Source organism: Nicotiana sylvestris, chromosome 6 (genome assembly GCF_000393655.2).
Source record: "Nicotiana sylvestris chromosome 6, ASM39365v2, whole genome shotgun sequence".
In the NCBI taxonomy this organism is placed as follows: domain Eukaryota; kingdom Viridiplantae; phylum Streptophyta; class Magnoliopsida; order Solanales; family Solanaceae; genus Nicotiana; species Nicotiana sylvestris.
The window spans coordinates 35067723-35139811 of NC_091062.1; the positions used below are offsets into that span (position 1 = coordinate 35067723).

Here is a 72089-nt window from a genome sequence, read left to right on the forward strand (position 1 = left end):
AATTAGAGAATTGGGTAGAGTTAGGGCTTTTGTATAAATGGAATTTAGACCTCGTCTTGGGGTCGGATTTCGAAACTAAATACATATTCGGGCTCGTGGGTGAATGGGTGATCGAGTTTTGGTCTGAACATCGTGTTTTGACCAAGCGGGCCCAGGGTCGATTTTTAACTTTTTGGGAAGAATAATAGGAAATCTATAATTAAGCATTGTAATTGCATTTGTTTAGCGTTTATTGATGTTATTAAGTCGATTATGTCTAGATACAATTTATTTGGAGCCAAATTCAAAAGGAAAAGCGGTGTTTGAGGCTTGAGTTGGACGTGGAAGTTCGAGGTAAGTGTTTGGTCTAACTTTAGCTTCAGGGATTAGGAGTCGAGTCCTATTTGCTATGTGGTAATTATTGAGTACGACATATAGGCATGGTGACGAGTATCTATACGTTGGTGTCAAGCATGCCCGTGAGTCTTATATTGTGATTTTCATGACTTTATTGTATTATTCATGCCTTATGGTTTCTATTGTTGGCAAAGTTTGTGGAAGTAAATTGTAAAATCTGAACATTTAGGAGCGTTGGCTTAAGATGTATAAAGAAATGTGAAAGTATAAGTGGTAATTGAACCTTTTAGAGCATTAACTCAAGTTGTAAAGTGAGTTGTGAACTAAAAATGAAAACGAGAAAAGAATCACTATAGTGTCTCCCTTGTCGGGATATTGTTGTTATTTTGATGTTGTCCCTTGCCGGGACTTGTTGTTGAATTATTGTTCCCTTGCCTGGATCCTTATTTTAATTTCACTTATTTCCTTTACCTATTGTTTGTGATTGTTGTTTGGGTGAGGAAGAGAGTTAAAGCACGAAGGGTGATGCCGTGTATTGTTTTGGTGAGAGAGTGTTAAAGCACGAAGGGTGATGCCGTGTATAATTTGTGAGGAAAGAGTGTAAAGCACGAAGGGTGATGTCGTGCTGCACGATGCACCATTCCGTGCCGATTATACTGATTATATGGTGAGGACGAGAGTAAAAGCACGAAGGGTGATGTCGTGCACATTTTCGTTTCTTGATTGCTTTGGTGAGGACGAGAGTAAAAACAGGAAGGGTGATGTCGTACACTTATTGGTTTCTGATTCTTTGTTAATATCTGAGATATGTTGTTTCTTTCAATTACATGTTGTCCGTCTATTCTAAATTGATAGCTCCCCCGCAACATGTTATCCATATCATACTTGACTGTATATTACTGTTCTTCTTTTCCGCTGTATATAGTTGAATTGCACAGGTTTATTTTGTAGTCTGGTCCTAGCCTCGCCACTACTTCGCCGAGGTTAGGCTAGGCACTTACTAGCACATGGGGGTCGGTTGTGCTGATACTACACTCTGCACATAGTGCAGATCCCGGAGCAGCTTTTAGATCGTAGATTGGGTGGCTGCCTTCAGTCGACACGGAGATCCAAGGTAGTCCTGCAGGCCTTCGCAGGCCCTAGCGTCTCTCTCTATCCCTTTTATTTCTATTTCATTTCCTTAATTCAGAGACAGTGTATCGTTTATTTTCAGACTCTGTATATAGTATTCTTAAATCGTCAGTGGTACTATGACACCAGTTCTAGATGGTTGAGGTTCAAACAGTTGTATTAGATATTACTGCATTTCTTCCGCTAATTGTAATTTTCGCTATTTACACGTTGTTGCTTTATAATTGTTAAAAAGTATAAAATGGATAAAGAAGTAATTTGCTCAAATAATTGGCTTGCCTAGCTCATATTAGCAGGCGCCATCACGACTCCCGAGGGTGGGAAATCCGGATCGTAGCAACTTAAACAAATGAGAAGATACTATCATGAACCATAACTTTTGACATTTCAGGTGAATTAGGAATTAAAATAGATATCTAGTCAAAAAAAAAAAAACTAACCAATCAATCTTATGCCTAGTACCATCCTTTCTCAGAATTTCAATTTCATCTATAGGGACATATGGGGTAAGTCCGAAAATTGGGCACATATTAATTGGGAACAATAAATCCCAAATAAAAGATGGACAATGACAAAATATAGCAACAATGAGTAACACACTGGTAGCTGCATAAAATTAGAAGAAAACATATACACCTGCGACTCTTAATTAAGCTCATGCTAATTAATTAACTCCAACTCACACCAATCACCACTGCTCCATGAAATATCTCATCTCAAAAAGACTGGAGCGGTGCCCTACAAATTGGGACTTTTATTACCATTGTGAATTAAAATATTTCACCAAGCGGACAATACATGTTAAATCATGCATTTAGTTCATAATGCATCTAAAGTAAAGTAATATTTGAAGCACTACCTGATTATGGATATATTTATAAAATTGGATCATCAAAATGTTTTTATCTAAAGAATTCGAGAGAATATATTCAAGTATTATACTGTAAATAGATGTTTCTCTTACTTAACATTACTATTTGCTTACTGTAATTAGATGATGAAGAAAGAAAAAATAATTATTTATTGTTTTAGGCATACCATCAAACATCATGGGTGCATCAGTGTGCAAAAGGAATTAGGTTTGCTTACCGAAAAATCAGATTCTGTATTCATTAATTATACATAAGCATGCACCTAGGCATCGATTTTCACATATGCAGAAACATAGATCATGCACCCCAAGTATTTTATTCCTAAACATCTATGTGAAAAGAGGTAAAAATAGTGGCATGCAGATAAAACATAAACCAAAAATTTTCAACATAAGAGGAAAACTAACTAAAAGATATTTATCAAAATTCCATCGCAAAGGAATTAGTGCAAAAAGAAAACAAAGAAAGAAACATGAAAAAACTCACCGTAAAATCACAGGCATAGAAGAGCCGAAGAGGTGAAAAGAAATCGCAAATATAAAATCTGGAAATCAAACAAAAATATAAAAGTGAGAGGGATGAAGTAAGAATGAAGGGAAGCTGAAATAAAATCCGGAGTAAAGCACAGAACAAGCGACTATTGAGTGCACATCTAATTATTTGTAAACGGTGTGGCCTACCTGAGAAATTTACAGAGCAAAAATGCACTTTCAGATTAAAGAACCAAGAAACAGGGATGATATCAAAATAGAAGTGAAAATAGTTAATAGTTGTCTCACCAAAATAAAAAAGCTAGCATGTGTAAGGAAATAGTAAGACAAACACTAATATTTACTAAATTGCCCATGTTCGTACACCCAACTCCCAACAACAACAACAACAACAACAACGACCCAGTATAAATCCCACAAGTGGGGTCTGGGGAGGGTAATATGTACGCAGACCTTACCCCTACCCCAAAGGGTAGAGAGGCTGTTTCCAGGAGACCCTCGGCTCAAAAAAGCAACAGGAGCCGATATATTAGTACCATAAAAATGCATAATAAAATAACAACAATATAAGAGATATGAAATACAGAATACGAAATACGAAATAGATGGCTGGTATAGTAAAACTAGCAGGTAAAGCCCTGCATCAAAAGACGACCAATGACATTCTTAGTCTAACTCCTAACTAGCTAGTCTCACTCTATTGTGCTGTAGAAATATTCACAACTTTCCCCTAACCTACAACCTTAATGCTCGACCTCCATAATTCTCTGTCAAGGGTCATGTCCTCAGTAATCCTAAGTCGCACCATGTCCTGTCTGATCACCTCTCCCCAATACTTCTTAGATCGCCCTCTACCTCTCCGCGTGTCCACTACAGCAAGTACACCCAACTCCCATTTTTAAATAATAGTAAAAAGTGATGTTATACCAATCCTATAAAAAAATCTTTACACTACCGACGCATATAACATATGTCTTTTTTTGATTATTTTCACATATTTTAGCAAAGAGGAGAATAAGTAACGTATAGCTAGCAGTAGCGTCCGAGAAAACACAACGATTCAAAAATTGTGTTCTCTTAACTATTAAATTATTCGAGCTGACAGCGTCAAAGAAACAGCTCGACTTAAAATGGATGCAAGAGGCTACGAGAAGTAAATTAAGAGTGTTGGAGCTAGCTAACTCGAAAAATGTTTACATTTGCAATAAAATAAATTTATATTTTATATAATCAACTTTTGTCTGCATGTGCATAATTTTTTTTATTTCTTCTATCTCAAATAAATTACAACAATACTCAATTTCATACTTAACCTGGGTGTCCTAGTACCTCCCTATACTTGTCCATAGCAAATTTAATATCATCCTAAAAGCTGTTCTGGCAAAACAAAAAATAACTTCTTCTTTTTTTGCAAAAAAAAAATGAATTTTCTTGGACTTCATGTTGAGTATTGAAGTTTTGATTATTAACAAAGTATGACTAAATGTTCAAAGAACCAGGTCCTCAACGGAGCTGTTTAACTGTTCTGAAGAACCAGCTCCTTAGGAGGAAGAATCAGCTCCTCATGATTGATACTTTTACATTTGTACATGACAATAACTTTATCTCAAAGTTACCATGTCCGAGTTTGGTGGAAGATGGCTTCTATAAGGGATAAGAGTCGTTGCTCAAGAAGATACGGATAATTCAGTCAGAGACAAAAGACCCAAAGCTTGTGGAATCCTTGGAATAGTAGGAGTCCTATCAAAGATGAAGTTGACTATGAACAGGACTCCTAGAAGATCTCAAGTTGTGTTTTAAATAGGATAGACTTTGGACTTCTGAACTATCCTTTTATTCATCAATTAAAGAGTCATAAGTCATTTACTTGTATTGAGTACTTGCCTTGTATTCTTCCTGAGTTAGTCTAGTGAAAGTATTTTAGGAAATTGAGTTGTAATCAAGTGCTATAAACAATTAATGAGTTGGAGTGAGTATTTTTCTTTACAAGTTAGAGTAACTTATGAATCAAATAGGAGTAGTAGGAGTACTGGAGAGTATTTTATTACAGTCTTGTAATTGATACATTTTGGCTCATTGTTCTAGTAGAGTTGGAGTTGAAAATTCTACGTGGTAGGCCGTATTTTTTGTACCTTTTGAGTCGCGTGATTTTTCACGTAAAAATCGATGTGTTTATTTTATTGCTTGTTTACTTTACGCTTAAGGAACACAGTAAAGAACCAAGTTCTTTAGTAATCCATACGGGCACTTAAACTAACAATTGGTATCAGAGCAGGTTCTCTCATTTACACGAGTAACACCTAGAGAGATCTTGGAAGCAAGATGAGTGCTCCACCCAGAATTAATGAAGGACAATCAACAACCAGGCCACCCCTGTTCAATGAAAAGTATTACAATTGGTGAAAGCAAGAATGGAAGACTTCCTGACAACTGAAGACTATGAATTATGGACCGTAGTGAACTAAGGTCCTTTGATTCCTATTAAACAAAATGCATAAAATGAAACAGTTCCTAAAGACCCCTCCAAATTTGTGGCAGCAGATTTCAGAATGATGGAGAAGAATGCAAAGGCTAAGAAGATCCTTATCTATGGACTTGGTCTTGATGAGTGCAGTAGAATTTCTGTGTGCTCTAATGCGAAGTAGATATAGGATGTATTCATAACTTATCATGAAGGAACAAACCAAGTAAAGAGATCAAGGATTGAACTGCTCATGAGAAGCTATGAGCTTTTCTCCATGAAGGAGTCTGAGCCCATCCAGGATATGATGACTAGGTTCACTATAACAACCAATGAACTGAAATCACTTGGAAAGATGTTTACCTCATAAGAGTTGATTAGCAAAGTTCTAAGAATCCTTCCAGCTTCATGGGAATCAAAAGACACTGCAATCCAAGAAGCTAATGGATTGGACAAAATCTCACTTGATGAGTTGGTTGGAAACTTAAAAACTCATGAAATGAGAAAGATAGAAATGCTCAATGAAGAACCAAAGAAGGATAAGGCCTTGGTTCTTAAATCATCTGAGGATGATGAATCTGACTATGATGATCCTGATCTAGTAATGTTTGCCAAGTTCAAGTGGTTCATGAAGAATTCCAAAATTGCATCCAAGAGAGAGACCAGTAGTAAGCCCAAACAGATCGACAAAACTAACTATGATGGATTCTACAAGTGTTGCAAGCTAGATCACATGGTCGAAGACTGCGCAATGTGAAAAATTGAGTGGAGGAAAGAACGAGCTAAAAAATAAAAACGGGAGAAGATGAGAGAAAGGGGTGCCGACAAAGGAAAAATCCTACGCAAAGGATTTACTGAAGTAATGATGCAGGCATTCTTGGCAGCATATGAGGATAGTGGAAGTGATCAGGAGGAAGAAAAGGAGGATGAGGCTATAAGTCTCTACGTTATGATTGATGAACACCAAGTTGTGAAAACAGAACCCACGATACAGCTTGGAATGCACATTGGAAGAATTCCTTTGTTTGATGAACACCACTATAATGAATAAAAGCTATGTATGTCAGGCTACTGACTTTGACCTATGGGTAATTATCAGTCATGGATCAATTCTCCCAACCAAATTAGATAGTGAAGGTAATAAGTGCCACAAAAGAGAAGAGGAATACGATGAGTAAGATCATCAGCTAGTTCAGAAAAATGCTAAAGCAAAGGACTTGCTCTACATAAGCCTGTCTAGAAACACTCTCCTCAAAGTGTCCTCTTGCATCTCTGCTCATGATATATGGAGGACCTTGGAAACTGACTTTGGAAATGGAAACATCGAAGTGGCTTTGATGGAAATTGTAGAATACAAAACAGAGGAAGAAGTGATAGGAATGCTGACCATGAGTAATTCAGAAACTGAAGATGAAGAGAACCAGGTAAGTATATCTGACTTGAAAGAAAATATTCACACTATGTACAAAAAAAACTAATAGCCATAGTTATGACCTTAATGAATGAAATGGATAAAATGAGTACTGGAAATGATCAGCTAATAAGTAACATTTCTTGTGTCAAACTTGATATCAAAGAGCTTGAATCTGAAAAAGCTAGCTTAGAGAAACAGGTCAAAGACCTTAAGAACCACGTTCTTGAGCTTACTTCTGAGAATGAGAAGTCTCCCTATATACATGGCAAAGGAAAAATGAGTGATATGCAGAATAAGCTTAAAAAGGAAATTAAAGTTGTTAATGATAATCTTTGTGATGCTGAATGTAGAAATAAGTCCTACATGAAAACATAGATAAGGCTAAGTATGAACTCTCTAGACTAAGCAAATGACATAGATCTTCTGATGCTTTGAATTGGCTGAATGAAAACTGTAGCTCTAACAAATCTGGAATTGGCTACAGAAAACTTATCCTTAAGTTTGACCCAAAGTATGTAGGAATTTCTGATAATAACGTGTGCACTCATTGTGGAAGAGTAGGACACTTTAGAGACATTGTCCTGCCTTAATTCATGCTCAGTCTAGAAATACCTTTGGTATTGCTAAAAATGTGAAGAAGGAAGAGGATCCAAAGTTTAATCCTCCAATCCTAAGTGGATTAAGGTTAACAAGAAAATAGCTTCTAATCCTCTCCTCTTCTAGGTAAGAAGGGATTTGATTCATCATTTTTCCAATAAAAAGGGACCTAAGCTTGTCTAGGTTCCCAAAACTAACTTGTGAATTTTGGTGCAGGCTAAGGTGAGAGGAAACAATCAGGACTAGTATCTAGATAGTGGATGCTCAAGACATATGACTAGAGAAAAGAAAAACTTCCTCTCACTGACAGCCTTCCAAAGAGGGAGTGTGTCATTTGCAATTGGGAAAAAGGGTTAGATAACAAGTATTGGAAAGGTTGGCAAGTTACTCTCTCATGTTATAGAAGATGTGTATTATGTGGTAGATCTTAAAGACAATCTTCTTAGCATCTCTCAAATGTGCGACAAAGAAAATGAGGTATAATTCAATTCCAAAATTTGCATTGCCACTAAGCTTGATACTAATGAAATTTTGTTAAAGGGTAAGAGATGTAACAATGTCTACAAGATATTGATTATTTCACTTCCCCAGAGTGAGCAAACATGTTTGAGTATGGTGGAAGATGATCCACTGCTATGGCATAGAAGACTGGGACATGTCAGTCTCTCTCAACTTAACAAGTTGACAACAAAAGACTTGGTCCTTAAGCTACCTAAAGTTAAGTTCACCTATGACAAGGTATGTGATGCTTGTGTTAGAATGAAACATGTTAGGTCATCCTTTAAATCTAAGAAGTTTGTAAGTACTTCTAAACCTCTGGATCTCCTTCACATGGACCTATGTGGACCAATGAGAATAAGAAGCACAAGAGGTAAGAGCCATGTGTTTGTGATTATTGATGACTTCTTCATGTATACCTAGACTTTGTTTTTGGGATTCAAAGCAGAAACCTTTGATGTTTTCTGTGTATTTGTCAGAATGATTCAACAAAAGCTAGGACATAATGTTTTAAGTATAAGAACTGACCATGGAACTGAATTTGAAAATTCAAAATTCCTTGAGTTCTGTGGCTCACATGGCATTGACCATAATTTCTCTGTACCTAAAACTCCACAACAAAATAAGGTTGTAGAAAGAAATAATAGATCCTTAGAAGACATGCGGAAGACCATGTTGATTGCTAGTGGATTGCCTAAGAACTTTTGGGCTGAGGCAATCAATACTGCTTGCTATATGCTAAATAGATGCATGGTCAGACCCATTCTTGAGAAAACTCCCTATGAGTTTCTTCGAGGAAGAAAACTCAACATCACTCAACTGAGAGCCTTTGGGTTCAAATGTTTTGTATATAATAATGGGAAAGAAGCTCTAGGTAAGTTTGATGACAGAAGTGATGAGGGAATTTTCATGGTCTAATCTCCACATAGTAAGGCCTATAAGGTTGTTAATAAAAGAACTATGTATGTGGAAGAAAATATTCATGTTATTTTTGATAAATCTAACAATTTGGCTGAGAAAGGTCTGCGGGATGAAGGCTATGACATAGGATTCATTGGTGATGGAGATACAAAGGAATCTAACGAAGATGGATTTGAAAACCACAAGGAAATTGACAGTGATCATGAGGAACAAGAAGAAGAAAGAACTACTATAACTGCTGACCAGACTAATGAAGCCATACTTATTGAACCTGCTCCTTTGGGTCACTCCTCAGGTGAATCTTCTCTAGGTATATAGATCATGCCATAGAAGCATCAAATCTCATATCCTCTTGAAAATATCATCTCTGATCCAAATGTAGGGGAGCAAACCAGGTCTTCTCTAAGAAATCTATACGCACTCATAACATTCCTCTCACATGTTGAACCTAAGACCATCAAAGAAGCTCTAAAGGGTCCGGACTTGATCATTGTCATGCAAGAGAAGCTAAATCACTTTGAGAGAAACAAGGTCTGCCACCTGGTACAGAAACCCAAGAACAGAACTGTCGTAGGTACCAGATGGGTGATCAGAAACAAGTTGGATGAACAAGGAAATATCATAAGGAACAAGGCCAGGTTGATGGTTCAAAGATACAATCAAGAGGATGGCATTGACTATGATGAGACATTTGCACCTATATCTAGAATGAAGGGTATAAGAATGTTGATAGCCTTTGCTGTCCACATGGAGTTCACTTTATACTAGATGAATATAAAGAGTGCCTGAATGGTTACCTAAAGGATAAAGTGTTTGTCAAATAACCTCCTAGATTTGAAAGTGAAGAATTTCCTGACTATGTGTTCAAACTGGATAAAGCTCTTTATGGACTGAAACATGATCCAAAAGCTTGGTATGAAAGGCTCTCAAAATTCCTCTTAGCCAACAAATTTGTAAGAGGAAAGGTGGACAACACTCTATTTCTAAGGAGCAGAGGGAAAAATATTCTGATTGTGCAAGTGTATGTGGATAACATTATCTTTAGGGCTACCAATGAAGCAATCTGCAAGGAATTTGCTGAGATAATGGGAAATGAGTTTGAAATGAGCATGATGAGTGAATTGAACTTCTTTTTGGGGCTGCAAATCAAGCAAATACCTACTGGAACCATGATACATCAACAGAAATATATCAAAGAACTACTGAAGAAGTTCAACATGGATTCCTCTAAGTCCATTGACACACCCATTGTAACTGCAACAAAGCTGGACCTTGATAAAAAAGGGAAAAGTATGAAATGGAAACTATATAGAGGAATGATTGGGTCACTATTGTACCTCACAAAAAGCATACCTGATATAGTGTTTAGTATGGGATTATGTGCAAGATTTCAGGAAAATCCTAAGTGTTACACCCCATGTTTTCGTACATAAAAGTACGCCATAATAAATTGATGAAAACTCGGAAATGAGATGTTACATCCTGCATCTTCGTACGTTAAAGTTATGTCGTAAGTTAATGACGTAAGCTCGAGAATAAGATTACTTTGAGATTATAAGTATTACGTTATTTCAAACAAGTGATAAGTAAATTCGTGAAGGTGAGAGGGTAAGCGAATCGAAGAAAATGATTTTCGTCGAAGTTTGACAATTTAGGATAGAATACGATCCAAGCTATAATACCTGGTATTTATGGACTAGTGCCATACAAGATATCACATTACCATGATAGTGAGGTGTACAAAGTATGTTAAAAATGAGTAGTATTTTAAGTAGTTTAAGATAATTCTTAATTATATGGATAATGGGGTAATTATAGATTTTTAGTGGGAGATTAACTATGTAATTAAGCATATTTGGATAAGAATTGGTGGGCCTCAACTTGGCAGCTAGATAAAGACCAAATTAATGACTTTTAAGTCATGTAACTTGGTGGCATAATTAGAGGATTGGTGGCTTAGTCATCCCCTAAATTGGGGCCCACTCAATAAGATAAAAATCAATCTCCCTAGTTCATTAAAGGGGGACGGATTAAGAGATTCAACAAGCTAACGGATGGAATTCTCTTTCTCAAGGGGAATTCTTATGAACCCTTATAATGCTACAGTAGCGTAAAATGCGATTTTAAGATAGTACTACAATCTTTCTCAAGAATATCATACGGATTTTTCCCTACTTTGATCCGCCGTTGTTTTTCGCAATAGACGTGTGATAGAAGGATTGTCAAAAGAATCGGCTAAGGTATGTTAAGACTATCCCTTCTTTCTTTTTGGCATGATCCATACAATACAAACGAAATGAGCAAATGCACAACTTTTATATGTTCTTGATTCCCCATATGTCTTATTATTCTATTATCTGTTCATAGGTCTCAGAAAATATGTAAGTTGATAAAGTTTATTTCATTATATTAATCAATGGCATAATGGTCTTATGATGTTCCGAGAGATTTTATTGACGTACTTCTCATGCATTGCATTCATTTATACATGTACATTGACCCATGACCAGATGACGTTATATACGCATATATATATATGTATATGGGATATGAGAAAATGTTACGACATTATATATGCACCACACCTGATTAGTTGGTATGACTTGATGATTTTGCCCACAATGGCCGAGATGATATGATGAGGTGCCCTTAGAGGCTTGATGATGTTATGTACACATATACCTATGCATGGTATGGAGTTTATATGCATATGCATGACATTTTAAATATTAAAGGATTCACAGAGCTATTCAGATTTACATGTCGAGTCTTTTACTCCATGTTTCTCTCATGTTTAATATTTACTAATTTTCATTCCTTACATACTCGGTACATTATTTGTACTAACATCCCTTTTACCTGGGGATACTGCGTTTCATGCTCGCAGGTCCCGATAGACAGGTTGAGAGTCCTCCAAGTAAGCTATCAGCTCAGCGGAAGGTGTTGGTATGCTCCATTTGTTCCGAAGTTGCTTATTTGGTCAGTATGATTAGGACATGTATTTATTGGTATGGTAGGACTCTGTCCCGACCTTTTTGATATTTATGTACTCTTAGAGGCTTGTAGGCAGATTTCATGTATACAGATACTTGTATGGCCTTGTCGACCTATGTTTTGAGTATATAAAGGATCATGCCAGCCTTATAATCCCATATGTCACATGTATAAGTTTGTATTACATGTTGAGTCGTCCTATGTCGAGTGTTCCCTCATGTTTCACTCTAGTTATCTCATAGCAGCCTCTCCGTTTCATCTACCTATGTTTGTATGATACGAAAGATACATTATGTTGGTACTTGGTCGAGTAAGGTACCGGGTGCCCATTGCGGCCCATCAGTTTGGGTTGTGACAAAAGTAGTATTTGAGCAGTTCTGTCCTAGGGAGTCTATAAGTTGTATCTAGTAGAATCTTTTTTATGGGTGTGTTGTGCACCACACTTATTAGCAGGAGGCTACAGGGCATTTAGGATTGTCACACTTTCTTCTTACTCTAGATCGTGTGGTGGAGCTCAGTTGTAAGAATTCAAACTCCTAACTTCTATTTTATTCGTAATAAGATGATCCTTACAGCCAATTGGTAAGAAATTGAATGTGGCTATGGAAGAGTTGAGTCAGAGGAACTCAATTTTTCATGATGTTTATGATGAGTAAATGTAAGGTCTTCAGTTGATCATGGGTGTACTAAGACATGTAAGCCTCTTGATAAGGAGCCTTAAGGCAAGAATATCGATCCACCCATATGGTAAAAGGCAATGAGAGATTCAGAAGATAGATACAAGTTTCAACAAGTAAAAGAAGCAAGATGAAGAATGGTACGAGGCGCCCAGTTAATGAAGATTATCAATATTTACAATTCAGACAGAGGAATATAAGCCTTTGAGTTACCTTCAACAATAACAAAGGTATGTACAATTGGCCACACCTATCTCATTTATGCCCTATGTGGGCTAACAGAAGTAGTATAAGAGAAGGACGGATATCAGGATCCGGTTGGGGTTAGAGTGACCCAATATGGTGGATGAATTGTTTGCGTTAGTTGACATTTCCCAAGGACACTGCAAATGTGCTAATAGATCTTCTTGTGACACACCCAGATGGTACACTCTAAAATAGTACAGTTAGATATGAATAATAGAGTGTTCAAAAATAAATTTTTTTACAAAGATAGGCAAATCTTGGAAGGGATAAATATTAACTTAGTGTGACTCCCGTCCCTAGTAGAGAAAGAATGTTAGGCAACCCGCAGAGTCAGTGGATAGAGCAAGGGGAGCAAAAAGACAAAGAATGTCTTGTTGAAATTTTCAGAATAAAGTCATAGACAGAAATATTAGCAGGGAAATAAGAAGAGAGATAATGAAGCATTATGAGTAAGATGTGATACATGGACGACAACGGTAAAGTATTACAGAATCTATAGTCAAGTGAAGGAAGAGACGAGAGGTGGCAGGCCTTAAGACAACAAAAGAGTATAGGCCATAAAGTCATATCCTCATTTCAAAAAATAAGTTTGTGACTCTAACGTGATTACCAAAAGGAAAAGTTAGACCCCTAGAGTAATGGAAATTAGTATGGGTTGGTGAACAAGATAAACTAAATATGAAATAGGGATTGAGTGATTTGATAATGGTCGTCATCATGAGAATTTTATATTGCGTTTCGGCGATAATAGAATGGACAATAGAAGAAGATTCATGAGAAATTCAAAGGATGGTTATTTAGGAAGACGCTTCCCTAAAGCAAGCAATGTGAGCAAAGTTAAGCTTAAGGGACTGTATGTGCCAGTTACACTCTCACGAGTAAGGAAATTTGTTATCCTTGGTACAGAAGGATTACCGCAAGGTGAGTAAAGGTCATCGATGATATGAAAAGACGCCAAACATGAAAAGGTAAAATATCTATAGGTAGATCGTCGTAGCTCTAACTCTTACTACTCCCCTAAAGGGGGGAATATAGAATGATGTGGCATTAAGTCAGAATTAAGTGGTTCTAGTAGCTATGGAATGGTAAAGGAATGATGCAATAAAAATAAGAAAGGGATGAGATTGCACTTATTCAAATTCTACAGATATGCTACGATTCCAGAACATTATGCAAGCACGACATCAAGGAGAGGAAGTAAGGGTTCCTTCCCGAGATGTTATTGATAAATACGGAACCTGTGCAAGACGTAAGTTAAAACAAAGAAAATAACCCAAGAAAGATCAGCCAGAATATTGATATAAGAATGGGCCAATGAGTAGTTAGTAGTTGATTTAGGAAGAGCCTAGTTATGGCTAGACAAGAGGATACAGAAAAATTAACAGATCATGCAAGATAAATATAGTAAACCCCAACATAGGGAATTCAGTCTCGCAGATATGACATCGTGAATCTTGAAAAATATTCAGATAGGAGTTGGGGTAGTTAATAGTACCGTATGAATGTTACGGAAATAAAAGAGAGTCTCACTGGGAAGACAATCAAAATTTCAGTTCAGAAGCAACTGTACGAGCACATGAGTGTGGAGGTAAGTAACTAAGGATAATTATTAGTGAGTACAAACATCAAAAATTCTATCAGGAATACGATGTATAAGCTCAGCTTTACAAGTGCCATAGGGTTTTCCCTAAGTACTACAACAAAAGACATGCTAAGGAAATAAGGAAGAAGGCTTCAATCTAAGCATAGTGACCTAAAGAGGAAATGGTCTTGTAACAACACTCTCACAACAACATTGTACGCACTCCATAAAAAAGTGGCACTTATCGTGGCTAATGAACGGGAAGCAAAATCAAAAGTAATATTCGAGATCATATGAGTTGCATGAAAATTACGGCACGCGTGAAAACTAAGATAAGCTAAGTATGCATGCAACAAGGGGTAGAAAGACCAGGAAAAGTAATAGCTTATGTTTAAAGAAATCTATGATAGAACAAAAGTAATTATTAGATCAATGATCCAGAGTTAGTTACATTATGAGCGCACTTAAGATTTCGGAGTATTATCCATGCAACATATATGTTGACAATCATACAGCCACAGGAGACTCCGGTATAAGCTAAAATAAAGAATTGAGTCTAGGTCATAGACAAAGGATTGAAATGCTAGAAGATTGTATCATGGATATTCCATAGCATCCACGAAGTGCTAAAGCAATAACTAATGCCATGAGCCACAAATTGATTGTATCATAGATATTCCATAGCGTCCACTAAGTGCTAAAGCAATAACTAATGCCATGAGCCACAAATCGGAAGATAGATTAAGCCTACATAAAAGTTGATCAGAGGGAAAAGGAAACTAAAGAGTTACATCAACTAAGTAAATCAAGAGTCTGATTATTAGACCCAGAAAATTATAGACCTCGTGATTGAGAATATTGCAGAATCACTCTTAATATCAGAGTACAATAGAGATAGTATTCTATAACAGCTCTACGATAAAGCTAGTTAGAAAAGTACCAGCCTTATAAGAAGTCAGTATGAAGCTCCCACTGGATTGTATATGTACCAGAGGTGCAAGTATTATAATGGAGCTTCAAGTGTGGATTTGAATTATACCTATGTAGAAGGGAGGTCATAAAAGAGATAGAAGATGTGATGTAGGATTTTAAGGTAAGTAAGTTAAAGGTGAACAACGTACGAGATACTCAGATGCAGAAGGTTGTGAATGGTCCATACTTCAGATAGAAGGCTAGAAGCGTCGGGATTCAGTATCCAGGAATGATAAAAACGTTGTCAATGGCATATCTTCTACCCTATGGTTTCTATGTATCGAGAGACCTAGTCAAGAGAGTAAAGAAGAGTTTGAGATGATGTGATGTCTCGCTTGATGTTCCAGAATAACACAAGAAAATCTATAGTGCAAGCAAGTTGAAGGAAGGTTGCGAGTAGTATGAATGGATATGTGTACGTCGCAAGCTAAAGTATGGTAAAGCAACAAGGTTTAGGAAGACATGAGTAAGGATAAGAAAAGGCAAGTGAGAAGGTGACGAGAATGGATAAGTCCTCGGGATTTAGCCCATGAAAACAAGAGAGTTGATGGTTTCTCTAAGGTATAGAAAGTTTAATATAGCCTGAATGAACTTAAAGAAGTTTAAGACTAATAGCTGTTTACTGTGAAAATGGTAACAACAATTAAATTTGTAAATGAGATTCTAAAAATACGTGATCTAGTCCCGAGCTAGTTGTTAGAGCAGTTGATGCTAATAATATGGAGTTTAATGATGAAATGCAAGCTAAAACGAGATAATAATAGAACCAAAGGTCCTGCTACCTGAATGTAGGTCTACTCGATAGGGGACCTCGGGGTCAAAGTCGAATTCGAGCTATCGGGGATAGTCGGGAATGGGATAACAGTTGAAGATATAATTAAACAAGGCTCTTTACGGCCAATACTGAGCTTATATGATGAAGAACAAGTAAGAAAGTTATGGATATTAAGGTAACCTCGGGCCAGTGAGAATGAATAAGTTAGAAAGAAAAGAGAGAGAGAGAGAGAGAGAGAGATATTATTGCACTAGTGGAGAAATGGAGCAACATCAGTCCGTTACAAAGTAGCATGAGTCCCCTTTATATAGGAGGGGAACTCGGATACAAGCACATAGGCATTAATTACAAAGTAGAGAGATGGGATGGCTTGACGCGATGCCTCAGCATAGGCTCTGGATAGGCCGGCCCTGTTAGACTTAGTCGTGTGCCTTGGGAGCTTCCCCCTCTATCCTGGCTTCGATCTTTGTTTTCTCTAAGTTGGGCCTCAACGAGCCCCGAGGTCGGGAACTCGGTCGTGGCCTCCCGTCATTGGGGTCTTAAGGCGTTCTTCCGAAATGACTTGACAGCGAGAAATCAAGTCCTCTGAGTTTGACGCGTACAGATAGTCTTTGCGTTTCCCATAATGAAGTGATGGGAAATGATTCTGACACTTGACTCCTCAAGCTTCTTACGATGACGTCATACCAATGATGTGACTCCTGGAGTGAGTTTTATGATAAATTGGGCATCCACGAGCTCGTGTATTTTCGACTTCATTCAATACACTCCCGATTCCCACTCTCTAAGGTGAAGGTACCGCCGTTGATTCGGTTTTCCAAGGATGCATTAACTGCGTCCATCGGTCAATCTTCTAAAGTCTCGACGACCGTGTCATAATCCCCTATAAATGGGGATGTTTTGGCGTTGTTTTTCTTATCCCAGTGCCTTTGTTGGATTGCTTGATTATTCGTTCTTATATGCGTAGAGATCCTCAGTAGGCTTTTGTAATTGTATGTAATGACCCATCGAGGGCTATTGTACGTGGATCTTCATGAATATGAATATACTCCATTGACTTCTGCTTTTGACATTTGCTTTGTTATTGCATGCTCTCGTGCCCTTCGAGGCTTTTCGAATGTCTTCCTTTATTGTTGACCGCTGATATTTAACTTGGGCGTGAGCATCCTTTCCGATCCTCTGCCAATCGACATGGCTCTCTTTCGAACCCATCATCGTGCCTCGAACCAATCCTGGATTGATCTGATAGGCTCGGGCTGCTGGGGCCCTCCGAGTTGTATTGAGATAAAGAATTTCGGGGCCTTCGAGGATGTTATCCCGAATGAAGGTCAGCTTTGGGTACCTGGGGGTCCCTTTTGATCTTGATGTAGATAGCCCCTTTTAGAACGTATAGGATAGACTTCTGTTGAGGAGTTGCCCGTACTCAAGCGCTCCCTCGGACCTTTGTGGAGCTTTCGTGATTAGAGCTTATTGTGTTTATTCCTCCTTTTTAGAAAGGGAATCATGAGATCAGGTATTGTACCGCGTCGAGTGATGGCGTTAAAAGCTTCCCAAAATCTGACTTCTCTTTGGCGGGGATCCTCGGGGTAGAGCGCTGCCTCGAGATAGGAGATAATACAGTCAATCCCTTGAGTCTTGGCTTCTCGTCGGAGGATGCTTTAGGGATCGGGTGTTACCCCGTTGATCTGCATCGAGGCTGTAGGTTTCTCGGGGCTCACTCTGGGTAGGCGAATCGTCGCTGCTTCTCGCATATATGTAGGGCGGCTTCGGCTTCTTCGCAAGACCTCACTATTTTTAGATAGCTGCTCTTCCGCTTTAGCAAAGTGTTGGCGCACACCCTTGCTCTGATCTGTTAGTTTTATCATAGTCATGGCAACCACTTCGGGGCCGGGCCGGTAGGGAGTGGGGAGTGCTATTCCGGCGCTCAGGAATCACGAGGGTTCGCTCTGAAGACGGCGTCTTTGATAAGAGGGGAACATCTAGAGATGGTGAGAAAATACTGCGAATAGAGCGAGGGGATCGCACTACAGGTGCTTCCCCCGGATGAGAGTGTCACGGACTCTACTGATGGATTCTTGAGCGTATACCTATATCCTTTCGCGTTTGGTCCCCTTGATAGGGTTGTGTTTGATTTTTGCTTTATGTATCGAGTTATTTTGGTGCAAATACATCCGTCATTTTGGCGAGTGGTGCTGATGATGAGGTTCTTTGTGGAGAAGGCCGGGCTTGAATTCACGCTTAACCATCTCGTCAGGCTATACCGTCACTTTCATCACCAGGGCCTACTAACCCTGAGATGTTGTTCGTCCACGCTTTTTGTAGTTGACAACGAAGAGGACGGGGATCGAGAGTGGGCCAGTTGGTTTATCCAGGTCCAGACGGTCGACATTATCCCCGTGGAGCTTTTGCCATTTCCCGTAGGGTAGAATTATGCACGTGAGTGGAGCATCTGGTGCTTTTTCAGATTTTGCCCATAGCTAAAATCAGTTGAATAATAGTTTTTTTTTTCTTGCTGCAGCAACTTCATGGACGCGGGGCGAAGTCTTTGACCAGCCTGTCTGGATCCGGAGGCTGATGACTCATTCAACCTGTGATGAGCGTCAGTGGCGAGCTGTGCTTCGTATCCGATGGGGAGCAAAATACCAAGGTATGTGCGCATGCTGACTTTTCCTTGGCCTTCGTATATTTGAGGTAACGTTTTCCCCTTTCATTTGTACCGGATTCGCCGCTTGCAGATATCGGTCGGTTCCTTGGGATGAGACAATGCTCTTCCGAAGAGGGGAAGGAGTCGTCGGTCTCCGAGCTGAGGGATGATGGCGATAAGAGGGATCGGCACCCGCGATGTGATGGAGCTTTTAGTGGTGCTGAATGGGCCCATGTTTCTGAGGAAAGGGCATCGTCCGAGTCTGCTGCTCCCCGAGTATCTAATTTCCGTGCGACGGTTCCTCCGAGTGAACATGCTTTGCTCAAGGTCGGTTATTTTGGGGCCGAAGAGGCAAGATCAACAGGAGTATATTCTAACTTTGAGGAAGTCCGTCAGCTTCACTTTGTGGTGAGTTTGGGCGCAGTTTTCCTGTATTCCGCATACTTCTCCCCTTATTGAGTTTTCCTTGTGTAGACCTGCGATAGGCTTATGTTTGAGCTGCTCCGTCAAGGGGCCATGCTTCAAAAAATTCTGGGCGAGGGAGAGTCCCTTAGGCTCCTTAACGAGGAGAAGGAGGTCGAGTTGCTGCATTGGCGATATGAGGCGTACCGAAGCTCAAACTACGAGAGCTATTTGATGGAGCAGGTAACTATTACAGCTCGTGCTTTGCTCTCTTTGTCCCTCAAGGTTAACCCTCTTTTTGTTATATTAGCTTCATAAAAAGATGGAGGTTTTGGATTACCTCAAGGGTGACATCGACTGCGTCAGAACTGCCTATGGTGAGCTAAGGGCTCAGGTGCAAGCTCAAACTTTAGAGGAGACAGGCGCCTCGACCAAGGTCCCCGCCTTCGAAGTCCAACTCCTCTTGGCTCGTGATAATGCCAAAATTCAAGCGGATATGATCGGGAAACTCAAATCTAACCTCTCGAAGATCAGGGCTGAGATAATTGATACCCGGGCTGAAGCGGTACTAAGCTGAACCAAGGCTGATCAGGAGATGGTGATTCGTATAATAGATGGTACAGACGCTCAAGCCGAGCTGAAGCGAGCCCTCGACCGAGAGAAGAGGATCGAGGAATATGTTCGTTGTAGATTCCGAAGAAAAGTACTCGAGGAGATCGGTGCAAGGGGCTTTGTTCTCTCAGAGGAATTTGCCCAAGCAAGGGCGGACGAGCGTGACGCGCGGTCACTTCTTGCTGACAAGGCGAAGAGCGAACCCGGCAAGTTATAGCCCTTTAGAGCAGAGCATAGATTTTGCCGTTTTGTCGCTTTGTATTTGATAGATATAGAACATGCTTGTAGATGGAGAGTGCGCCCTTCTTCTTTTTTTTCTTTGCGTAAGTAAGATAAGAGGAAACTTGAAGCTTTATTTCTTCTACATCTCTTTTCTGTTATTGCTTTAGACCAGGCGGGCTGGTTTTAGTGTTTGGCGGGATCCTCATAGGTCTGGAACTGATCGGACATGCCTGGGGGCTCTTAAGTGTGATCCTTGATGTGAGCGGGTGTTGGGGCCTCCGTGCTTTGCCCTACTATTTAGGCTCAGTCTCCGAGTCAGGCTTTGGCTCGAGCTTTCCCGCCCTTAAATCATCTATGCTCGTGCGGGCAGGTAGTAATTGTTCCTATTTCTTACCCTTGGGCATTTGCCGTTTCGGCTATTTTGGGTTCAGTCTCCGAGTCGTGTAGCGATTCGAGGTTCAAATTGACCCTCAAGTTTTATTCTACCTGCATGGGCGGACGGTGATAGCCTTTTGTGCTTCGAGTCGAAGTGACCTTATAGGTGGGTGGCCCGAAGTCTCACTCGGCTGGAAATAGTGGCATTTATGCCGTGCCTTTAGGCATATTATAGTTTAACCATTTTGGATCCAGTCTCCGAGTCGCGTTGCGACTCGAGGTTCAATTGACCCTCAAGTTTTATCCTATCTGTATGGGTAGATGGCGATGGCCTTTTGTGCTTTGGGTCGAAGTGACCTTACAAGTGGGTGGCCCGGAGGCTCACTTGGCTAGCGATAATGGCAGTTATGCCATGTCCTTAGGCATATTGTAGTTTAACCATTTCGGGTCCAGTCTCCAAGTCGCGTTGCGACTCGAGATTCAATTGACCATCAGGTTCTTTTCCTGCCTGCAAGGGCGGACGGCGATAGTGCCTCTTACACGGTTTTGGTCATTGATACCTTTCAATATGTGGCCCGGAGGCTTGCATAGTTAATTATTTTGGATTCGGTCTCCGAATCGGGTTACGATTTGAGCTCATTTTAATCATCAAGTTGTCAAATTTTAAGTTGGCAACAATGGCTCTTACGCTGTTTGGTCGTAGAGAACTTTTAATATGTGGCCCGGAGGCTTGCATAGTTAACTATTTTGGATCCGATCTCCAAATTGGGTTACGATTCAAGCTCACTTTAATCCTCAAGTTGTCAATTTTTTAGCTGGTGACAATGGCTCTTATGTTGTTTGGTCGTAGAGACCTTTTAATATATGGCCCGGAGGCTTGCTTAGCTGGCGACAATGGCTCTTATGCTATTTTTGCGCATGGGCTTTTTTGTAGGCTTTGTTTTCCACTCGTTAAGTTCTTTTGTAGTTTTTCCTGACCCGTCATCGGTTCTAGAAGAACCTCGATTTCAAGTCGTTATCGGCGATGTTTCAAGCACCTCGGAAGGTTCATAACTCGTAGGTTGAGTAGGTCGAAGCCTTTGTGATTTGGAGCCGACATGGTCGAAGCTCGTTTTTGCCTATTGAGGGAAGCCTGTTTTAACCGGTTCTTTCCGAAGTATATTCAAAGTAGTGGCCTGCGATTTTGTTTAGCGATGGTCGGGCGTCCCCGAGTCGCGTTAGTTTGGTTGTATCAGCCATTTTGACCGTAGTCATATGTGTTTGGCCGGAGCCATTTTGATCCCGAGTGATATTTTAGGCGTCTACACCGACGGTATGCCTTTTCGGGACTCTTAAAAATGCAGCGTATAGCCTGAACTTCGGGTTTTCATGCCTGTTGAGGTCTTATAGTTTGTCATGCCTTTTGAGGTCTTACAGTTTGTCATGCATATTGAGGTCTTACAGTTTTTGTTATAATGTAGAATAGATCTGGTTACGCCGAGTCTGCCCGCTAGGGGTCTTACAGTTTCTGGTTTTCCAGCGCATGGCAATTAATGACAGACTCTGAGTCATCGAATTTATTTAAGCATGAAGACCACTTTTCGTGAGCTCGGAGTTGCCTTGTAGGGGCTTTATGTGCCCGGAGTTTCGACCCTTGGGTCGTGCGAGTGCCAAATTGTTGACGTTAAGTCTCCGAGTACTTCGGGATGCATTTGGTGGAGGGCCCCCTGTCGGGGGTATACTTGAGATTTCCTTGTTTGGAGAATAAGATGTTGAAAAGATATCCAATTATTTCTTGGTGTAGACAAACATTGTTTCATTATCGTGAGCTCGGCTCGTGCGGGCTCGGCTTCTCGGACCATTCGATCCGGTACATAATTCCCTATCGAGACTTAGTCTACCGTTTCCCGGTCCTCCCGAGGGGACGGTGCCCTTAGAAGAAGATTACCCCTCGTTGTTGGACTGTAGGAGAAGGCCAACGATCTTATTGGATTCTCCTCTGGGGGTACGTTGCTCTGCTAATAATCTTGCTGACGAGGCCCTCTTCGGGGCGGAAGTTCGATTGAGGGGAAAAAGCACGATGGGCTCTTTTTTAGAGCCTAGGGATCTCCGAGTAGAGTTAGAACCTTTGAATATCCTGTCCAATTGTCTGTATACAGGTTTGTGAAAAAATAACAATGGATTAAAGCAGTTCTTCCTCACCGTGGGATGCATAGGCAACGTTTTGAGGTATGTTCCTACTCTTTCGAGGCGTGAGTCTTAATACAGCCCTCGCTGTGTCTTGTCAGGTTTGGTCGAAGATGTGGTTTGCTTACCCTTTGATCCCTCCGAGGGTGGGGGCATTGATGCCGGCAACGAGCTAGATGGAGAAGAATTTTCTCTTATCACGTATTGCTTTCTGTCGACTTATTTTAGTTCTAACCTTTGCGAGGGGTTTCATGCTTTTGGCAAAATGGGGTCGACGTTGTCTCTGGGTGGTGTGTCGGCAATCGTCTGAATAAGAGGCCCGTGCTTTGCGCCTCCTCTAATGGTACAGAGCTCGACGTCCCGGCCCGAGATCAGATGGGCTATATCAAGAGAATGGTCTTTGTGGTGACTTGTCATTTGGAATTCGCCGGGGATTCGGGATGCGGGGGTGATTTGGTCTGTTAGTTCGGACCGCCCCACTAACTTTGGTCCGACATCGTTGTTGCATGTGGACGAACCACCTGAATTCATGAACACATGTTTTATTCAAAATAGATCAAATGAGGAAGAGGGTTACCAATGCGTCAGTGTGATGCTGGGGCGGAGTATCAGTGCCTTTTTCCCTTGGTGTAAGGGTGTCCTTCAAAATATTTCCCTGGATCCATTCTTTCCTGACGGCGAACATTTTTACTTCCCATTTTATGAGTCCCCGTATGGTGTCATCGCTCCTTCGCTGTCGTGGTAATACATCGTGGTTTGTTCGTTTCATCCTCCTCGGTTGCCCTCTCCCTTGGGCCTGGACTCGAGCCTGACTGTTCGATGGTAATCGGTGGTGATTTTTTTTGAGTAGCACGGCTATCGTCCCTCTAAGCTGGTGGCCATTTTTGACCCCATGGCCGCGCGCCCTGCAGTCCCCACACCAGGTTGTGGCTCCTTTGAAAGGGTCTTAGTCAAATAGGCCTAAATCGTTCGGCATCCCTGGTTTCGCTTATGGTGATCATGATATTTTGTATAGCAATGTTGAAATCGTACTCCGCTGAGCGGGGTTCCTCTTCCGGTTGTGCCTCTTTATCCGATTCCGCTGAAGGTTCCTCGAGGATGTTGCCCTCGAACTATTTCCCTACCGTTGCGAGGTAGGTTGCATCTTGTAGCATTCCTCCCATTTGTGGCACATGGATGGTACCTCCATCTGTTTGGCATTAGTTTCTTTGCTGGGAGCCTGCTTTGGTATACCGAGCCCGTAGAGGCTCCAAGACAGTTGTCCGTGGCCCTGATTCATGGCAGGTGCCGGGTACGAGCATCCGTTCATGTCTTGGCTGGGTATATAATTAAGCTTCATTTGAAATGACCCGGAGTCATTGGGCATGACTCGTTTAAACTTTGGGCAAGGGCCTGGGTTTCCCAGTCATCCGAAACTGGGAGCGATCTCATTCGTCCTATCAGGGGACGAGGCGCGACTTCCTATGATGTTTCATTCTCTCTTTGTTTGGCTTTCGATGTGTCGGGCTCTTCCATTACTGCTTTGATGGCATTGGCATATGCTTCTACGGAGGAACCTGCTGGCGCGGTAAGCGAGTTTGTGAGGTCAGGTGCTAGGCTACGGTGCCACATCATGGTTTCTTTCGAGAGTGTTTCCCCGAACTTCTTCAACGAGATGGGCTCGAACGCATCATATTGAAGGTCGCTGCCCTTTTCCGCACATCTGTAAGTAGTGGTGCACTTCTCGGAACGTGAGGTTCTTCGTACCTAGGGAGTTCCGACGTTCTGAATTTTCGTGAAGCGGGTTCTGGGACCGCTTCCCTGGGAGATAACTGTTGCACGAACCTCCATGAACCTGACTCGATTCACTTGGAGTGATCCTCCAGCGGCTTCGTTGTGGCGGAGTCTATTATCGGTCCGTTGTCGCTTGATCTTTTGGGTACTTGTTCGGTGCAGGGAGCCGTTTCCGGTGCTACTATGCTGGGGATCCCCGAATGGCTCTGCAATTGAGCGATAGCCAATTGATGTGCCTGCAATATTTCAAAAATGTCATGAAGACTAATTTCCTGTGTTTCCCGAGCCGGGGTTTGTTGGGATTCCTGTTGGTCGATATGTTGAATGCTCCCATCGGTGTGCGAGGCCTCATCGACCTATTGCGTGTCCTGTGAGTCTGTGTCCACTAGAATCGGTCTGGTCGCGTTATCGAGATTTTGTAGTGGTGCTCCGGCGACCCGGACAACCATGCCATTTTCCCCGTGGTTTTCGAGGTTGTCATTCTCGAGTACGTTTACCGAGCCAGACATTTTGACCTGAAATCAAAGGATCTTGGACAAGAAAAAGTTTGAAGGATAATGTGCGTTTGTGCAATAAAACAGCAAGGAAATTATCACTATTATTATTAGCCCCACGGTGGGCACCAAATTGTTTACAGTGAAAATGGTAACAACAATTAAATTTGTAAATGGGATTCTAAAAATACGTGATCTATTCCCGAGCTAGTTGTTAGAGTAGTTGATGCTAATAATATGGAGTTTAACAATAAAATGCAAGCTAAAATGAGATAATAATCGAACCGGAGGGCCTGCTACCCGGATGTAGGTCTGGTCGATGGGGGACCTCGGGGTCAAAGTCAGGGTCGAATTCGAGCTATCGGGGATAGTTGGGAATGGGATAACAGTTGAAGATATAATTAAACAAGGCTCTTTACAGCCGATACTGAGCTTATGTGATGAAGAACAAGTAAGAAAACGATGGATATTAAGGTAACCTCGGGCCAGTGGGAACGAATAAGTTAGAAAGAAAAGAGAGAGAGATATTATTGCACTAGTGGAGAAATGGAGCAACATCAGTCCGTTACAAGGTAGCGTGAGTCCCATTTATATAGGAGGGGAACTCGGCTACAAGCACCTGGGCATTAATTACAAAGTACAGAGATGGGATGGCTTGACGTGATGCCTCAACATAGGCTCTGGATAGGTTGGCCCTGTCAGACTTAGCCGTGTGCCTTAGGAGCTTCCCTTCTGTCCTGGCTTCGATTTCCGTTTTCTCTGAGTCGGGCCTCGACGAGCCCTGAGGTCGGGAACTCGGTTGTGGCCTCCCGTCCTCAAGGTCTCGAGGTGTTCTTCCAAAATGACTTGACAGCGAGAAATCAAGTCCTCTAATTTTGCCGCATACAATAGCATTTAGAAGAGATGGAATACTGCATTGGTAGTAGAATGAGGGTGTAATTGTGAAAGATAAAGGATAAAGTTTAGGCCTTCGATTGAGTAATGATTTGAAGAAGAAAAAAAGAGAGCGAGGGGGGATTTCATGAATTGTACAGGATTAAAATACTCATGTAAGGTGAATCACATTGGGATGCTATGAAATACAATTATGGAGGTATCATATCTCCCCCAGGTGGATCAGGAAGATCACTTCAAATGTTCCTCGATGCAACGTGAGTCCTAGTGATTACGTAAGAGGTTTCAAGTTATCACTGGTAGATTGTAGATCAATATTAAGGAGAATCAACAATGGATGGATAAAAGTTACAAAGTATGAGATGAGATTTGGCCATAAGATGAGCAGCAATGAATAAACATTAAAGGACTTAGATTACATATAGGATAAGCACAAGAGTAACAGGAGTTTGGTAGCAAACCTCAGAAACGATAAATCTAAGTAAGGGTTATGGTATAATATGATCTACCTAGATACAATAAAGTCATATGAATGGATAACTGGGTCTATGAAGTAAGATATAGCAATATTTGTAAGTTTAACAAAGTACCGAGTGAAGAACTTCAGTATACCTATAGATGCCCAGAGGGACATCTTGTCATAGTTGTGCATATGTTCACAAAATGAGGCCTATAGATTGGCCAAAAGCTGGAGGGGAAGAGTTGCATAGGCGCACATACAAGAAAAAAGTCGTATAGGCTGCATGATAGAAGGTAGCAACAATTACAAGAATGGAAAGATTATGACCACAAGTTGTGGTGTGAGAAAGAAGCCTAAGGGGGGAATGGCCTGGCCTTTGGATTTATTCACAGAAAAGTTTCCTAGATGGAAAGAAGGGTAATAAAGTATTTGCAGGAACTATAGGTTATGATGATGATAAGTGCATTACTCAACATTCGAAGACGAATGCTCCAAAGGGGGGGATGATGTTACACCCCATGTTTTTGTACATGAAAGTATGCCATAAGTAAATTGATGAAAACTCAAAAATGAGATGTTACATCCCGCATCTTCGTACGTTAAAGTTTCATCGTAAGTTAATCGACATAAGCTCGAGAATAAGAATATTTTGAGATTAGAAGTATTACATTATTTCAAACAAGTGATAAGTAAATTCATGAAGTTGAGAGGGTAAGAGAATCAAAGAAAATGAGTTTCGTCGAAGTTTGATAATTTGGAATAGAATACGGTCCAAGCTATAATACCCGGTATTTATGGACTACTGCCATACATGATATCACATGACCATGATAGTGAAGTATATAAAGTATGTTAAAAGTTAGTAGTATTTTAAGTAGTTTGAGATAATTCTTGATTATGTGGATAATTGGGTAATTATGGATTTTTACTGGGAGATTAACTATGTAATTAAGCATATTTGGATAAGAATTGATGGGCCTCAACGTGGAAGCTAGTTAAAGCCCAAATTAATGACTCTTAAATCATGTAACTTGGTGGCATAATTAGAGGATTGGTGTCTTAGTCATCCCCTAAAGTGGGGCCCACTCAATAAAATAAAAATCAATCTCCCTAATTCATTAAAGGGAGATGAATTAAGAGATTCAACAAGCTAACAAATGGAATTCTTTTTCTCAAAAGGAATTCTTATGAACCCTTATAATGCTACAGTAGCGTAAAATGCGATTCTAAGAGAGCACAGTACAATCTTTCTCAATAATATCATACGGTTTTTTCCCTACTTCGATCCACTGTTACGTGTTTTTCACAATAGACGTGTGTTAGAGGGATTGTCAAGAGAATCGGCTCAGGTATGTTAAGGTTATCTCTTCTTTCTTTTTGACATGATCCATACGATACAAACGAAATGAGAAAATGCACAACTTCCATAAATGACTTTATTCATAGAAATACTAGAGATTCCTATGTTCTTGATTCCCTATATATCTTATTATTCTATTGTCTGTTCATGAGTCTTAGAAAATACATAAGTTGATAAAGTTTATTTCATGATATTAATCAAAGGCATAATGGTCTTATGATATTCCGAGAGATTTTATTGACGTACTTCTCATGCATTGCATTCATTTATACATGTACATTGACTCATGACTAGATGGCGTTATATATGTATATATATATGCATATATATATATATATATATATATATATATATAATGAGATATGGAAAAAGGTTATGGCGTTATATATATGTACCACCACCTGATCAGCTGGTATACGTTGATGATTTTGCCCATAGTGGCCGACATGATATGATAGGGTGCTCACAAAGGCTTGATGATGTTATGTACACATATACCTATGCATGGTATGGCATTTATACGCATATGCATGACATTTTAATTATTAAAAGATTCACGGAGCTATTTAGATTTACATGTCGAGTCTTTTATTCTATGTTTCTCTCATGTTTAATATTTGCTGATTTTCATTCCTTACATACTCGGTACATTATTTGTACTAACGTCCCTTTTACCTAGGGACGCTGTGTTTCATGCCCGCAGGTCCCGATAGACAGGTTGAGAGTCTTCCAAGTAGGCTATTATCTCAGCAGAAGGTGTTGGTGTACTCCATTTGCTCCGGAGTTGCTTATTTGGTCAGTATGATTAGGACATGTATTTATTGGTATGACGGGGCTCTGTCCTGACCTTTATGATATTTGTGTACTCTTAGAAGCTTGTAGGCAGATGTCATGTATACAGATACTTGTATGGCCTTGTCGGCCTATATTTTGAGTATATAAAGGATCATGCCGGCCTTATAATCCCATGTCATATGTATAAGTTTGTATTACATGTTGGGTCGTCCTATATCGAGTGTTCCCTCATGTTTCACTCTAATTATCTCACAGCAGCCTCTCCGTTTCATCTACCTATGATAGTATGATACGAAAAATACGTTACGTTGGTACTCGGTCGAGTAAGGTACCGGGTGCCCGTCATGACCCATCGGTTTGGGTCGTGACACCAAGGAATCTCACGTGAAGGCTGTCAAAAGGATACTAAGATATATCAAGAGGATCCCTGACCTCTGTCTATGGTATCCCAGAGGGTATAGCTTTGATCTAGTTGGTTATGCTGATGTTGATTATGCAGGTTTTCATGTTGACAGGAAAAGCACTTCAGGATTAGTTCATTTTATAGGTTCTTGTATGGTGTCTTGGGGAACCAAGAAGCAAAACTCAGTGTCCTTATCTACAGATAAGGCTGAATATGTGGCAACAACATCCTGCTGTGCTCAGTTGCTATGGATAAGACAATAACTAAGGGACTATGGTATATTTGTTGATTGTGTTTTTATTTTCTGTGATAACACTAGTGCCATAAATATTTCTAAAAATCCATGTCAGCACAAGATAACCAAGCACATTGACATTAGACATCACTTTCTCAGAGACAATGTTGAAAAGGGGAATATCTCAATTAACTTTTGTAAAATTGAAGATCAAATTGCTAATATTTTTACTAAAGCTCTAAGTAGGGATCACTTCGAAAGGAATAGACTAGAACTAGGTCTAATCAACTCTTTCCACTAAGTTGAATCCTAGTGATTGGCTAGAAAAGGCATAATACGATGTAGATAATTAAGTACAATGTGTTTGATTTAGCTTTGTGCTTGTATTAAGCTCACACACTTGCTTGGGAAATCTGGCTGATAATTGTGTTGCATGATACTAATATGAAGTGTTGAAGCTTTATTGCAGAAACAAATAAGGAGTTGGTTCTTTGACTTAGGTATGTGTCATACTGTCTTAAGTTACTAGGACTTTATATTCTAAAATTATTGCTATACTCAGACTTCTAATTCCATCGGCATCATTTTCAATCGTCTTCTAATCAAAGAATAAGAGGTTGGAGTTGGCTGTTGAAGAGAATGTCAAGCTTCGTGAAGACAATAATGACCTGAGAAAAGAAACAAAGCAACTCAAGGAAGAGCTCAGAAGAGATAGGAAGGCTCATGCTCAACAGACTGCCACCCTTGTGAAAGCCTTGACCCCCTCTACTTCTCACCCATGAACCTGTTCCTTCCTAGTGTCCTTAGTAATTCCAATGATGCCTTATCTTTTGTTCCTTTTATTTTTCTTAGTCTCAGTAGTTTGCAATATGCTTAGTTTATTTTGTTCTAATGATGAAGACAAGTCCCTGAGCTTCTTTTGGCACTGCTTAATGGCTTCTATTGCTCTGTTTTACTACTTTGTACTATATTGGATCATCAACCTAGTCTATTTGCCTTTTCTTAAGCTTGTGTTGTAGCCTGTTTGGCCTTGAATCTTACATTATCTGTGCTTAATGTCTAACATTTTTTGGTGTGTTTCCAAAAGGGGGAAGATAAGGTTGGAAAAAAGTTGTGAGTTGTAAATATACATGTCTATAGTATTTGTTGTGATTATCTGGTTCTTTGATGTGATTACCTAGTTTTATTATGTACAAAGTTTGTCATCATCAAAAAAGGAAAAATTTGTTGAGTATTGAAGTTTTGATGATTAACAAAGTATGACTAAATGTTAAAGAACCAGGTCCTCAACGTAGCAACTTAACTCTTCTGAAGAACCAACTCCTTAAGAGAAAGAATCAGATCCTCATGATTGATACTTGTACATTTGTACAAGATAGTAATTTTATCTCAAAGTTACCTAGGTCCGAGTTTGGTAGAAGATGGTTGCTATAAGGGATAAGAGTCGTTTCTCAAGAAGATATGGATAATTCAGTCAGAGACAAAAGACCCAAAGCTTTTGGAATCCTTGGAACAGTAGTAGTCCTATCAAAGAGAAAGTTGACTATGAATAGGATTCCTAGAGGATCTCAAGTTGTGTTTTAAATAGGATCGATTTTGGACTTTCGAACTATCCTTTTACACATCAAAGAAAGAGTCATAAGTCGTTTACTTGTGTTGAGTACTTGCCTTGTATTCTTCCTGAGTCAGTCTAGTGAATGTGTTTCAGGAAATTAAATTGTAGTCAAGTTCATAAACAATTAGTGAGTTAGAATGAGTATTTTGCTTTACAAGTTAGAGTAACTTGTGAACCAAATAAGAGTAGTAGAAGTATTGAAGAGTATTTAATTACAGTCTTGTAATTGATACATTTTGGCTCATTGCTTTAGTGGAGTTGGAGTTGCAAATCATACGCGGTAGGTCGTGGTTTTTGCACCTTTTGAGCCAGGTGATTTTTCACATAAAAATCGATGTGTTCATTTTATTTCTTGTTTACTTTACTCTTAAGGAACACGGTTAAAAATCAAGTTCTTTAGTAATCCATACGGGCACTCAAACTAACACTTCCTTTTCCCCACCCTCCTTTTCTCTTCATCTTCAACCCTTCCCATCCCCCACCCCCTTACCCTCCCCCCCCCACACACACACACCCTCCCCCTCTCCATCTCAACACCTTTTCATTCTTTTCAATTTTCACTCCAGGCCTTTTTAAGAGTGGATTTTCTTACTCGTTTCCCATTCTTCTTCATCTTTGTTATGAAGCACTCAATCTTTTAATCTGTGTTGTACGTAAAATTGCATTTCTAATCGCTAATTCATATTCTCTGATGATGGATTAGTCACATTATCAGTTTAGTCTATTACTTAAAATAGTTCTTCAACTTTCAGATTCAATTTAACAGTGTAATAGCAAGAAATGGTCCAAAATTTATTAGTGTGTGAATGACTATTGGCCAGAAAATTTTCTCAGGCAACTTCCATTTTCCGGTGACCTTCAACAAACAAAATCCAACTAGATCTCAACCCCCTTATCACCAACCTATGGCGTCACAAATTTTGTGTAGTAAAATTTTATTTTATTTTTTCCTTGTTTCTTTCATCTCTTTGGACTCAACAAATTAATTTATTCAAAATGAAATCAAAGCCCATGAACCCATTGATAATGAAGGTTTTAGTAGTAAGCATGGAATCAAAAAAATATGTGAATGAAAAAGAAAAAATAAGAAAAAATTTAATTTACCGCATTTCTGACATTGGCATTGACGTGGTGCTGATGTGACTGATGATAGTCTATAATTACATATTTTAGTCGCTTATTACACTCTAATTTACTGCGCTTTAATTGAGTTTGACCTTTAATCGCTAATGTTTTGCACTAATGGTATGTTTTATGCTTTGAAGGAGTGATTCCGAGCTATATAAATGTTATGGAATGAACTCAAGTGATTTGAAGCTTTGAAGTCTGAGTAAAAGCCCAAGGAATTAAGCTAAGATCGTGTTCGGGGATCAACGAATAATAATTAAGAACGAACGAACAATCGAGTAGGCATATTGCGCACTATCTAGTAAAATGCACATAGCTTTTCGCTCAGAACTCCATTTGGTCTCCACAATATATTGTTAGAAAGCTAACTCTTTCATGTTTTATGATTTTCCAAATTCCTAATAGAACAGGGTAAAAAGTGCGCGTCAAGTGCACGTCCGCGCTCAGGCCGCACTCGTCAGGTAGAATCAAAGTGGATATGCGAGGTCCAAACGCAGTCCAACCGCGGCCGCGCACGTTCTATCCGGGAAAAGTGTCCTTTTTCGCGTAGGAGAAGGTATAATTGTTTGGGCCCAACCTGACATGGTATATATACATGGAAAACGGTATTTTCAGGACTTTTGGCATAATTTAGACCTAAGGAGGCTAAGGAGACCGGGGATTCGACCTAAGGAGGAATAACACACTAGGAGCAAGGCGGAGAATTATTCTACGAGTTTTTCACTTCCTTCTCCTATTTCTATTATTGGTTATGAATTCTAGTATTGTTGTTATGCATACTATTATGAATAGCTAATTTGTTATCTAGTGTTTTGATGGAACCTATTGGGGTATGATTTTCCTGTTACGTTAATATAGTTTTGCCGTAGTATTTTTCTCTAATTGTTCAACTACGTTTATATTGTGGTTGGTTGAAGAGCTCTCAATCGACTGTGCCTATTTAGTGTGTATTACTCGGGAGAGAATGCATATTTAGGTAGTTGTTGAACACCATCACTCCTAACGTATATCAGGGATCAATGCGAGGAGTTTAAAGGTGGGATTAGGGATAACGAAACCTTGGGTGCGATCCGAGTCAGTCGCACTTAATGCCAGCTAGCGTAATTCGGGAGAATATATCTAGTAAATTGTGGTAATTACTCGGGAGAGAGTTACGACAGTCAGAGCGCTCATGATCGGTAGAGAATACTTAGGCGAATTTATAGAAAACGTAGCGGGAAAGATTCCGACAATAGGAAAAATCATTACTCTAGACCTCCTTAATCTTGTCTCTAATCCTTAGTATTTTTAGTTGTTAATTTACTCTTTTAATTTGTTAGTTAATTAGTTAAACACAAGAATCTTAATACTTATAACATACGAATTGTCCGAGCTTGTCTTCTTAGCAATATTGAACAACTGTAGCTAAGCCTTAGTTCTCCGTGGGATTAGACTCCGGACTTGTAAACCGGATTATATTTGCAACGACCGCTTAGTCCTTTTTATAAGACATAGTTGGGTGTGATCAGTGACATGCATGTGTGAAGCACCTCACACCATGAACGTGGTATTATACTTCACAAGGTGGTATTAAGTTCGCTTTGAAGTTTGAACAAGTATATTGAGGTACTAGGATATCCGTAAAGGTTAAGTTTGAAACTAACTTTTCCGGATAAATATAGGGTGCATGTTATTTATTTTCCCTTTATTTTATAATCACCCAAAGCACGAATAAATTCACTACCTTAATAACAAATTTTGGTTCACACTTCACACATTTCAACCGAAATTCCATTTCCTGTCATATTCACGAGACCTCTTATTCATATACTATAGTCTAGAGTATATTCGCTTACAAAATAGATTCTGGATCGATTTTCAATTAGAAATAAGGAATTTATTGAGGGCAACAGCTTTGCCCCTAACCCTTCTGGTAGTCAAAAGAAGGTGCCTCAGTTCAGCCCATGTAAAAGATTCATATTTTCTTGGATTTGAAAATGGATCAATAAGCTGAGGAGGGCATTCAATAGTTGCACTGCTTGTTGGACTCATGAAATATGCTATTGATAGCCTCTGCTTCTCCTTATTCACCACTGCCCTGTGTATAACATAACCTCACATTTGTCCAAGCCTGCCCGAAAGAAAAAAAAAACTTTAATAATCACTCGAAAATACAAACATGTATGTGTTTATTTGGTGTGACGAAAGTCTTTTTTCAAAGAAAAATGTTATCGGGAATATTTTTTGTGGAAAATAATTTTTTGGTATTTAGTTGGAGAGTTAAAATATTTTTCGAAAAAGTATATATTAAAATTATTAATAATATTAGCTAATCAGATAGTGCTTTGGAGAAAATTCTGAGTATTTAAAAACCGATATGAGTAATAATGTCTAATTTTAGTTGGAGCAAATGAACGAAATTAAAATTTAAGATGATCGTAAGGGATTAAAATGGCTTCCATCTATAACTAGTGAGGGACCTCATTTTCCCTTTTTTTTTTTTTATAGAAAATATTTTTCTTGAAAAATATGATAACCGCACACTCGAAAATAATTTTTTTTATGAACTTGTTTTCCTGAAAAGTAATTTTTGCGTCATAATTAAATGCGTAGAGGGAAAGAGAGAAGACCTCAAGGGTGTCACCAATATTGATGATAAATGAATTTGCAAGAGGTCTAACACCAACCCATTGTTTGTCATCCTTAAGGATTTGAAGCCCACCAATTTGATCTTGGTGCAATATGGTTAATGTTTGGGGATCTGAATGAATCCCTATCCCTACAATTTTCTCTGGGAGGGGACAAGGAGGATATCTGTTTATCCTAAAATAAGTAGCTTCTTTTTCTTCAAAGTTTTTGCTGAAGAAGTCATCTTCAAGGCCTAATCCATGTGCCAACATCCCAAATATAATAATTCCTAGCTTGTCCATTTCTTTCATGTACTCTATCATTGCATTGCTATGTTATCAAAGTCAAAATCAGCATTTTTGGCATAATAATATATAGTGCATGCATGCATGCATATATAAATCTTGAATATTGAGCCAATTAGCTCGATCGAGAGCAGCACATAGGATTAAGTAAATAGATTGTACTCTTTCTAACGATTTAAACTTATATGAAGTATGGTCACACAACTTAACATAACAAAACGGTATTGATAGAGCAGGCCTTGGCTATGGATTGAAATCTCACTACCACCCTTCATCAAAATAGAATATTAGAATTTAATGTGTTTGGCCTATCAAAATGAATCAGGCTCGTGCATGAAGGGGCTTGTTGAAGATATAATAAAATAAATAATAAGTGTATTTTTTCGAACATATTATACATTTAGATTAGATTAGATCGTCACATAATTTAATATTGGATAGGATAAAGTGTTGTATATATACGTACCTAAATGTGTGATATTGGTCACCATAGACCTTTTTCGCGAATTCGACAACCATTTCTGGTGACCAGCAGTTGTAACACTTCAGCCCAAGGCAAGTTTTGCCCATACTCAGGATTTGAGGCATAATAACCCAATGGCAAATTTGATGTTTTCCCACCTTTGAGTTTTTGTTCCATAGGAAGATCAAAGAGCTCGTGCAATCGAGTGGTATAATTTTCAACAATTTCATTAGGCACCCCATGATTCACAAGCTTAAAAAATCCCCATTTTTCACTTGCTTTCACCAAAACTTGACAGATATTTTCGTAAAATTCTTGATTTTCCCAAATACCATTGTTAAGACTAATCACTGGAATATCGTCGTCTACATCTCCGAAATCGTCATGCTTTAATGTAGGCCATTCTTCCTCAGACCAAATGAAGTTTTTGACTTGCATTTTGTTGTTGCCATTCATTGAAAGTGTCTCAACACCCTCTTCTTCAATTCCAGGTGCCATTGTGAGTAAGTACTCAATTGTGTCTGTATAATACGTTTTTGGTCCAACTACTTGTATATACAGAAAATTCGAGGTGTCTTTTTCGGGCTAGAGATAATATAGAGATTTAGGAAAAGAAAATATGGAATCTTGCATTGTTGAGAACTTTGTTATCTTGTGCAGAACCTTATTTACGTGCCCTTGTGGCCACCAATGTACCCAACAAAATATCTCTAGGATTCTTCGTTACTAAGACATTTTCTAATAAACAACTTTTTTTCTGCGGAAACGTTCATTAATCTAGACACATGTAAATGTCATGTTTAAGCAAACAAAAACTCTACGAATCTCAACAAAAAAAAAAAAAAAATGAAAAGAAAAACGTGAGTGTATCAATGATCTAGAACTCTAATAGAAATAAAAACGAGCATAACATACTGATGCATATTGGGTGCACTGATTTCAGGAAAGCTTAAACAGATGTATGCTACTGCCTCGAGTTCAAGCCTTGAAAATAAAAAAATAAAAACAAAAAATGAAGAACTAACCTAAATAGCCGCCCACCCAATGTGTATTATACCGACTAAAAAAAATAAATAGTAAATCCCAAAAATAGTAAATCTGACCACCTATTCTTGTAAAAATCCCAAAAATCCTAATAGAGAGTGTTTCCCCTATAAAGCCTGATGCGACAATTGGATCTCAATGGGAGCATCGACATCGGATGGGAAACTAAAAAGAAAAGATGCATGCGGAGGGCATCTTTTACTGTTGCCTTTCTGAATGGATTTAACTTTTAGCTATCACCAAAACAAAAACAAACATAAAATAGAGCCAAGCATACTGATGCACATTGGGTATACTGAGTTCGGGTTTTGGCTTGTTGTCCTTTACTGGTACAAGATTCGCCTTTATTTTGTGCCTTTTTCATTTTCGTTCTCTATTTTTTCTAACTTCTTGAATCTCATTACTATTGGCAACGGTTCAAATACTAAACCAGATTTCTTCAAATAGAAATTGGTTTTGAGCTCCTTTCACATTCTTTCCATATATAGCATCGAGGGGAGAATTTTTCTGTAAACTCATAGAAAAGACACGAGCAAGGAAATAGTATAACAGTTTCCACAAAACACGGCTGAGAGTTTACAGCGGTGCAGTGCCAACCTATGCTATGTTTAAGAAAAATAGCAGTGAGCACAAGAAAAAAAAAAACATGAACCGAGGCGATCAGGGACCAAGGGGCGGGGGATGAGTCTTAATGCAAGGTAAATTATCACTAGAGATTAACAGCATTATGGTGGAGCACAAAGTGAAAGGATGGACGGCAGATAATGTTACAAAATAGTACATGAACCAGATTTTAACTCAACTAGCCTAGTATCTAGTAAGACAAGGACAGACTTGCTGAAGAATCTACAATCATATTTGCTCAAACAAAATGAAGAGAGCAGAATAATTAGCCTAGAACAAAATTTTGCAGGACCTCATCTACATAGGAAGATCTGGGTCCAAACGTCTTTGGATAGCAGCTGCAGCCTATCAGGACAACAGAAAATACGATGAATGACTGGAAAAAGAGTAGTGTATGATCAATTAGAGTCTCATGAAATGGAAGGATTATTCTCACCTCAAAGTTGCCAAGCTTGTATTGATAAGCCATCTCTTCTTTTAATTGAGCTTGTTCTTTCATTGCTTGTGCCTTCAAAGATTCAAATTTACAGAAGAAAAAAAAAGGAATTGTCATATCATGAACTCTCACTTGTTGTATGGAGAAGGACAAAGTTAGCAGAAAATATACCATTCCACTCTGCATCTCCCGCTTCAATGCTTCCACCTGTTCTTCCTTGTGCTTTTCACGTTCTCGCAGCAATTCTTGCCTACAGAATCATAATAGGTAACAAATCAAGAATTAAGACTATACAATTGCGTGCAAAGATGAAACTTTCCTTCTTTTTTCCCTTTCAATGACAAAAGCCATGCTCTATAACTTATCTTCAGTAAACAATACTCTAGTATGTTTAACTATATGGTACTTGCTAACCTAGGATTGTGGCTTCCAGGATGCTAGAATAATACCACCATCTTTTGGCATTATAATATGGTCCCACTTTTGAAAGATTAAACTATGGTAATGGCGCAAAGCTATAAGCTATACCACTACAGAAGGATAGTGATTCTGTTCAAAGAGTTTCAAAGAGCAAGACCACATTAGAACAATGGAAGGTTTCTTGTTAACTCCCAAATGACTTCATAGTTTTCTTTTTTCTATAAAATGTTGTTTTATTATCAGAACTCAATGAATAATGGGCACACCCCTCTATCCTTCTCCATTTAAATACCAGATTTGGTTCTCTTACGGGATTCAAATTCGTGACGTGCCCCAATTGACTTCATACTAGTCAACCAAAAAATGACCGCTTTTATTAAAAGGGTGACAGAGACTCTGGCCAGTAAGTAACATGAATTGGAATCATGAAAGTTGGTTCCAGATGATTCAACGAAGCAGGACTTCCAACATCAGCAAATAAATGCCAACTTACAAAAGAGAGCAAAGAAGATAAAGAAAAATAAATAAACTTACAACAGAAAAAACAGCAGTTCATGACAATGAATGTTAAGCAGCACATAACTAACTTACCTGCGCTGTTCTTCATCATCGAAGACAGTACGTTCAGTATCCACGACCTTCTTGATACCTCTTTTGTTTTCCTTTTCCATTTTACATCTATAATAGGCATCAAGGTTATAATATCTGCAACCATGAAGAATAACAAAAGTACTGTTAGATGATTAAAAGCATTGCAATTGCTGACACACTTGGATATAAAGCATCTGTACACCTGTCTGTGTGTGTATGTGTACAAACACACAACTTCCCGGAAGGAACTAGAAGCTTCACACCCAAACATCCAAACTCAATATACGATATTCATAATCAATATAGAACAGAAGCCTCACACCTCCCAGAAAAAAGCAAAAAGAAAAAGAAATTGGATTGAAATAGTGCAGTAGCCTTACTTTTTAGAAGGGAAGGTTGCGGTGTTATGATCCTCCATGAATCTGCACAATAGCTGACTGTCAAAAAGTGGAAGTTCCTCGCATATATTGCTTAAAAAGAGGTATAGAAAAGGCAGGATCAAGCGCTAATAGTAACTAACTTTTCCCTTCTCGATTTACTTACTGCTTGAATAATTGCTTCTCTTCCCAGTTTGGCAGGCTCTCCAGATTCACCTATAAATGACACGAGCAATGAAAACTTCCACAACCAGATGTAATATCTTATACAGACTTGTCTAGAAAGAGAACGTAGATAAGTATTGTGCAATGGTAGCTTTTATAGAAACAATTGACATATCCTACAACAAGTCCGGCATGAATGATCAACATGCATAGGCTTAAAGAGTCACTATGTACCTTCTTTATTTCTGCTAACCATGCAGTAAACTCTGGTCGCTTGTTCCTACAATAAAGAAACATACAAAAGTTAAGTAGGGCAGCAAGGACTAATTCTGGCTACACCCCTGTAAAAGTATTTATAAACTTAATATAAACACTGCAATTGCCTGAAATACGGAGGGAATTAAGAGGATCTGGGTTATTTTGTTTTTTCCTTTTTCTTTCTTTCTTTTTTCCCTGTTTTGTCTGGGCAGGGGCTTTAGTTCAGCCCTGATGATATTAGGGCAAAAGGAGTTACTATAAACACTGACTGGAAAGAATACAGGACTGTAACAAAGGCAACAATGACAAGAAAAAGCAACTAAAATTGAGATAAGATCACTCGGGAGGTTGGAGTGCAGTAACTACGATAGCATAAGTTGCATGGGGCAGCAGATGGATGACTAATCAAGGCTGATAATGCAACTTTCAAAGATGAGATACGAATACCTTTTTTCCTTCTTTGTTTGTTTTCCTGAAGAATAAGATCTCTATGGTGAAATTAAAAAAACACAGACTAAGCGAAATGTTAGTAGTTTGGTTTGTCTACAAAGCTTTGTCGGGCAATACTTTGGCTGACTACAAGTTTTATATGATTTGCACCACCTTTGGTGCCTTTATTTACTTGCAAGAGGAAAAGAATAACAATATGTTCTGCTTACATCAAAAAACGATACAGCACATTAAATTCCATGTAAGTAGTAGTAGACATATAATCTATATTACTAGTTTTCTCGGCACGTACAACGCACATGTATGCTGAGGCTTGTAGTACACGGCGTTGCAAAATAGTATCAATATAACTATAAATAATCGACACAGATGCGACACCGAAAGTGAATAGTCCGAACAACTTAGGCTATAAATCATCTCACTAACAATAAAATTAAAAGTTTAAAGTTGAATTAAAATAAATAGATAGCCCCTTAAACTTGGCACAAAATTTCATTTAGACACTTCTACTTCAGTAATGACCATCTGAACACTTATCTTATTTTAATTTTTTGAGCACTTGATGCTGACATGGCAAGTTTAGTGCTTTTAGCCAGAATGAGGCGTGTGAGATATCATTGAAATGGCTCACTTATTTTCAGTACCTTACAAAATTAGAAGCAAAATTTTAAGACTAAAAATTAGTTTACGAATGTAATAAACATTACACTGAAAGAAGCCAGCTTAACTCTATTATGCTCGTGGGTATGTTTTTTCACTGTACCTTAAGCCTTAATCTACCTCTGGCGTCTTAAGAACTTTGAAGTGTCAGTTGAAACTCTCCCATGTTTACTTGTATCTAACTGCTAAGTTCCCGGCCAAATATATTATTTGCACTTTATAATTATATTCTTAGTACATAAGATATGTTTTTAGGCTATGAAATCAAGGTGATTCGTGTTTACCATATTTACTCCTGCACTATGTTCTATATCCTTCGTCCACTTTTTCCTTTTGTACTTCTGTACATCCATTGCATTTTAGATCTATTCTTTTTTTTTTCTCACACTAAGCTAGAGTTCCATCTGTGTTTTGAAAGCATTATGTCTGATTTAGTTTCAACTGTTAGCTCCTGAAACAAAGACCCTGCAGTTAGCTCCTGAAACAGAGACCAAAATCTCGTCGTTGACATGGAGATTGGATACTTGGGGTGGTTGTGGCGGCATGCAATGGGAGGCATGAGTTGGCTTTTTCTGATGAAGATAAGCAAACAAGAAAAATAAAGGAAGAAAAGGGGCGTTGCTGCAGAGAGTTGAAGGAGAAAAGACCAAGAAGTCAACATGTACCTTCTTGCCAAGGTGTTTTTTTATTCTTCTCCTTTTAATGACATGTCAGCTTCTTATTTGTCTGATTGCCATGTCATCGGCGTTTGTATTACACGCATTTGGATTTGTTAACTCTTGTGTCCACCAGACACATATTTGACAAGTACAAGTGTTCAAAGTGGTCATAGCTGAACTAGAGATGTCCAAATGAAATTTTGCGCCACGTTTGAGGGGCTATCTATGTATTTGGCCTGAATTATTTCTAAATAAGAAAGTATGACATTCTGTTTGGGACGGACTAAACAAAAGTATGGCACATAAATTGGATAGAGGGATTAGTAACTAATTTGTCTTTAAGGTAAATTAGGAGTTATCTAAAATTGATGGTTCTAAATCTCACACTTATTCCTGCCCAAACCTAAAGCTCAAAGGTGATAAAAAGGTGATCAGACCTGGCAAACTTCATACTTACAAGAAATCCACCGGCCTCATTCTAAGCTTGAATCAACCAATAGTTATGGGCATATAAATTTCTTCAATAAAGATGACCTTCTTCACTTTAAGGACAATGACTAAAGCAAACTAATTGTTTGTTTTATTTTTTTATATGTTGGTGCTCAAACAAATAGGGACAAGCTGCTCTACCCTAAGAGTTTATGTTCTATGCAAACTGCAGGTGCAATCAGAGATTCAGGCTGCTTTATTTGCGGTTAACTGGTGCAATCAACAGGGATATTGTAACATCATTTTGGAGTTAGACTCACTGCTGGTGGTAAATATGCTAACTAACAAGAATGGAATTCCTTGGGAATTGTCTCAATGGGTGGAGGAGATTAAGGATAGTGTGCAAATTCACCAATACAAAATCCAACATTGCACAGAGAAGCAAACTCTTAGCAGATGTTCTTGCTAAAGCGGTGAGTAACATGCAAAATGGAGATGCTGTTATTTTCTATAACTGGAAAGACCTTCCAAGGAATGCTAGAGGTTGCTCAAGGATGGATCAAATCCAAATGCCTAATTTTAGGATCAGGAGACAAAGGACAGGGAATTTCTGGTGAGAGTTACAGCTTGTTTGGATGGTTGTTACGCATCGTTTCATAATGTATCGTATCGTACTGTATTGTATTGTACTGTATCATTTAATAAATACAATGTTTGGATAGATTGTGTCGTTTGTCATCGTTTCATTATATCACGCACCAGTATTATGAAGAATAAACTTGCAATATTATAAAGAAAAATTATGATGCAAGGTAAAATTACTATATAAAAAGATAGGGTAAATGATAAAATAAAATAATTTAATAATAATAAAGGGCGATATTGAGAGAAAAAAGACAAGGTAACGACGCGACCACACCAAATCGGTCGTTATATAAAGTGGCACATTTCGTCGTTATGTAACGACGGATTTAACGATACGATACAATAAAATTTAAGTAACAATCAAAACAAACATTGTATTTAAAGTAACAATACGATACAATACAATGCGTAACAACCATCCAAACAAGCTGTTACAGCTTGTTTGGATACACAATTGAGTACTTAGGTGTGTTACAGAAATATCTTTTGGAAAATGCTTTCTGGACAATAAGTGATTGTGTTGCTTTGACATTATCAATCCACAACACTCAGAAATTTCACTAAAACGCTTTCCTATCTTCTAACATTGTTTATTTTCGATCTGAAGACTTTTCACTCAGCAGTCAAACATTAGAAAACATTTTCCAGGAAATATTATCCAAAAAATTGACTTAAAAAACACTAGTGTGCTCCTAAAAAGTAACACTTAAATTAAGAAGAAGCAAGGAAAGGAGAAAAACAACTTACCACATATCAGTTTCCTTGATAATTCCATATTTGCCCCAAGAGTTCGTAACAGCACCAACTTTCCCCTTCTCTTTCTTCTTCTTCTTTCTCTCCTTCTTCTCTTTCTCCTTCCTTTTCCTCTTCTTCTCCTTCTCTTTCCTCAGCTTTCGTTTCTTCTCCTTCTCTTTTTCCTCTCTTCTTTTCCTCTCTCTCCTCTTTCTTCGCCTCCTCTCATCCTCCGACTCATCCGAATACTCCGAACTACCCGACTCCGTATCTGAATCTAAATACGAGTCTTCCGAGTCCGAATACGAATCTTCTCCGGAAGATGAAGAATCCGAATCCGACGAATCGTCCCGTGATCTTCTCCTCAAACTTCGACTTCGACTTCTCTTGTGCTTTTTCGCTTCTCGTTTTGGTTCTGGTTCGGGTTCAGATTCGGATTCGTACTCCGTTTTGGATTTTGATTTGTGACGGTGTCGTTTAGATGGAGCTCCGTGTTCATCTTCCGGCGTTTCTGTTCGCTCTTTGGCCATTTTGAGGTTAGGTTCAAAGGAAGCGTCGAGAGGAGTTGCAAAATGGAGTTCAGCACTTTTCGCTTAGCGGAACACTGAGACCTTGGACTATTCATTAAATTTTAAAGGGATTAGTCACTCATGACCAATTAAGTCGAAGGATTGATTTATTCGTCCTTTTATATGACTACTGAACAAATAATATCCTTTAAATTTACAAAATACGACACTTTAGGTCCAAGATGGGAATTTTAAAACCAAGGTTAGCGAAATTGGTCAAAAGAGTATATTGATGGGTCCCTTCAGTTTGAATTACATGTTTTAGGGAACCCAAAACCTAACTGTGGTCTTTTTTGGACTCCAATACAAAATAGGTGGAAAAAACTACTTACTACCATTTTATATATAGCGTAATTATTCACCGCATTATACCTTAATCGCACATTTGTCCAATAAAGTATAGCATGGTGAACAATCGCGCTATATTTGAACTTTGATGCCCCACCAATAATTTATCTAAACTTTACTGACCCACCAATAATTCAGGGTATAGCACATGCAGTATATGTGCTACATATATAGCGCCAATTATACATGCGCTATACCTCAATTATTGTACCCCGGATTGGTTTTTTCTTATTTAAGGAGTTTTAGAATTTGGTAAAACTCCATTTAGGATCCTTCAGGTCTTCCGAAATATTTGTTCGTTAAGTTATTTTGCATTTTGTCATAATGTCTGAAGAGCAAAAAATTAGGGTTTTATTATATTGGGAGGGTGAGGTTGTAGTGAAGAATAACTCAGTACGCTATAGTTGTTCTCCCCAGTGTCATGTTAAACTACCACTTACAATGGAGTACGATAGATTGATATCGTTGTTATGTAATAAAATGAGTGTAAGCAAACGTTCGGTTAATATTAAAGTAACCGGAAGATATTCATATTTTGTTACTCCGCAAGAGGTTGCTTGTTATGCTGAGTTTAATAACGAAGACGATGAAACTCTGACAGATTTTTAAGTGACAAAGTTTATATGTAACGTTCGGATGACTTTGAGAAACTCATTATTTTATTGGTTGTGCAGTGAAAACGAGCAATTTGGAGGTCTTGTCCTTACTCAATTGCCCGAAGATGACATATTTAATTGGGATCTTACAGATGCATAGAGTCAGGAAGATGATAGTGATTATGACAACAATGCTGATGACTCTAGAGATGACACGCCCTTCCCTAATGAGGGTGATGATGAGGAGGACGAGAATGATGAACCTGATTTGACGAGGGAGCATGCTCCACCTCCCATTAGACCAAGAATGTACGAGTCCCATGTGCCGTTTCATTGAAGGGAGACTCCCTACCTTGATCAGTTGCCAAGTAGGCCGAATGTGGATGTCATCACAAGGGATCTTGACAAAATTCGAACAACAATGTGGGATGAATCTAGAGCAACGGTGCTGTCAAAGGGCATGCTTTTTGTTGATAAAGCGCGGCTAAGTAGGGCGGTGCGAATGTACAGCATAAACGAGTGTTGTGAGATCATGGTTCATGAGTCATCTCCGGAAGTATACAAGGTTATTTGTCATAGATGGTTTCAAGATTGTAGTTGGATGCTGCGTGCGAGAAAGTTAAAAATAAATATGTGGATTATGGAGAAATACATTGGCACCCACACTTGTGAAATGGACACATTCAATGGGAATCATTTTAACTTAAATGTTGACTTGAATTTTCTTATCTTGATTCCACACATTGAAGTGTCCATAAGGTATAAGATCAAAGAGTATATAACATATGTCCACCGGGTATATGGATGTATCATTACCGAAAGAAAGACATTTCTCGGGCATAAATGTGCGTTTGAAATTGTTTATGGTAACTGGGATAAGTCCTTTGCCGCTCAACCCAGATACATGGTTGCATTGCAATACTTAATCCTGAGACTGTTGTTAAATGGAAGCTTGAGCAGAGTCTGGGAATACCAGAATACATATTCAGATAAGTGTTCTGGGCATTTAAACTAGCCATTGATAGTTTTGTACATTATCGGCCGGTAATATCCATAAACATTAAGTTGATATTAAGTTGTTGATCGTCGTTGCAGCAGATGCTAATGGAGGTATATTTCCCCTAGCATTTGCAATTTATGCCAATGAAAGTCAAGAGACGTGGACATTATTTTTGAACCACTTAAAGGAGCACATTGTCAAACAACGTTCAAGTATTTGTCTAATATCTGATCGACATGGAGGTATTTTAAGTTATGTATAGAATTTGCGAGCATGGTAGGAACCGTATGTCTACCACTGTTATTGTTTTAGGCATTTGAAGGCTAACTTCTAGAGGGCTTATCCGAGCAAGGAATTACATGATTGAATATGAATGGCTGCAACAGATCACCAAGAGTGTAAATTCAGGAGGCGAATGGAATTGATTAGGCAGGAAGACCCAGAAGCTTATCATTGGTTGATGCGGCATGAGCTTGAAAAGTGGACTTGGCATAAGGATAGTGGTAGAAGATGTGAAATTTTGACTATAAATATGTCAGAGTCTTTCAAAGGGTTATTGAAGTGTGTATGTGGATTGCCTGTCACTGCCATGGTACATATGTCATTCAAGCAGATGGCGGAGAGGTTTGTTGAAAGATCTAGAGGTGCATCGTCATTGATGGAAATGAGTGTTGAATTTATGCCACAACCAATGAAATGATTTGAGAAATATAGGAAGCGAGCATAGTGGCATTCATTTTTGCGGTATCACAGCGAGCGAAATAATTTGAAGTTTGCACTGATATGCGTAACAACTGCGAGAATAATACATATACTGTCAATGAATCCAGAAGATTATGCTCATGTGGAAAATGGTCAATATATCACTTGCCATGCTCACATGCCATGAAGTGCTTTCAACATATAGGTTTCGCGGCAACGAGGTACGTTGATAAAGATTATAGTGTTGATGCATACTTAAACACCTATAGTGGATAGTTGTCGCAGTGGGTGCTAAGTATTATTGGCCGCCGGAACCATTTAAAATGGTGTGTAATAAGGATTATGTGCATCAAGGTCAAGAGCAAAAAAGAACGCGGATGTGGAACTAAATGGATGTTAGTGATACCGTTTATGCATGTAAATATGGCATATATTCCCAAACAGGACACGACCGTCGTAAATGTCCTTCAGCTGATTTGGGAAGCGGTGGTAATTCAACTCCAGGTGACATTTCATCCAATGTGCCCAATTGTCAAGGATAAACATAGTGTTTTATTGAAGTATTTTTGTTGTACTAAATGTCTGTAAATGTTCAGCTTGTAAAATTTCTGAAATAAAATTATGTTTTCGATGGGGTTAAATCTAATTGATATTTAGCATTAAAGATTAAACAACAATTTAACATACACCCCAAGAAATAAATAACAATTTTCATTCTCTATTATCGTCATTGTTTGGCACTATTTCATGGTCACTGTCTTCATCTTCTTCGTCAACATCTTGTACGCACCCTTCCGGACTGAGGGCATCGTAATCTAGGCCCCAATTGACACACATTTGGCATATTTCATCGCTATCATCAATAAGACTACTTGCTTGATTTCTACAATAATATGGGACTCCTACGTCCAACGTCTGTGGTAGAAACTTAGCTAGTCCCTCCCACTCGACAAGTGTTGGGAAAACAGGATAATCATTATTTCTATGCAATTTTTTATTTTCTAATAAATCCCAATACTGATCCTCCGTTCCTTCCTGGTAGTTAAGATCATCCAGTGCATGATGAACGGTTAGTGCCTTTTCTATCTCTAGAATCTCCTTCATCAAATGTCGCATCACTTCTATTCATTTTTGTGTGTGTTTGTTTGGAAGGTTGCGGACAGTGCTTGTGGTAAAACAAGCCCATGCTAGTGACATAGTACTTTATAATCACATCGTTTTAAGTAAAGGGGAACCCATTGTAGTTTTTCGCCCCAAATTCGCATACCTTCAGGCTTTGTAGAATGCGCTTCGCCCTCAATAATGTGCCTTGCAACTTTGAGATCAGTGTGTATATTGATAGGCTTATTTTCCAAGGGACGTAGAACACCATACCACTTGTCATCAACCAAATCAGTATAGCAACCTAGCATATTTTTTTCAAGGTAGGATCAATTATGTTGTGACATTTTCCATGTGGATCTGTTGAACTACCTTCACCTTTTTGCCTCTTCTTAAACTATTTATTAAATGTTTGTGGCATTTCTGAAATTGATGTTGTAATGGTTCTTCAAATGGTCTTTGAATACTGATCTCTTGGTTCAACTTAAGAAGAACTAAACTGCACTAACTTGTATATTAAACGTAGCACATCACCAATATGCACTATATGTATTGTCATGTCGACCTGAAAATGTTGTAGATCTGAAAATCTGGACCCATTTGTACCCTAAAAAATCATTATCACGCGAAATATAGTGCGCCACCAATATGCGTTATGTGTATTGTCATGTCGACTTAAAAAAGTTATCGACCTGAAAAGCTGCATCCACTTGTAACCTAAAGAATTATTATCACGCGAAACATAGCGCGTCACCAATATGCGTTATGTGTATTGTCATGTCGACCTAAAAAAGTTGTCGATCTAAAAAACTACACCCACTTGTACCCTAAAGAATCATTAGCACGCGATACTTAGTACTTCACCAATATGCGTTATGTAACCTAAAATCACTCCTAGCTGCCTATAAAAAGCTAGCGCATTTCAGTTATTATTTGCGTTGTACTAAAACGAATAGAACAACTTTCCACTAATTTTTCATTTTCGAGCATTAAGACATGTCTTGACGCAATGACATACCAAGGTGTTACTGTGGCAAACAAGTGATTTTGAAACCATGTTGGTCAAATTGCAATTTGGGGCACAGACGTTGGATGTGTAAACAAGTTGTAAGTTATTATTTTTGGAAAAAATGTTTGTTAATAGTTTTATATAACATGTTAATTAATAGTCTTGTGTTATTATCCCATTGGTAGGACAAAAATTAATGTGGTTATGAAGAATGGTATGATGAATTCATTAACCAGGAATACTACAAATCATGTTAGCTAAATATTCAGAATTTGATCAGTGAATACGAACTCCAGATCTTGAAACTACAAGAGCAACTTGCAGTAGTGAAGGAGAAACTAAAAGAGGCAGAAGAAGAAAACAATAGGCTGGAAGGGCAATTTAAGTGATTGAAGCACAGAATAATGGGCGATAGTGACTAAACAAACACATGGATGTGTTTAGTGTAGTATTTTATTTTTATGTTGTGCGTGTCATGTATTGTCTTTAATTGGTGTGAATTTAAATTTATATTAAGCTGTCATTTTTTTGTGTTCTAGTGTTAAACTAATAAATAACCTGAGAAATAAAAATACATACGCAAATTATGTAAAAAATAATTAATGTTGCTATTATATTTAGTGTCATATATACAACTAATAATACATATCAATGAGTCCCACAACATGTATGCTTTAAAGAATTGGTTGGCCTGAGGCGCATCCCATCCCGCCCGGCTATGCTATTAGGATCATCCTCATCACGTCGCCTCTTTATTGGAGGATGCGCTGCAAAATGAACGTCAGTAAGCCTGTCAGACTTGGTAGAAGCGGCCGTTGGGCCAGCAGTAACCTACAGAATAATAACATATTTTAGTATAAGAAATATAAAATACTAACACACATGTTAACAAAAACATTTTAATGGTAATACCATGGTCTCAGCAGGCTCCTGAATAAAATCATCAATCTCCGGCAAGTCAGTATCACACAATATGGCCTCCTTGACGGGCGATGACGAAATCTTTAAGAAAAATAAACACACTTTAGATATTACTAACTAATATATGACATAAAAACAAATTTAAATAATAGTAATACAAACAAACTTGCACCTGAGTAGCGCCACAATGCTTTGTCGGAACATCAAAATGCACTGAAGTAGATGAAGTATGTGAAAGATCAGCATCCCTCGGTGATGAGCCATAACTCAGTCATCGCCCACTATGCACCTATCATATTGGTCGATCAGCAGAAGTCATCGATGGCTCTGAACGATCAGGACAATACTGATCCCACTCCTGCTATGTAATGGTCATTCCCGCGATCAACAATGGAGCTGATGGGGTCACCTGCAAAGTCCCTGCATCAGCTCAAGGCTGAATGACGGCATATCATGAGGAGCATCGTGTGGCTCAGGTTGTTCACTCGGCTGATCATCTCTAATATCCTCCACGGGTGCCTTAACGCTCCCTTGCTGGGGACCCCGTCTTCGTCGACCACTACGACCACGTGGGCCACCCCTTCCTCTCTAGCCACGCCTGCCACGTCTATCACGTTCAAGCTCTAATAGTGGCTCATGATGGTAATCTCCGAGCGACACATAAGAAGCCTCGTACCCTAAGCGCCCATCCTCTCGGGCACGTCTCAATGTGTCGGCAGCAAGATCAATAAACCGACGGCCAAAAATGTGCAAAGCTGCCGCTCCCTTGCCTGTATGCTGCACCATCTCCAGTCCCAACTGGTGTAATCCAATAGCCTGCATAACATATAAAATATTAATTACGGAAGGATAATCTAACATTATAAGTAAGTATAACAAATAACATACCGATGCCTTATGCCTCCCGACATATTGAATGTACCAACCACCAGCACGTTGAACGGGATTCCCGACGGGAAGTCGGGTAATGTTGCGATACCAACCAATGTACTCATGCTCGCCCTACATATGGTCAGGTGGAGGGTATGGTGGAATCAGTCCATACCTTTGGTCCCAAACCTCAATCTGGACCTCTAGCTAGTCCAAACATGTCTGGTCAACCTTGCAATGATCATCCCGCTGGTAATGTGTCATGTGCCAAGTGGGCGGAATAGGTACAAGCTGCGGGCGACCAAACTGGCGAAGTACTCGTTTGGTGGAACGATTCTTGACTATATCGAGACATATCAGTAGGATGGAAGAGCTCTACATAGCTCGGCCACGGGAGCAATAATCGAGCAAACCAGCTATGAGCGCGTCGATGTATGGCCTCCATACGAACTATTTATTAAACACAAGAATCATGAGTAAACGCAACACATATCAAGCCAGACCAAGTAAACTTAAGTATACATATATACATGCGCGCTTTCAAGTAAATCCAGCAAATCCCTATAATAAAGGAGATGATGTCGAGCCTCGACCTCGCATGCGTAGTCTCACCTATCAACCCACCTCCAAGCTAAAGAGAGAAATGGTGGAGGTGGTATATCCGGAGCTATCGGTGGCAGTGGTGGCTGGAACTACAGGAACCGCTCCCAGGCCCAAACCTAATATAGATTATGGACGTAAAACTTAAGGTATATTTTACTATGTATGTTATAATCATGAATAGAATTGACTATGTTTTCACCTGCAGTAGCGATAAAAATCTGGCAACGTCTCTCTAGGTGCCTATGCACGCCCAGCGCATCTGCCTATACATGTAACCTAGAACAGCTGCACCCCAACTATAACTAGATAAATCAGTTAGCCACTCCAGATGATGTAGAAATCTCAAGCTGACTAGGTTTCCCAAAGTGTTTGGGAATAGTATACCACCAAACATCAACAATAGCAACAGTCTCGTGTGCCGGTCGATATCCCCTGGCGGTGAATCATCTGTTATCTCCACGTCCATCGCCACCAAATGCTGTTGAACGGGCATCAGCTACAATCGACTAGCCCCACTCAATGCAGTCGGCTTTGCTGGCTGGAAACCATTGAGCTGCTGTAACATATGAAAGTAATCCACTTCCGTATAGTCTCTAAGAGTATGCGAGTAAGCTACAGGTATACCATCAACAGGTAGTTCAAAAAGAATCTCCACGTCTTCAAGCGTGATGGTAGCCTCGCCGATAGGTCGATGAAACGTGTGCGTCTCCGGTTGCCACCGCTCTATCATAGCCATGATCAACGCCCAGTCAAACTACAATCGGCTAATCTCTATAATCCTGTAGAAATTTGTATCCTGAAGGCATCTTACTATACGAGGATGCAGTGAGTGGTCCTTACTGAAATCCCACATATTGTCTATACGTCTGGGGTGGAATGTCTGGGATAGACACTGACCATCCCAGATGTGTAAAAACCTACGGTTGCCCTGTAGCAACAGTAGCTCTCAAGATGCAGGTCCGGGATGCACAGGAGGAACCTCCATGATGATATCTGTAAATTGAACTATATTAATTAAAGTATTTTTTTGTTTAATTGTTTAACATCTTTAAATATATTGCAATATCTTTTGTATTACTATTTAATCGATATTTTTCTGTATTATTAACTAGGTTGATATATTTTCTATATTATTATTTTATATGTTAGTTTATTACATTATTGTATATATTAGTTTATTATTTTATATGATTGTTTCTTACTCAGCTATTGTTGAGTATAATAGAATTAATTAATTAATTTTTATAACTATACATGATATAATTAATAAGTATTCATATAAAAATACTTAGTTTGACAAATTTTTTATATTGTTGTTTTTATGTTATTTTCTTACATTTGTTGACTAAAATTTGAGAGGGTTTGTGTTGAACTATCATCTTCTTTTCAGGTATTTTTGGGGTTAGCAGATAATTAAATGTTAATTTCAATAACTACAAAGATAATTTAGCAATCATTCATATAATAAATACTTAGGTTGATAAATTTTCTATATTAATATTTCATATGTTAGTTTCCAACATTTTTCTACTAAAATTCTGCATGGTTTTGTTTGAACTATCATCTTTTTAAGTTATTTTTGAATTATAAAAGAATTATAATATATTACAATTCATAATTAATCAAGATATATTCAATAATTAATCATATAAAAAATACTACAAAATTAATAGTAAATAATATTGAATTTATTTTATTTGTAATGATTTATTTGTTAACTTTCATATTTTGCCCAAATTTTCCGGCGAATAATTATTTTATGATTTCTATCTAATATTTGATAATTATTTACTGATTAATTAAATGGACATAAACAAAGTCAACTAGTATAAGTTAAAATTTATTATCAGTTTTACTACGCTAACGGGCACTACATAATAATTAAGGACACAACAAAACACTATAGGGCACTGAACAATAATAAAGTCACATATTAATATACGTACAACAATAAAATTATATATAACAATAATTATTTATAAAATAACCATATATCTTTTTACTAATTTTTAGCACATAAATAATCCACTCCGAATAAAAAATAATAAATTAGTTAAATCACAAAAAAACATAGACCACAGTAAAAAAAATGAGAGGGGGGAGGTGACCGATTTTTTGTCTTCTGTGACTTTCTGGTCGGGGAAGGAGTCGGCCTGTTTTTTTTTTATGTAGGTATAGCGCATATATAGGAGGCGTTGTAGCCTCCTGCATATGCGCTATGCCTCCCGCCAATTTTCAGTTCAAATTGTCACACCTCCTTTTTACCCAAGGAGGATATAAGGGAATTTTTTTAATTTAAGTGACATAATCAAAATGGAATTATTTATTTAATTTCAGAGTCGTCACTTGGAATAATTTATGGTGTCCCAAGTCACCGATTTATTTTTAAAATCCCAAATCGAAGAAAATTTGACTTCATTTAAAGTCTGCGAAACTACAAAAACTAGGTAAGGAATTTTGTTAACCCGGGAGAAGGTGTTAAGCATTCTCGGGTTCCGTGGTTTTAGCACGGTCGCTTAGCAATTTATACTTGGCTTATTTTATCTAATTACTCATTTTAGGACCTATGTTTATTTTACCTTTTACCGCTATTAATCACTTGATAATTCATATCTAAGAAATTAACGTAAGATGAGTTACACGTACGTATACTCAATTCCTAAATTTAGTCTATTTAAAAAGAAGGTTTAGTCAAAATTGCGCGAACACATACTTTGAATTTATTTGACAGAAACGTAATCATAATAACAATTCAAAACTCGCGCCTAAAGCATTTCTACGAATATTCGATTAAGACGTTTTAATAAAAAATATATTTAACCATGGTCACGCGAACGTATACCTTGGCATCACAACCATGTCACACATGCGTATACATAATTGTAATAGTTAATCTAATTTAAAAGTGTACCTAAAGTTGTGATTATGTCTCTAAGTATTCTACATCATGTGGCTAGGTGTAAAGGTTCAATACTATATGAAATACTTCTTTGATCAAATGGGACAACTTATTTATTAAATGCCTTGAAGTTTGGGGCCTGACAAAGGTTGAGTCTAAATGAACTCTAGCCCAAGACATATATTGTCTATTATTCAAACAGCTAAATTAAATCTAAAGAAACTTGGACCTGATTTAATCTAGATGAATTTGGCCCAAAACAAAATTATTAAGCAATCTATCAATTTAAACATAATGGATTCAGGAAGGTTTGGGCCTACTAATGAGTCCAAATGACTCTGGCCCAATATCCATTTGTGGACAAATAAATAAATTTAAAGGATAAGACTCGGACCTGATTATAATGAGTCCAAGTGAACTCTAGTCATATACATGTGATGACCCAATGGTTTTTAAACTGAAATCATAACGGTTTTTAGAAATTGAATAATGTTTGGTCTTGTTGGTATCGGGACCGTATTTTAGTTCCGGAGCTCTGTACACGTTTAATATAGTATGTAAGTCATTCCTGTGAAATTGAGTGAGAAATGGAGTTTATATGACGTGAATCGGACCCTCGGTTATGAAAAATAGAAACTCCATGTGTTATTGAGAATTTCATTGATTTTGATGATAAATCCGTAGTTTTGGGTGTTATTTTAGCAATTTGATCGTCCGAGCAAGTTCATATGATATGATGTATTAAAACTTGTGTGCATGTTTGGTTTGGATACACGGCATCATCCTTCGTGCTTTAACCCTCATCCTCACCCAAACAACAATCACAGAGCAATAAGGGCAAGGAAATCAACAAATTTACAATAAAATCTCGGCAAGGGAACAAATTTACATTGAAACAACAACATCCTGACAAGGGAGACAATATCATAATCCTCTTTTCTTTTTCACATTTACTTCACAACCCAATTAAAAAGTTGAGCCAATGCTCTATAAGGTTCAATTATCAATTATACTTCCTCAAATCATTTTTACAACTTGAGCCAACACTCTTCAACGTTCAAATACCAATATTACTTCCACAACCCTTGCTCAACAATATAAATCATCACATAAGACATGAACAATACAAACAGAGTCACATTAATCATAGTATAAGACTTACGGTCATGCTTGACACCAACGTATAGATACTTGTCACCATGCCTATACGTCGTACTCAACAACCAACACATAGCAAATAGGACACAACTCCTAATCCACTAAGGTTAGACCAAACACTTACATCGATGCCACGAACACAATTCAAGCCTCAACTATCGCTTTACCTCTTGATTCCACCACCAATTCGCTTGTATCTAGCCACAATTACTTAACTATATCAATAAATGCTAAATGAATCAATTCTACTGCATGAAAATAGGTTTTTTTCTAAAGTTTTTCCAAAAAGTCAAAAATCAACCCCGGACCCACATGGTCAAAACCCGATTACCCATTCACCCATGAACCCAAATATATAATTTGTTTTGAAATCGGACCTCAAATCGAAGTCCAAATCCCCAAAATTTGAAAAACCTAAGTTCTACCCAAAACACTCAATTTCCCCTAGAAAACCCTTGATTTTGAGTTGAAATCATGTGAAAAGATGTTAAAGATAAATGAAAACGAGTTAGAAATGACTTACAATTGATTTGGAAGAGTACTTGTCTTTGAAAAATCGCCCAAAGGTGTTTAGGTTTTGAAAAGGGTTGAAAAATGGTTGAAAACGCATCTAAGTTATGATTTGCGGTCGCAATTGCGACCAGGGTTCGCAATTACGAACCCTTAAGGAACCTGCTATCTTCACATTTGCGGTCATATGTTCCCAATTGCGAACTCACATTTGCGACGACTGGGGACATCTGGGGGTAATCGCATTTGCGAAGAATTTCTCGCAATTGCGAGGAAGGCTGGCCAGGGCATATTTCGCAATTGCGAAGTGACCCTCGTAATTCCCAAGCCTAATAGGCTCGCAATTGCGACACCTGACCTCTCAATTGCGAGATCAGGGCCTGCAACACATATATACCAGCTGAAAACCTGTAACTCCCTAAGTTCAATTCCACTCCGTTGCCTATCCAAAACTCACCCGAGCCCTCGGGGCTCCAAACCAATCATGCACACTAACCTAAAAACATATACGGACTTGCTCGTGCAATCAAATCATCAAAATAACATCAACAACTATGAATTAAACCCCAAATTTATGAAATCATTCAAGACTACCAAAATTTCCAATTTTTCTCAACTTTAAGTCCGTTTTATACCAAACCAATACCGATCTTTACCAAATTTTAAAGACTCAACCTAATTATTATTTCAAACTTGTACCGGGCTCCGGAACCAAAAATACGGGCCCGATACCATCAATTTCAAACATATTTTATTTCCAAAAACTCATATATATTCCAGAAAATAATTTTCTTTAAAAATTCATTTCTCAGGTTTGGGACCTCGGAATTCAATTCCGGGCATACGCCCAAGTCTCATATTTTTGTACGGACCTTCCGGGATTGTCAAATCACGGGTCCGGGTCCATTTACCCAAAATGTTGACCGAAGTCAACTTAAATTCATTTTTAAAGCAAAATTCACCATTTTTCATAGATTTTCACATAATGCCTTTCCGGATACATGCCCGGAGTACGCACACAACTCGAGGTGAGGCAACAAGGAGGTTTTAAGACCTCGAAACACAGAATGTATTCCTAAAACAAGTGATGACCGTTTGGGTCATCACATTCTCCACCTCTAAATCAACCATTCGTCCTCAAACGGACATAAGAAGGAAGTACCTGAGTCGGAGAAAAGACGGGGATAACAGCTTCACATATCAGACTCAGACTCCCAGGTCGATGCCTCAACAGGCTGACCTCTCCATTGAACACGAACAGAAGGGAAACTCTTCGAACTCAACTAACGAACCTGCCGATCTAGAATAGCTACCGGCTCCTCCTCATAGGACAAGTCCTTGTCCAACTGGACAGTGCTGAAATCTAACACGTGGGATGGATCGCCATGATACTTCCGAGCATGGACACATGAAACACTGGATGCACGGCTGATAAGCTCGGCGGAAATACAATTTTGTAAGCCACCTCTCCCACTCGATCAAGAATCTCAAACGGGCCAATGAACATAGGGCTAAGCTTGCCCCTCTTCCCAAATCTCATCACGCCCTTCATAGGCGACACCCGAAGCAACACCGCTCACCGACCATGAATGCCAAATCATGAACTTTACGGTCGGGATAACTCTTTTGCCTAGACTGAGCTGTACGAAGCCTATCCTGAATGATCCTAACCTTGTCCAAGGCATCCTGTACTAGATCCGTACCCAACAACCGAGCCTTTTCCGGCTCAAACCATCCAACCGGCGAGCGACACCGCCTACCATATAAAGCCTCATAAGGAGCCATTTGGATGCTCGAATGGTAGTTGTTGTTGTAGGCAAACTCTGCTAAAGGCAAAAACTGATCCCATGAGCCTCCAAAGTCAATAACATAAGCTCAGAGCATATCCTCCGAAATTTAAATAGTACGCTCGGACTGCTCGTCCATATGAGGATGAAATTCTATACTCAACTCGACCCATGTGCCCAACTCACGCTGGACTGCTCTCCAGGAATGTGAGGTAAACTATGTACCTCGGTCCGAAATGATAGACACGTGCACACCATGAAGACAAACAATCTCCCGGATATAGATCTTAGCTAACCTCTTGGAAGAATAGGAGACTGCCACCGGAATGAAATGCGCTGACTTGTTCAGCCTATCAACAATAACCCACACTGCATCGAACTTCCTCTTAGTCCATGGGAGTCCAACAATGAAGTCCATAGTGATTTGCTCCCACTTCCACTCAAGAATCTCAATCTTCTGGAATAAATCACCAGGTCTCTGATGCTCGTACTTTACCTGCTGACAATTCAAATACCGAGCCACATATGCAACAATATCCTTCTTCATGCTCCTCCACCAATAATCCTGCCACAAATCCTAATACATCTTAGCGGCGCCTGGATGAATAGAGTACCGGGAACTATGGGCCTCCTCTAAAATCAACTTTCGGAGTCCATCCACATTAGGCACACAAACTCGACCCTGCAGTCTCAAAACTCCATCATCACCTAATGTTACCTGCTTGGCACCACCGTGTCCCTAAGGACACATAAGTGAGGATCATCATACTGCCGATCTCGGATATGCTCCAATAATGAAGAACGAGCGACTGTGCAAGCTAATACATGGCTGGGCTCAGAAACATCCAACCTCACGAACTAATTGGCCAAAGACTGAACATCCAAAGCAAGCGGTCTCTCACCGACCGGAATGTAAGCAAGACTGCCCATACTAGCTGACTTCCTACTCAAGGCATCGACCACCACGTTGGCCTTTCCCGGATGATATAAGATGGTGATATCATAGTCTTTAAATAACTCCAACCACCTTCTCTGCCTCAAATTTAGCTCCTTATGCTTGAACAAGTATTGCAAACTCTTATGATCCATGAACACCTCATATGACACACCATATATATAACGCCTCCAAAATCTTCAACGCGTGAACAATGGTTGCTAACTCCAAATCATGAACCAAATAGTTTTTCTCATGAATCTTCAACTGCCGTGAAGCATAAGCAATGATCTTGCCATCCTGCATCAACACCGCACCAAGTCCAATATGAGATGCATCATAATAAACTGTATATGGCCCTGAACCTGTGGGCAAAACCAATATTGGCGTCGTAGTCAAAGCTATCTTGAGCTTCTGAAAGCTCGCCTCACACTCGTTCGACCACCTGAATTGGGCACCCTTCTGGGTCAACTTGGTTATCGAGGCTGCAATAGATTAAAAACCCCTCCACAAACCAACGATAATAGCTTGCCAAACCTAAGAAACTACAGATCTCTATAGCTGATGCGGGTCTAGGGCAGTTCTTGACTGCCTCTATCCTCTTCGGATTTACATGAATACCCTATGCTGATACAACATGACCCAAGAATGCAACGGAACTCAACCATAACTCACACTTCGAATACTTAACATACAACTGACTATCTCTCAAAGTTTGAAGAACCACTCTCAGATGTTGCTCATGCTCCACCTGGCTGCTAGAATAGATCAAAATATCATCAATGAAGACTATCACAAATGAATCCAAGTAAGGCTTGAACACTCGGTTCATCAAATCCATAAAATCTGTTGGGGAATTTGTCAACCCGAATGACATCACCAAGAACTCATAATGCTTGTACCGAGTGCGGAAAGTTGTCTTAGGGACATCGGATGCCCTAATCCTTAACTGATGGTAGCCAGATCTCAAGTCAATCTTCGAAAATACCTTGGCACCCTGAATCTGATCAAACAAATCATCAATCCTCGGTAATGGATACTTATTCTTGAATGTAACCTTGTTCAACTGCGGGTAATATATACACATCCTCATCGATCCGTCCTTCTTCTTGTCAAACAACACCAGCGCACCTCAAGGAGAGACACTAGGTCTAATGAAACCTTTATTAAGTAAGTCTTGCAACTTCTCCTTCAATTCTTTCAACTCCGGCGGGCCATACGATATGGCAGAATAGAAATGGGCTGAGTGCCCGGAGCCAAATCAATGTAGAAGTCAATATCCCTGTCGGGTGGCATCCTCGGCAAGTCTGAAGGAAATACCTCTGGAAACTCACGAACTACAGGCACAGAATCAATAGGAGGATCCTCAGCACTAGAATCATGAACATATGCCAAATAGGCTAAACACCCCTTCTCGACCATACGCCGAGCTTTCATATATGAGATAACACTATGGGTAGAATGACTAGGAGTCCCTCTCCACTCTAGATGAGGCAACCTCGGCAACGCTATGGTCACAGTATTGGCATGACAGTCCAAGATTGCGTGGTAGGGTGATAACCAGTCCATCCCTAATATGACATCAAAATCAACCATATCCAAAAGTAACAAGTCTATACGAGTCTCAAGACCCCAATCACAACTATACATGAACGATAGACTTGATCTACCATAATGAAATCACCCACCGATGTAGACACATATAACGGAGCACTCAAAGAATTACTAGGCATGACCAGATATAGTGCAAAATAAGACGACGCATAGGAGTATGTAGATCTTGGATCAAATAGTCTGAAGCATCTCTACTACAAACTAGAACAGTACCTATGATAACTGCATCAAAAGCCTAAGCCTCAGGCCTGGCTGGAAGAGTATAACATCGGGGCTGGGCCCCACCACTCTGAACTACATCTCTGGGATGACCTGCTGCAGGCTGGCCTCCACCTCTAGCGGCCTGATCTCCACCTCTAGTACATCTACCTCTACCTCTAGCACTTCTACCTCCACCACTAGCTGGCTGAGCGGGCTGTGGAATACTCAGTGCCTGACCCATGACACGGGAACCCCGATGCTGAGAGCTGCTCGATGCTCGAGGGCAAAATCTAGAAATATGCCCCATATCACCACAAGTATAACAAGCCCTTGGCTGCTGAGACTGCTGATCCTGACAACCTGAATGACCACCTCGAAAACTCCGGAGCGGCGGTGCACTGATGGGAGCTAGTGGTGCACTGTAGAACTGCTGATCAGAATACTATATATGAGAACCACGGCCACCTGAAGCACTGTGAGAAACCTGAAGTGCTGACTGAAAAGGCCTAGGAGGATGGCCTCTTCCATACAAATCCCTGCCTCCAAACGAGGCACTACTGAATCTGCCTGAATGAAGAGGCCTTTTGTCAGACCCTTGACCACCCCCTGTGATAGAACCATCTCACCCCTCCTAGCCATATTGGCTGCATACTGAAAGGAAATCTCGCTCCCCATCTCCTTAGCCATCTGAAGTCGAATAGGCTGAATGAGTCCCTCTATAAACCTTCTCACTCTCTCTCTCTCAGTGGGAAGTATAAGAAGAGCATGACGGGACAAATTAATAAACCTGGTCTCGTATTGAGTAACAGTCATAGAACCTTACTGGAGACACTCAAACTACCTCCGATTGATCTCTCTCTGAGTAACAGGAAGAAACTTCTCTAGAAATAGTTGAGAAAAATGATCCCAAGTCAAAGCTGGTGACCCAATTGGTTTAGCCAAACAATAATCTCTCCACCAAGTCTTGGTGGATCCAGATAAGCAAAAAGTAGCAAAGTCTACCCCATTGGTCTCCACTATCCCCATGTTCCTAAGAAACTCATGACAACTGTCCAAATAATCTTGGGGAGCCTCAGAAGATGCACCGATGAAAGTGGTAGTGAAGAGCTTGGTGAACCTGTCCAATCTCCACAAGGCATCAACAAACATAACTGCTCCATCACCTGTCTGGGCAACCATACCCGGCTGAACTACTCCAACTGGCTGAGTTGTTGGAGTCTGAAACTGAGGAGCCATCTACTCCGGAGTGCAGGTAGTAGGATTCTGGGATCCTCCTCTAGCCTGAGAGACAACTGGTGCTACAGGAAGCAAGCCTGCCTAGGTGACACTCTCCATAAGGCCCACTAGACGGACCAGAACATCCTAGAGTACTAGGGTTAGCAATGAACCCCTCTAGGACCTGAGTTGGGCCCACCAGAAGTGCTTGGGGAACCTCATCATCAAACTCAACCAGAGGCTCCGTCACTGGTGCTGCTGCTCTGGGCTAAACTCTGGCCCTACCTCGGCCTCTAGCACGACCTCGGCCATGCCCTCTTCCCCTCGTAGGAGTGACTGTTGGGGGCTCGGGCTGTTGATCAGTGGATGAGGAAGCTCGTGTTTTCGCCATCTGCAAAAGAATAGAGTAGAAGTTCAATTAGCATTGAGAAACCAAACCGCACGACATAAAAGAATAGATGTGAAGTTTTTCCTAACTCTGTAGCCTCTGAGGGATAAATACAGATGTCTCCGTACCGATCCCTCAGACTCTACTAAGCTTGTCCGTGAATTGTGATACCTATGTAACCTAGAGTTCTGATACCAACTTGTCACGCCTCAAATTTCCTACCCTGGGGAATCGTGATGACGCCTACTAGTGAAAGATAGGCAAGCCTACTATTGAATTATTTACCTTTTTCCCATTTTAATCCTTTAACTTTTAATAACCAACATTAGATAAACAGCGAAATTTAATAAGCGGAAGACTAAAATGTATTATTTTTATAAATATGTCAATACCAATCCATATATAAACTACCCAGAACTGGTGTCACACTCATAGATGGCCTAAGAATACTACAAATAAAAGTCTGAAAAATAAATACAATAATGTCTCGAAAATATATAAATGAAACAGGATGAAAGGATAGAAGGAGACGCCAAGGCTTGCGGACGCCTGCAGGACTACCTCAGATCTCCGAATGGACTGAAGGCAACAACCCAAAGCTAAGGTCCGTAAGCTCCAGTACCGGGATCTGCACACAGTGCAGAGTGTAGTATCAGCACAATCGACCCCATGTGCTGGTAAGTGCCTAGCTTAACCTCGGCGAAGTATTGACGAGACTAGGACCAGACTACCAAATAAACTTGTATCATATACATCAGAAAATAAAAGCAAAACTTGACAATTAAAGACAGGGAGGGGGAATCATGCTGCGGGGGACAACAAATAGCAACAGAAACCAACAGTTAAATTTAAAGAACACCGTAACTCAATTATCAATAGAAATCGGGAAAATCAAAGACAAGTGCACGACATCACCTTTCGTGCTTTTACTCTCATCCTCACCGTAAAATTAATAAAATCGGCACGACATCACCCTTCATGCTTTTTCCTCACATAATCATGGCAAGGAATGATCCTTCGCGCATTAACACTCATATAAAGGCATGGAATGGTACATCGTGCGGCATGATATCACCCTTCATTCATTAACACTCTTTCACAAATATCATGCACGGCATCACCCTTCGTGCTTTAACACTCTCTCACCAAAATAATACACGGCATCACCATTCGTACTTTAACACTCTTCCTCACCCAAACAACAATCACAGAGCAATAAGGGCAAGGAAATCAATAAATTTACAATAAAATCCCGGCAAGGGAAGAACATCGCAACAATCATATCCCAGCAAGGGAAACAATATCAAAACAACAACATCCCGACAAGGGAGATAACATTGAAACAACAACATCCCGGCAAGGGAGACAATATCATAATCCTTTTTTCTTTTTCACATCTACTTCACAACCCAATTCACAATTTGAGCCTGTCACGCCCCGAACTGGGGGCGAGACCGACACCCAGTGCCTCACCTATCCTTGCATACCAACTTGCAACTAAGGGGATCTGAACGTATGGTGTCATACTTTGGCCATGGGCCACATTGTAAGACGACTGGGAATGCTAACTAAATGTCAAAATAAAACTGGGCCGATAAGGCCGTCATAATTATTAAGGCTGACAAACCAACCAAATATACATACAAGGCCTAGAAGCCCAACATACTACACTAACTGACATGATATGTCTACAAGCCTCTACTTATGGATATACTATGATCGGAACAGCTCCCCAATCTACTCATAACATATATACATATATATACAAGATGTACGTAAGGATCTAGACCCGGAAACTCCGAAAGGCATGGAGTTTACCGATCAAGCTGAACTCGGGCAACACTTATTGAAGAGGCCTACCCGTCTGTCTGTCTGACCTGCACGCATGAAATGCAGCGCCCCCAGAAAAGGGACGTCAGTACGAAATAATGTACTGAGTATGTAAGTCAATATACTGAAAGCTGAAACTGAACTGATAATATAATAACTGAAAGTAGCTGGAAGTCAAAGATAATATGAAGATATGCTTACCTGCTGATATTGACTCAATTTTCTCAATATAGTAAGTAAAATAGTTGTCTGGCCCTGTAAGGCTCGGTATACATATATATCTGCTCTGCCGTAGTAGGCTCGCTTATAAGCGCTCGGCCATACTAGGCTCTGTATCTCGACCAATTGGGCTCGCTCATAAGCGCTCGGCCACAGTAGGCTCGGTATATATATAACTGCTCTACCGTAGTAGGCTCACTCATACGTGTTTGGCCATACTAGGCTCTGTATCTCGACCAACTGGGCTCACTCATAAGTGCTCGGCCACAGTAGGCTCGGTATATAACTTACCATATGATCAGAGGTTGTCCAATAGGGGCCTGCCCATCGATTATAGCTCGATGGTAATGAAAATACTTTTAATACTATATATATATAACTTCTCTGCTCTCTTGACTGGAAGAATGAAATACTCAAATGAATATGAAGCCCTGATAAAGAGAATATTGTAACTTGCGAGACTAGAAAAATATATGTAAATTTCGGGATATGAATGTAATGACGAGATCATGCCAAAATGAAGGAAGGGCTTAACCTTAACATGCCTGGACCGATTTTCTTCACAATCCCTTGTTAGTCGAATCTCAAAATTGTATCCGTAGAGTTCCGCCCATGGAAGAGACTATGGCAACTTAAGTATTTTCATCTTATTATACTTGATTTTCGTAATTCAAGAACTGCTTCATTTACTATGTAAATCTAAATTTGCTCCTTAAGCTATGGCAACAACATTCAATTAAAATATGATTCGGGGTCTGTTAGTGAAAAGTTGAGAATATTGACGAGAATCACTTTTTAAGGCTTGTGGATACTAGCAAATAATGAAGAGTATTATGTTGATTCATGGACAACAATCGTGAAAACAATTATCAAATGCAACAATCCCTCCATTCTGAAAATTTGGACATGTCCGCAAGCAACCATAGAGACGACACGTGTTCATTTCCAAATCTTGCCACATATCTTAATAGGTGTAAGAGTCATAGATTTTGCTAAGGCAAAATCTGCCACGTAGTGGTCTTATTAAAATATTTTAGATAATTACTAATTACCCGCAAAACTGAGAATTATTCCCACTTACTTGAAATATTACTCACTTTTCACATACCTTATATGCCTTACTATTATGGTCATATGGTACCTTGTATGGTACTAGTCCATAATTATCGAGTATTATCGCTCGACCCGTATTTCATCCCAAATTGGCCACTTTCAATGAAACTCTTTTTCTTTAATTCGTGTACCCCTTTATCCTTCATAGCACTTATTTATCGCTTGTTATAAATAGCGTAATACTTATAATCCCAAAATAAATCTCATTCCCGAATTTACGTCGATTAATCTTACGACGAAGCTTTAACGTACGAAAATGAAAAATATAATATCTCATTTTTGGACTTTTATTCCATTGCTTATGGAATACTTTCACGCACGAAAACCTGGGGTGTAACATCATCCCCCCCTTTGGAACATTCGTCCCTCGAATGTTGACTGGTGCACTTATTATTTTTGTAACTTATGTCTTCTAAATATTTTGTATTCTTCTTTCTATCATGGCAACTGTTATGTGAGTAAATCCAAATGCTAGGGTATTCCCCCCTTTAGGCCTCTTTCATACACCATGACTTGTGGTTGGAATTCGTCCAATCTTGTAACTGCTGCTACTTTTTGTCATGCAGCCTGTACGACTTCTTCCTACTATGTGCGACTACGGGACTCTTTCCTTTAGCTTTTAGCCAATCGCCTTTCCTTACTTTGGGAACATATATAGAACTTGACAAGATGTTCCTTTGGGTATTTATAGGTGTACTGAAGTTCTTTGCTCGGTACTTGTTGAATTCACGAATATTTATCTCATCGCATAGGTCCGTTTAGCCATCCGTATGAATTTACTGCACTAATTCTTACTTTAATTTATCGTTGCTGAGGTCTGCTACCAAATCCCAGCTTACTCTCATTTCCTTTTTCACTTGCCTTTCCTGCTTCTTACTCATGTTTTCTTAAAACTTTGTCGCTCTACCATACTTTAGCTTGCGACCTATAAATATCCATTTATAATACTCGCAAGTTTCCTTCAACTTGCTTGCATCATAGATTTCCTTATGTTATTCTAGAATGTCAAGCGATACATCACATCGTCTTCAACTCTTTTCTATTCTCTTAACTAGATCTCTCGGTAATTAGAAACCATAGGTTGGAAGACATGCCGCCGACAATGCCGCTATCATTCCTGGTTATTGGATCCCCAGGCTTATAGCCTTCTATCTGAAGTATGGACTATTCACGATCTTCTGCTTTTGAGTATCTCGTACGTTGTTCACCTTTACCTTACTTACCTTAAGATCTCGCATCGTATCTTCTCTCTCTTTCGTGACCTCCCTTCCACCTAGGTGTAATTCATGTCCGTAACTTGAAGCTCTATTATAGTACTCACACCTCTGGTATATACACAATCTGGTGGGAGCTTCGTACTAACTTCTTATGAGGATGGTACTTCTTCTAACTGGCTTCCTTGTAGAGCCATTATAGATTATAGTTGTTGTGTTATTTTTCTTGAACATCTGATGTTAAGAGTGATTCTGTCATGTTTTAAAGCACAACTTGTATAATTTTCTAGGTCCAATAATCAGACTCCTGATTTACTTGGGTGATGTAATTCTTTAGTTTACTCTTCCTTTTGAGCAGCCTTTACGTAGGCTTAAACTATCTGCCGATCTATGGCTCATGGTATCAGTTATTACCTTAGCCTTTCATGGTTTTTATGGAATATCCATGATACAATCTTCTAATAATTCAACCCTTTGTCTATGCCCTGGTCTCAATTCTTTCTTTTAACTTATATCAGAGTCTTCCATGGTTGTATGATTATCAACAAATTTGTTGCCTGGATAACGCTCCAAAATCTTGAGTGTATCCATAACGTACTAACTCTAGATCATTAATTGAATAATTCCTCTCGTTCCATCTTAGCTTTCTTTAAACGTGTGCAATTACTTTTCCTGGTCTTTTTTTTACCCCTTGTTGCGTCCATACTTAGCTTATCTTAGTGCCCACACTTGCCAGAGTTTTCATACAACTCATATGATCTTTAATATTACTTTTAATTCTTACTTCCTGTTCATTAGCCATGGTAGGTGTTCCTTTGGAATGCTTACAATGTTGTTGCGAGATTGTTGTCACACGACCATTTCCTCTTTAGGTCATTGTACTTAGGTTGAAGCCTTCTTTCTTATCTTCTCAGCTAGTCTTTCGTTGTAGTACTTAGGGAGAACCCTTCACTCTCGTAAAGTTGTGAGCTTATTACATTGTATACTCGACGGAACTCCTAATGTCCTTCCTTGCCTATTCTTATCCGTAGTTACTTACCTCCACACCCTGGAGATTGTGGGTTGCTTTTGAACTGATATTTTGACTGTCCTCCCAGTGGCACTCTCTTTTATTTCTGTAGCACTCGTACGGTACCTTTTTACCTTCCCCATATGAATATATCTCAAGTATTATAATGTCATACTGTGAGGTTGAATTCCCCATGTTGGGGTTTACTTTGTTTATCTTGCACGATCTATTGATTTGTCTGTAACCTGTTGTCTAGTAATGACTAGGCTCTTCCTAAATCAACTACTAACTATTCGTTGGCCTATTCTCATATCCATATTCCGCGTAATCTCTCTTGAGTTATTTCCTTTGTCTTAACTTACATCTCGCATTGGCTCCTTATTTAGTATTAATAGTTCGGGCAGGAACCTTTACTTCCTCTCCTTGACGTCGTGCTTGCACAATATTCTTGAATCATAGCGTAACTGTAAGATTTGGATAAGTGCCATCTCATTCCTCTTTCATTTATCGCATTTTTTTCCTTTACCATTCCATAGTCACTAGAACCACTTAATTCTGACTTAATGCCACATCACTCCATATTCCCCCTTTAGGGGTGTACTAAGAGCTGAAGCCACGAGGATATACCTATAGATGTTTTACCTCTTCATCTTTGGCATCGTTTCACAATATCAATGATCCTTACGCGCCTTGCGGCAATCCTTTTGTACCAAGGATGGCTAATTCCCTTACTCGCGAGGGTAACACTTAATGTAACTGGTACATACAATCCTTTAAGCTTAACTTTGCTAACATTGCTTGCTTTAGGAAAACGTCTTCCTGGATGGCCATTCTCTGAATTTCTCATGAGTTTTCTTCTGTTGTCCGTCCTATTATCGTCAGAACACAATGTGAAATCCTGATGATGTCGACCATTATCAATCACTCAGTCCCTAATTCATATTTAGTTTATCTTGTTTACCAGTCCATACTGATTTTGTTACTCTAGGGATTAACTCTCCCCTCTGGTAGTTGCGTTGGAGTCATGAACTTATTTCTCAAAATGAGGAAATAACCGTATGGCCTATACTCTTTCGTCGTCTTAAGGCCCATCACCTTTTGTCTCTTCCTTCATATGGCTATAGGTTCTGTAACACTCTACCATTTTCATTTATGTATCATACCTTATTCATAATGTTTCCTTATCTCTCTTCTCATTACTCTGCTAATATTTTGGCATATCCCTTTTCTTGTGAAAACTTCAATACGACATTCTTTCGCTTTTATCTTTCCTTTGCTCTATCTAGTGGCTCTTCAAGTTGCTTAATGTTCTCGCTTTACTAGGTACGCGAGCCACACTAAGGTAATATTTATCCCTTCAAGGCTTATAGTGCATGTCTTTGTAGTACTCATATCTGGCTGTACTATTTTAGAGTGCACCATCTAGGTGTCTCATAAAGAGATCTATTAGCATATTTGCAATATCCTTCGAAAATGTCAACTAACACAAACAATTCATCCATCGTATCTTCTTACACTACTTCTATTAATCCCCATAGGGCATATCTGGAATGGGTGCGACCAATTGTATATACCTCTTACTATTGAATATAACTCAAAAAGCTTATGTTCCTATGCCTCAATTATAAATGTCGTTAGCCTTCATTAATTGGGTGCCTCGTACCCTTCTTCATCTTGCTTCTTTTGCATGTTAAAACTTGTATTTATCTTCTTAATCTCTCATTGTCTTTTACCATAAAGATGGATAGACATTGTTTCCTTAAGGCTTCTTATCAGGAAGCTTGCACCTTTCAGTACACCCATGATCTGCTAAAGACCTCACATTTACTTATCGTAGGCATTATATAAAAATCTGATTCCTCTGACTCAGCTTTTCCACAACTATCTCTCTTTACAATCTTTCTTTTTGGATGTAGGTATCGTCTTATTACGAATAAAATAGAATTTCAGAATTTGAATTCTTATAAGTGAGCTCTACCACACGATCTAGAGTAAGAAGAAAAAGTGACAGCCTTAAATGCCCTGTAGCCTCCTGCTTATAAGTGTGGTGCACGACACACCCATAAACAAGACTCTACTAGACACGGCTTGAAGACTCCCTAGGACAGAACTGCTCTGATACTACTTTTGTCACGCCCCGAACTGGGGGCGAGACCGACACCCAGTGCCTCACCTATCCTTGCGTACCAACTTGCAACTAAGGGGCTCTGAACGTATGATGTCATACTTTGGCCATGGGCCACATTGTAAGACGATTGCGAATGCTGACTAAATGTCAAAATAAAACTGGGCCGATAAGGCCGTCATAATTATTACGGCTAACAAACCAACCAAATATACATACAAGGCCTCGAAGCCCAATATACTACACTAACTAACATGATATGTCTACAAACCTCTACTGATGGATATACTATGATCGGAACAGCTCCCCGATCTACTCACAACATATATACAAGATGTACATAAGGCTCTAGACCGAAAACTCCGAAAGGCATGGAGCTTACCGATCAAGCTGAACTCGGGCAACACTTATAAAGAGGCCTACCCGTCTGTCTGTCTGACCTGCACGCATGAAATGCAGCGCCCCCAGAAAAGGGACGTCAGTACAAAATAATGTACTGAGTATGTAAGGCAATATACTGAAAGCTGAAACTGAACTGATAATATAATAAGTGCAAGTAGCTGGAAGTTAAAGATAATATGAAGATATGCTTACCTGCTAATACTGACTCAATTCTCTCAATATAGTAAGTAAAATAGTTGTCCGGCCCTGTTGCTTGGTATACATGTATATCTGCTCTGCCGTAGTAGGCTCGCTCATAAGCACTCGACCATACTAGGCTCTGTATCTCGACCAACTGGGCTCGCTCATAAACGTTCGGCCACAGTAGGCTCAGTATATATATATATAACTTCTCTACCGTAGTAGGCTCGCTCATAAGCGCTCGGCCATACTAGGCTCTGTATCTCGACCAACTGGGCTCGCTCATAAGCGCTCGGCCTAGTAGGCTCGGTATATAACTTACCATCTGATCAGAGGTTGCCCAATAGGGGCCTGCCCATCGATTATAGCTCGATGGTAATGAAAATACTTTTAATACTATATATATATATATATATATATATATATATATATATATATATATATATATATATATATATATATACTTCTCTGCTCTCTTGACTGGAAGAATGAAATACTTAAATGAATATGAAGTCCCGATAAAGAGAATATTGTAATTTGCGAGACTAGCAAAATATATGTAAATTTCGGGATATGAATGTAATGACGAGATCATGCCAAACTGAAGTAAGGGCTTAGCCTTAAGATACTTGGACCGATTCTCTTCACAATCCCTTGTTAGTCGGATCTCAAAATTGTATCCGTAGAGTTCCGCCCACGGAAGAGACTATGGCAACTTAAGTATTTTCATCTTATTATACTTGATTTTCCTAATTCAAGAACTGCTTCATTTACTATGTAAATCTAAATTTGCTCCTTAAGCTATGGCAACAATATTCAATTAAAATATGCTTCGGGGTCTGTTAGTGGAAAGTTGGGAATATTGAAGAGAATCACTTTTTAAGGCTTGTGGATACTAGCAAATAATGAAGAGTATTATGTTGATTCATGGACATCAATCGTGAAAACAATTATCAAATGCAACAATCCCTCCATTCTGAAAATTTGGACAGTCCGCAAGCAACCATAGAGACGACACGTGTCTATCATTTCCAAATCTTGCCACATATCTTAATAGGTGTAAGAGTCATAGATTTTGCTCCACGTAGTGGTCTTATTAAAATATTTTAGATAATTACTAATTACCCGCAAAATTGAGAATTATTCTCACTTACTTGAAATATTACTCACTTTTCACATGCCTTATACGCCTTACTATTATGGTCATGTGGTACCTTGTATGGTACTAGTCCATAATTATCGGGTATTATCGCTCGACCCGTATTTTATCCCAAATTGGCCACTTTCAACGAAACTCTTTTTCTTTAATTCGTGTACCCCTTTATCCTTCATAGCACTTATTTATCGCTTGTTATAATAGCGTAATACTTATAATCCCAAAATAAATCTCATTCCCAAATTTACGTCGATTAATCTTGCAACGAAGCTTTAACGTACGAAAATGAAAAATATAATATCTCATTTTCGGACTTTCATTACTTTACTTATGGCGTACTTTCACACTCGAAAACCTAGGGTGTAACAGAGCCAATGCTCTATAAGGTTCAATTACCAATTATACTTCCTCAAATCATTTTTACAACTTGAGCCAACGCTCTTCAATGTTCAAATACCAATATTACTTCCCCAAGCCTTGCTCAACAATAGAAATTATCACATAAGACATGAACAATACAAACGGAGTCACATTAATCATAGTATAAGACTCACAGGCATGCTTGACACCAACGTATAGATAATCGTCACCATGCCTATACGTCGTACTCAATAACCAACACATAGCAAATAGGATACAACTCCTAATCCCTCAAGCTAAGGTTAGACCAAACACTTACCTCGATGCCACGAACACAATTCATGCCTCAACTATCACTTTACCTCTTGATTCCACCACCAATTCGCTTGTATCTAGCCACAAGTTACTTAACTATATCAATAAATGCTAAATGAATCAATTCTAATGCATGAAAATAGGGTTTTTTTCTAAAGTTTTTTTAGTCAAAACCCGAAGTTTGAACCAAAACCCGATTACTCATTCACCCATGAACCCAAATATATAATTTGTTTTGAAATCGGACCTCAAATCGAGGTCCAAATCCCCAAAATTTGAAAAGCCTAAGTTCTACCCAAAACACTCAATTTCCCCCCAGGAAAACCCTTGATTTTGAGTTGAAATCATGTGAAAAGATGTTAAAGAATAATGAAAATGAGTTAGAAATGAATTACAATTGATTTGGAAGAGTACTTGTTTTTGAAAAATCGCCCAAAGGTGCTTAGGTTTTGAAAAGGGTTGAAAAATGGTTGAAAACGCGTCTAAGTTATGATTTAGCAGATTGCAGATGTTGCAATTGTGAACTCGCATTTGCGACAGCTGGGGCCATCTGGGGGTAATCGCATTTGCGAAGAATTTCTCACAATTGCGAGGAAGGCTGGCCAGGGCATACTTCGCAATTGCGAAGTGACCTTTGCAATTCCCAAGCCTGATAGGCTCACAATTGCGACACCTGACCTTGCAATTACGAGATCAGGGCCTGCAACACATACCAGCTGAAAACCTGTAACTACCTAAGTTCAATTCCACTCTATGGCCTATCCAAAACTCACCCGAGCCCTCGGGGTTCCAAACCAATCATGCACACTAACCTCAAAACATCATACGGACTTGCTCATGCAATCAAATCATCAAAATAACATCAACAACTATGAATTAAACCCCAAATTCATGAAATCATTCAAGAACACCAAAATTTCCAATTTTTCTCAACTCTAAGTCCGTTTTATACCAAACGAATACCGATCTTTACAAAATTTTATAGTTTCAACCTGATTATTATTTCAAACTTGTACCGGGCTCCGAAAACCAAAAATACGGGCCTGATACCATCAATTTCAAACATATTTCATTTCCAAAAACTCACACACACACACACACACACACACACACACACACACACACACACACACACATATATATATATATATATATATATATATATATATATATATATATATATATATATATATAGAAAACAATTTTCTTTAAAAATTCATTTCTTGGGCTTGGGACCTCGGAATTCGATTCCAAGCATACGCCCAAGTCCCATATTTTCCTACGGACCTTCCGAGACTATCAAATTATGGGTACGGGTCCGTTTATCCAAA

At 39.1% G+C, this 72089-nt stretch overlaps 2 protein-coding genes and 1 long non-coding RNA gene across 3 annotated transcripts; 1 reads left to right on the forward strand and 2 right to left on the reverse strand.

Moving 5' to 3' along the window:
* Positions 1-1828: 1828 nt before the first annotated feature.
* On the reverse strand, positions 1829-3092 carry LOC104230964 (uncharacterized). The gene is made up of 3 exons (XR_711991.2): positions 3020-3092; positions 2826-2883; positions 1829-2205 (listed from the first exon to the last, which is right to left on the reverse strand). It is a non-coding gene; the product is annotated as an uncharacterized lncRNA (long non-coding RNA).
* A 33566-nt stretch (positions 3093-36658) lies between these two features.
* LOC104230965 (uncharacterized) lies at positions 36659-43050 on the reverse strand. The gene is made up of 8 exons (XM_009783882.2): positions 42426-43050; positions 38812-38857; positions 38579-38628; positions 38416-38457; positions 38036-38149; positions 37196-37274; positions 37025-37096; positions 36659-36933 (listed from the first exon to the last, which is right to left on the reverse strand). The coding sequence occupies exons 1-8, from the start codon at positions 42938-42940 to the stop codon at positions 36886-36888; spliced, it is 966 nt and encodes a 321-aa protein (XP_009782184.1). The 5' UTR covers positions 42941-43050; the 3' UTR covers positions 36659-36885.
* A 1294-nt stretch (positions 43051-44344) lies between these two features.
* LOC138870476 (uncharacterized) lies at positions 44345-45623 on the forward strand. Its single transcript, XM_070148282.1, has 3 exons — positions 44345-44918; positions 45019-45165; positions 45310-45623. The coding sequence occupies exons 1-3, from the start codon at positions 44345-44347 to the stop codon at positions 45621-45623; spliced, it is 1035 nt and encodes a 344-aa protein (XP_070004383.1).
* The last annotated feature ends 26466 nt before the right edge of the window (positions 45624-72089 follow it).

Excerpts from the sequence above, each read along its gene's own strand:
- LOC104230965 (XM_009783882.2), bottom strand. The coding sequence starts at position 42,940 with ATGGCCAAAGAGCGAACAGAAACGCCGGAAGATGAACACGGAGCTCCA. Across the intron at positions 38,858-42,425 it reads ATCAAGGAAACTGATATGTG|GAACAAGCGACCAGAGTTTA; the intron begins GTAAGTTGTTTT and ends TCTTTATTGTAG. Across the intron at positions 37,097-37,195 it reads GGGAGATGCAGAGTGGAATG|GCACAAGCAATGAAAGAACA; the intron begins GTATATTTTCTG and ends GAATCTTTGAAG.
- LOC138870476 (XM_070148282.1), top strand. The coding sequence starts at position 44,345 with ATGTGGGATGAATCTAGAGCAACGGTGCTGTCAAAGGGCATGCTTTTT. Across the intron at positions 44,919-45,018 it reads GAATACATATTCAGATAAGT|CAGATGCTAATGGAGGTATA; the intron begins GTTCTGGGCATT and ends TCGTCGTTGCAG. Across the intron at positions 45,166-45,309 it reads AATATCTGATCGACATGGAG|ATCACCAAGAGTGTAAATTC; the intron begins GTATTTTAAGTT and ends TGGCTGCAACAG.